Source organism: Mus caroli, unplaced genomic scaffold (genome assembly GCF_978045245.1).
Source record: "Mus caroli unplaced genomic scaffold, Mus_caroli_1 scaffold_2, whole genome shotgun sequence".
Taxonomy (NCBI): Eukaryota; Metazoa; Chordata; class Mammalia; order Rodentia; family Muridae; genus Mus; species Mus caroli.
This window is the reverse complement of record NW_028227257.1, coordinates 48,007,786-48,079,874: the sequence shown is the minus strand read 5'-3', so window position 1 is coordinate 48,079,874 and position 72,089 is coordinate 48,007,786. Positions and strand designations below refer to the sequence as shown.

At 44.3% G+C, this 72,089-nt stretch overlaps 1 protein-coding gene and 1 long non-coding RNA gene across 2 annotated transcripts in view; both read right to left on the bottom strand.

Annotated features, from left to right (window-relative positions):
* The window catches only part of LOC147005810 (uncharacterized), an 18,387-nt gene extending 4,762 nt beyond the window's left edge, over positions 1 to 13,625 (bottom strand). Inside the window, exons 1-2 of the long non-coding RNA XR_015044855.1 lie at positions 13,493 to 13,625; positions 1,989 to 2,035 (exon numbers count right to left, since the gene is read on the bottom strand). This is a non-coding gene — a long non-coding RNA (uncharacterized LOC147005810). The remainder of the gene's footprint in view (positions 1 to 1,988; positions 2,036 to 13,492) is intronic.
* A 7,508-nt stretch (positions 13,626 to 21,133) lies between these two features.
* Positions 21,134 to 45,909, bottom strand: LOC110290507 (putative endogenous retrovirus group FC1 Env polyprotein). The gene is made up of 3 exons (XM_021157059.2): positions 45,845 to 45,909; positions 36,278 to 36,324; positions 21,134 to 22,221 (listed from the first exon to the last, which is right to left on the bottom strand). The coding sequence occupies exon 3, from the start codon at positions 21,941 to 21,943 to the stop codon at positions 21,341 to 21,343; it is 603 nt and encodes a 200-aa protein (XP_021012718.1). The 5' UTR covers positions 21,944 to 22,221; positions 36,278 to 36,324; positions 45,845 to 45,909; the 3' UTR covers positions 21,134 to 21,340.
* Between the last annotated feature and the right edge of the window lie 26,180 nt (positions 45,910 to 72,089).

The following is a 72,089-nucleotide window of genomic DNA, read 5'->3' as shown; positions in this document are numbered from 1 at the left end:
TGCTGAGTAAGGTTGAAGTCTTCTATTCTCCAGATAGCCTCCTTGGCACAATGTGGAGGACTCCCTTAATTGGCAGTATTTCTCCTTCTCTGGCCTTGACTGGAGAGTTCAAACCACACTCCCTACCTGTATAATGTCACTTAGCCTTGGTTAAAGATTACAGAACCCAGTCAGCTAGCACCTGAGATTCCTGGATGTTAATGCGGCATTTCAGTACCCTAAGCCTTCAGCCAATGACCTTTGCCCATCCTGGATGTTTCTACTTCCACCCCCCCCCAAATTAGATAAGCCTTGAATCGCCCCAAGTAAAGGTGATCTGCCTCCCTGCAGCTGGTCCCAGTTTGTCATCTTCATCATACCTACTCACAAGGCTTCTGGTTCTCACCCCCACCCCCATCCCTGTCATCTCTGCCACCTTTGCCTGTGTGGACCAATATCGGCCAATGATCCACAAGGGCAGGGAGAGTCACAGAGGAATGCTACTTACTGGCTTGCTTCCCATAACATGTTTAACTTACTTTCTTCTACAAGCCAGGACACTGCATCTGCTCAGTGGTGTCACTGTCCACAGAGAACAGCCCTCCCATATCAATCATCAATAATAATAATAATAATACCTCAGAACTGCCTACATGCAATCTGTTGGAGACAATTCCTCAGTTGAGATTCCCTCTCGCCAGATATATCTAGGTTTGTGTTAAGTTGACAAAAAACAAGCAGAATGCCATGCATATGTATGTATAATTTATATGTGTTTATGTTTTATGTTGTTTATATGGTATCAAGTTGGCTTATAAATGAATAATCATGTTATTAGATTAGCTCAAATTCCTTTTAGTTCATAGCATGACTGATGTTTTAGGGGGAAAGTTCTAGCTCCAGTAACCCCCAACAGGTTCAAGTTGGCATCTGTCTCAATATAATGGTTAAAGAGTCAAAGTGGACTGAGGGGAGATTTGGTCAATGTGACCATGATAGGATAACAAAGAGAAGTGCAGATGCCCCCAGAGGTACTAACATGAGCTTCAAATTTAAATAGAGAAAGTTACAATAGAAGACAAGAGGTATGTGCAGTCGGACCATATGAGTCGATGTGTTTACTGGTTGATTGCTGTCTCAATTCTGGTTCTAGAGGATGGCTCAAAGAAGTGCCTATTTCCTGCTGATGTGGATTTATTCTTAGGGGATGATAGCTCCTGCTACAGGACATAGTCTTTCCCTCTCAGACAATTGCCTCCATCTGAGGGCTGGTCCTGCTTAGCCAGCTCTGCCGTTGCTGAAACCCAAGGACTAGGAAGATGAATTATCACTGTGTAACTTGTGTAAGTTTTCTACATCACTTCTCAGCTTTCCTTGAGAGTTAGTACGCTTACCTACAAAGGTAAAGACGTAACTCACAGGACAGAAACAAGACACGAAATGAAAACAGAGATGCGGTAACTTATCCTGCATCAGCTGCCCCATGAGTCCAATGAGCCATGAGTTCTTTTTAACAATAGTTTCATAGTGTTTGTTACAACTTGACTGAAATCCTTAACAAATGGATTTGTGGCTCACAACTGTCCATAACCCCAGCTCTATGGGATCTGATCCCTCCTCTGATCCCCAAAAGCACTAGGCATGCACATGGTACACAGACATACATGTTGAGCAAAATACTCACATATATGAAATAAAATAAATAAAACCTTTTTTTAATTTTTAAAGAAAAGGGAAAGGGATAAGACAAGTGTAGTATAGGTTTGGGATTCTTATGACACATTTCCGGTCTCACTTAAGGACTTCTTCCTGATCTCCTGTACCAGACATGGCCAGGCTGTCTCTTATGGCCATTGGCTCATCAGTGACTGTCTCCACAGTTCCAGTGGCTCCCTAGAGACTGAGCTGTGCTTACTGTGTCTCTTTAAAGTAAATACATAAGTTAGATACCCAGAGCATCTGTGTTTTTAACCTTTCACGAAACGAAAGCATATGGAATCTATACTCACCTATTTTGGTTGTGACTATAATGTATGCTCCTTCAGTAAAACACCGCCTAGGAGAACCAGAATTTAAAACAGAGATTAGACTCTCCAAAGGAAGTATCAAAACAAACTGGTAAACCAGCCTGAGTGAACACTGCCCTTTGCCAAAGCTGTCAGCTTTACATGGAGTGGCTAAGGCAGGGACTGCCTGTGCCTTAGGATGTGGGTAGCAAAGAACAGGAAGTGTATTTAAAAGTTTAGGACCTAGAAAAGCTATGGAAGCAGCCAATCCCAGTGTGTTCTGAATCCAGATGTGCGGCTTAATGAGGCTATCTTATCCAGATGCCATGACAGAGTTCGCTCACCTTGATGGGGTCTAAGGGTGTCTCTCTTGGAAGCCAGGGTTGTTTAGACTATCAGTGGGTCAGTCTTATGGTGATGTCCTTCTGGGTAAACCATGGATTACTTTGTATGACCCAGGATTGCAAAATGGTTGACTCTAAGTGATTAATATCTTTGGCACTCTTTAAACACTAAATGAGTTACTGCCCAGAAAACAGAAACAAAGGTAATCACACACACACACACACACACACACACACACACACACACACACACACACAAGTTTAAAAAGACACAGTAGATGAGCTAAGCAACAGTTCACAAAACCCACCAACATTGCTTCAAAGAGAGCCCCCAAAGAGGACCCTATGGGATAGCAGAGGCAAGGCACAGAGCCACACCGTCATCCTCATGGGCCTGAAGAGTCCCCTTAATATTTTAGAAATTTCATCTCAGGTAAAACCAGACCCTTGTCTTAAATGCACAAAAGAATTTCAAGACTAGCAGTATGAAGAGGAGTTAGGGTTATTAAAAATAGGAAGACGCTCTGAGGAACTACAGAAGCACACCTAGTTGTGGTGTGAGTGAGAACGTCCCTCATAGATTCTGAGGTTTGAATGCTTGGTCCCCTGTTTATAGAACTGTTTTGGAAAGGGTTAGGAAGTATGGCCTTGTTGGAGGAGCAGTGTCATTGTGGGCGGACTTCGAGGTTCCAAAAGCCCCACACCAGGCCCAGTCTGTCTCTCTTCCTTCCCTTCAGCATGCAGATTAAATGTAAGCTCACAGTTACTGCTCGGGCACCATGCCTGGCTCCATCCCTGCTGCCATACTCTCCAACATAATGATCATGGATGGACGATCCCTCTGAAACTCTAAGCAAACCCCCAAATTAAATGCTTTCTTCTATAAATTGTCTTGGTCATGGTGTCCTTTTACAGCAATGGGAGAGCTACTAAGACACTTGAGAATAGGGGTATACACTTCTCAAAGACCTATCAAGGTTTATTAAAAGACATTTTAACGTAGATTGTCACTGAGGGGTTAAAAGAAAGGAGAGAATAAGGCACACCTAGTGTAGGTATGGGCTTCTCAAGGAGGTCGCTGTTAAGTGTCTTAGCATCAGCCGTACCCCATTTCACTGGCTCTCCAGATGCATCATAAAGTGTTTATAAGAAGCCCCCCCCTTCCCTGCTGCACCCTCTCTTTGATAAGCGAGGTTATGGGATGGCTCCAGAAGTGCTTTGGATGGAATTATAATTGTACATTTCAAAACCAGGAGCCACTGAGACTGTATGAGGAGGTTAAGACGGGTCTTTTAATATAAATGGAGTTTCTGGCCAGATTCCTAGAAAATTATAGGTTTATATCAGGGTAGGGAGAAGGGCTTTAAGCTTCCCTGCCCCCTTGATTGTGTTGGACTTCGCAGCTGATGAGAATCTTCATCCAGATTCTGGAGCCAGGGATTCCTTTGCTGCCCAGGTTCCCAGGTTTTTCTTTCTTTTTCCCTTTTGCTCTGATAAGAGCATGTACCTAAACTGTGTGGGCTGGTTTGATCTCGTGATGCACAGACTTCATGTTTCTTTCTCCTTAAATCCCTCATGTCTAGGCCACCAGTTCCCACCTTTGCTAATTCCCTAGAGTCAACACAGAACCCACAACTAATCGGTAGCTAAAGCAATGAAAGTTATCCCTTCACAGTTATGATGGCTTGAAGACTAGGCTCGTGGTGACCACAGAACTGGGCCTCAAGGAAATCATCTGTTTTGTGTAACGGGATATCTCCATCCTTACCAGGACAGTTAGCACATCATTAGTATCAGTACAATGCTTCCAACACCAGGTGTGAGAGGGGCTTTCCCACATACACTAAGTAAACAGTTCAAGGGACAGCAGTGAGCCCACTCCTGTTCAGTTCTGATGCTCTCTGCCTGAAGACTGCATCAGACCCCACAGATTGAGGCACTTAGAAGCTGCTTTTGCTGAAAGGCACTAACTTCTTACTTGGCTCTACGAGGAATCCAAGAGCAGCATAAAAAAGCCTATGGCTCTGCCTTCCTGATATGTCTATCTCTGTAACCTTTGTTAGGTTTGTAGATCTCCAGCCTAGATAAAGAGTCAACCTTCCCGTTGGCCATGTCAATCACCTGGCCAAGGGACTGCCCCTAGGAAGAGAATGCAAGTTCATCTTTAGCCTTGCTGAAGAGGTAGATGGAATAATTATTTTAATAAAATGCTGTATTTTTCCTTCCCAGAATCCTGCCCTCCAGCACTCCCTAGAAGCTGCTGTGAGGGTCTTTGGATCTACTCACCCGAGCCCTGACGCAGAGAGTACAGCACACCCCTTTCTTCCTCCTGGCTCCCTTGCCGATGCTGACAGAACCTAAGAATACTTTTCTGATGTGCTGAGCTTCCTTATTCTTTCTTTAAAGGTCTGTCCCTACCACGTGACTGCTTTTCCACCATGAGTTTGATTCCTGTCTGCTGAACTCAGGATCATGGCTTCTCCCTCCATCTTGCCTGTGCTCTCCTCTAAGCAGCTGCTGAGATTTACAGTTTGTCTTGCTGTGTGTGTGTGTGTGTGTGTGTGTGTGTGTGTGTGTATGAGTGCACGTATACATGTGCAGATAACCATAGAAATTAGAAAAATTGGATCCCCTAGAGTTGGAATTACAGGCAATTCTGGGCCACTCAATGTGGATGCTAGAAATCAAACTAGAGTCTTTTGGAAGAGCAATATATATACCCTTAGCTGCTGAGCCATCTCTCTGGTTCCCTTGAATCCATTTTGAAATTAATTTATTAATGAGACTAAGAACCCCAATAAAGGAGCCTGATTTTCCAAGTATCATCTAGTCATCGTGAAGGGATCTCCAAAATTTCTGGTAATAGACTCAGTAGACTGATGTGGGGCCATCAGAGTGTTAGGTCCCCATCACTTTATGGGGTCACAGTGAGAAAATTATTCCTTCCTCCATCTGGAGTGTCTAATATGTTCTTGGACCTGGTTTCCCTGGATGGTTTTAACACATTCATACACCACTGCAGTGGGGTGGGTCTTTTTCTGCTCCTGGGAATAGGTAATTTATCAGTCTGTGCTACTTGGGTGGTGCTAGACAGGTATATGATTTGTGAGTCAACCAAAGGGCCCACAATCATCGTTCTCCCTCAAAAGAAAGTAAAAATCTGCTAGTAAAATGGAGTTCCCTGGAGCAAGCCATAATCTGAAGAAAGAGAGAGAGAGAGGGAGAGAGAACACTGTTTTATATAATACAGAGTAAGCTCTAGCAGGGCACAGTTTGAGAACAACACTGCTCTTACTTCTGTCTTTGTCTTGCTGAGGATGGGTGGCTGACCTTGTTAACTAACTTGCCTTGTTAGGTCAGCCAAGGACCAGGCTCTACAGAGCAGTTACAGTGACATCATCACCCTTTCTCTGACTCCAGTACAGCAGAAGTCATTGTACATCTCCTTTTTTCTCAAACCACCTTGAGTTCCCGGAACTGCAGAGATTCCCAGAATCCTCTGCCCAGATAACAATCACCCAGGATGGCAAGGCTGCACCCCGAGGCAGATGTAATCACCCTGAGAACTGTCTCATCCCCCCAACAATAAGGTCGTCTTTGACCACTTTGCAATAACAGAGCTGAAACTGGGATGGGTGGGACCACACCTTCCAGGACTTGCTAAAGCCTTCTACCTCCGTTCTCTCCCCCAATTCTTCCTCAGCTTACACCTAACGCTGGTGGAAGAATTCCCAAAAAGGGACATGGAGTCACTGGATCCATCTTTCTATTGTCTCTCTGGCCACAGAGAACAAATCTCTGTTCTCTGTTTTCTTATCTGGTACACGAGGGTGGGTGGCCAATCATAGCCTATTGAGGCTGCCAGCCCTGGGTTTCCCCCTCAATAATCTAGGTTCAGTCTTGAGAAAATGCTCCCACTTCAGATTCCAGTCCCAAGTTGTAGGCTGCCACCTCCACTTCAGACTGGTCAGAAGCCAGGGATCGACATGACCACATATCAGCCTCATTACTCAGAACTCAAGACAATATTTTACCAATGTTCATCACTTATTTATAAAAAGCTGTGCAAAGGATGCAGACGATGAGCCAGTGGAAGAGATGTGCCCACCCATGTGGAAAGATGAAGCACAGAACATTGATGTATTCTCAACGCCCCGTTTGTGAGAAATGGGTGTTGCTGTTGTTGTTTAATCAAAGTAGTTAGCCCAGGAAGAACTCTTATTTCCTGAGCCTCCTCCTTTTCCCTTGTGCCAATTAGCTAATCACAGAGTGTGAAGCTGAGCGGTGGGGTGAGGTGCAAAGTCACCACCTACATCAGGGATAAAAGCCTGCAGTGTGCTGCTAGCGGATGCACTGGCTGAGATGCTTTGGCTTTGTGGGTTCCTTTGTGAGACACCGGGGTTGTTATTTTTAACACACTCTCCAGGAACATCCACATAGTAGCTCTGTGACAGCATCTCCTATTCTGGCCCTTTTTATGAGCTTCATTAGGTAGGCAAGGTTGATGAGGTGGGGGCCTTTGAGGGGCAGCTGGACTTGCAGCCTTTGTCCCTCCCAGGAGCAGGGGAGAAGGCTTTCAGTTTCAACCCTCTAATCTCCTGGCTGGTTTCCCTAGCAACCGGATTTCCTTCAGTGGTTATTTAGGAACTTTCCAGAACTTATCTCACCAATATAAACTCATGTACTGTGGGAAAGGCTTTTCTGTTAATAGCAAAAGATGTCCCTGGGACATCTTTACCACCCTGGGACTTCCCAGCCCTGTCTGTCTGAGGAGTGGAATCCACAGTTCTCTTACAGCTGAGTTCCTTAGGGAAGTCCCAGGTGGGAGAAACTGAAAACGTGTGTGCTCATGTGTTTCAAGAGAACAACTTTGTAACAAGTGAACATGGAAAATCTTAGCAAAGGAGAAAATGGAAAAGAGAGAACTTAGAAATAAAACAAGCAATGTTTAAAACTTACTAGATAGCGCCACAGGAGAAGGGAGATAACTAAAATCGATGAACTTCACAAATCAATGGACATACTTGACTTGAACCAGGGCCTCTTAAATTTTCTCCTGGGGACCCCTTACCACTCTAGAAGATTTCCCAAGACCCTGTATATATAAGTATGTAAAATAGGTTTACAAATCAAATATTTATTGATTAAAAAACGAACATTTAAAACAATTTTCGAGATACATAAAATTTTGGTATGTCTTGTATGTGTATGTAGAATGTGTATGTGCACACACACACATGCACTTGTTAACATACATGTATGCATGCAGGTGTGTGCACTCGTGCGGGCATACTTGTGGGAGCCAGGTGTTGGCTTTAGATATCTGTGCTCAGTTTCTCTCCATGTTCATTTTTTGACACACGGAATCTGTCTTTAACTGATTCTCTCACGGAATCTGAAGCTAACTGGATCTACTAGGCCAGCCTGCCAGTGGACTTCAGGGACCCACCTGTCCTGCAGGTTGCAGGTGCATACCAGCATGCCTGGGTGTTTCCATGGTTTCAGGGGATACAAACTCAGGTCCTGGTGCCTACATGGCAGGCCCTTTCCTGGCTGAGCTATCTCCCCAGGCCCACGTGTTAGCATTTCTGAAAGACAAAAGTAAATTCTCATACTGCTGGATTTGGGTTTTTTGTTTTTTTGTTTTTTGTTTTTGTTTTTGTTTTTTTGAGGGGTGGAGGGAGATGTGAGACGGTAGCTTCCAGAGAGAAACACCAAGAGGAACTGTTTTAGTTAGGGTTTTATTGCTGTGAAGAGTCACCGTGACCAAGGTACTCTTATAAAGGAAAGTATTAATTGGGGCTGGCTTGCAGTTTCAGAGGTTTAGTTCACTTTCATCATGGCAGGAAGCATGGTAAGCACTCAGGCAGACATGGTGCTGGAGGAATCGAGAATTCTACATCTCAACTGAAGGCAGAAGAAAGGGTCTAGAGCCCACACTGGAAAGCTTGAGCAAAGGAGGCCTCAAAGCCCACCCCCACAGTGACACACTCCTCAACAAGGCCACACCCACTCCAACAAGGCCACACCCACTCCAGCAAGGCCACGCCTACCCCAGCAAGGCCACACCTACTCCAACAAGGCCACACCTACTTCCGCAAGGCCAAGGCTACTCCAAATAGTCCACTCCCTATGGGCCAAGCATTTACACACATGAGTCTACAGGGGCCAAACCTATTCAAGCCACCATAAGACCTGTCTTCAAGTGGGAGCTTTATTGGGGTCGTTATTGACACCACTGGCAGTTTCTTATGGTGTGGTTCTAAAGAATGGGAGGTTTTGTTTTGGTTCCACCAGTGTGGCGGTTTGAATGAGGATGGCCCAGATAGGCTCGAATATTTTAATGTTCCGTTTCCAGTTGGTGGGATTGTTTTAGAAAGAATTAGAAGGTGTGGCCTTGTTGGAGAAGTGTGTCGCTGGGGATGGGCTTCAAGGTTTAAAAAGCTCATGTCAGACCCAATCTCTCTTCCTCTGCCTCCAACTTGTGAATCACATGTGTGAGTTCTCAGCTACTGATCCAGCGCCAAGCCTACCTGCCTGCTGCTGCTACACTTCTGCTGTAATGACATGGACTTACGCTCTGGAACTGTAAGCAAGCCCCCAATTATGTGCTTTCTTTTGTGAGTTGCCTTGGTCACAGTGTCTCTCCACAGCAATAGAGCAGTAAACTGAGTACTAAATAACTAAGAAAGCACAGGTGTCTGTTCTTAAAGGTTTGCAAAGGAGTGAGGAGGGGCCTGAATCTCAGCAGGATTAGGTAGCAAGTCTCTTATACCATCTACCTGTAGGCAGGCTGTTTGATTCCCTGATGACAGGCGAGGAGAGAGGACTCTGCCCTTTGTGAGAGATATAAGAGAAGAAAGCCATGAGGTACCCAGCTCTTGTGTGTGGGGGGTGAAGGATAAGATGGTTTCGGGAACAGGTGTGGTCCAACCTGTGAGACAGGCCTCATAATCTAACATGTATCAAGATGTGTGTGTTTATTTGTTCTTAAAGAATTAAATCTTCAGGAAACAGTTATTGACAAACAAACAAAACAAAACAAAAACAACCAAAACCAGCAACAACAACATCAACCAAACAAACCCACAGCTTTCACCTCAGAAGGAGCAAATTATTCTGGAGTCAAATCTGAGAGATCATGACACAGCAATACCAATTTAAGTTACCCTAAATACCACATTCCAATGTGATAACAACTTTATGATGGTTTTTATAGTAACAGAGCAAGGAAAGTTATATATAACTTTTCAAATACCTTGGTGGAAACATTAGATAGGCAGGTATAGCCAAGCAGAGAAATCTTTGTTAAGAAATCTTTGTTAAGAAATCTTTGTTAAGAAATGATATTATAAAATTATATACAAACAGCCTATGAGACAGGACAGGTAACATCTCTTAATTTCTATGGAAAGACTCCATTTCTCCTCAGGATTCATTTTCTCTGTGTGTTTTCATCTGTCTTTCTGTGTGTATATATCTCTTTCTGTGTGTATGTGTCTCTCTGCGTGTGTGTCTCTGTCTCTGTGTCTCTCTGTATCTCCACTCCCACCTCCCCACTGTGTTTTCCGCCCATGTCCTGTTTACAGTGTGTATTCTTTATTAAAACTTTCATAGCAATTCCGATTTGTAAACACTTTCAGCCCTGCACTTTGGACTACAATCTCGTCTGGATTCTAGACATGTGTGACTTCATGTGGAATTGCAACCCACAGTTTAAAAAGCTAGACTCTTAATAACAAAAAGAAAATGAACTAAAAGAACAGACTGAACAGAAGCAGAAAGAACTAAGCCTACTATTCTTTGTTCATGAGAATCTTTGAATTGTGTGTTGTGTGTATGTTACACATGTACAGCTATGTTGAGTGTATGTTACACATGTATACTGTATGTTGAATGTATGTTACACACATATACTGTATGTGGAGTGTATGTTACACACATATACTGTATGTTGAGTGTATGCTACATATGTATACTGTATGTGGAATGTATGCTACACGCATATACTATATGTTGTGTTATGTTACTCATGTATACCATATGTTGAGTTTGCCACACACCCATGCACCTCCCTCCTCCCATCTACCTTCCTGTTAGCCCCCCTTCCTTTAGACAGGTTCACTTGCATTTTTCATGTCAGTTATACACACATGATTTTCAGTTATACACACATGATTTTATTTATATAAACCTTTGGAACTACAGAGAGAAAACATGAATGTAATTTTTTCACATGTTTTCTTGCATCATGCCTGAAGTTTCATTTTGTGTGTGTGGATATGCCAAATTTTTTTTTAAAGATTTATTTATTGATTATATGTAAGTACACTGTAGCTGTCTTCAGACACTCCAGAAGAGGGCGTCAGATCTCATTACAGATGGTTGTGAGCCACCATGGGGTTGCTGGGATTTGAACTCAGGACCTTCGGGAGAGCAGTTAGTGCTCTTAACCACTGAGCCATCTCTCCAGCCCCGCCAAATTGTTTTATATCTACCCTTCTGTCGATGAGTTCCTAGGTTAGGTTCATAACCTAAGAATTGTAAACAGCGTTTCAGTGAATAAATATCGCTGGGATATATTGATGTGGAAGCCTTAGGATACTCAGGAGTGGTGGAGCTGGGCCATGTGCAGCTGTTTGCCCAGGCTGTAGCCTGCTCTGAGATCCTCCATGGTGCACAAGAATGTGGCTCTGTAGTCTAACCTGGTATCAGGTATGGCGATCCCTCCAGCGTTCTCTCTTTCCCCAAGGTTGCTTTGTCCATTTCGGGTCTCCAGTGATTTGGGTATGAATTTAATGATTGTTTGTTCTGAGTAGTATTGCCATTTCCACAATATTAATTATTCAACCGCATGAGCCCTGGTTGCAATGCTAAACATAGGTTCATATATTTCTTGGCCGTTTGACAAAACAGATTAGTCCAAAGCAATACTGGATGTGATTTATGAAAGATCTCTTGATATCATGGAAATCTGCACTCTGAGAGTGAGTCACCATTTCTGTTAGCATGTCAGGCCATTTCTGAGGTAACTCTTCTCTGCCAGAAATGCTAAAAGCACCACTTAGCTCCTTCTAAATACACTCTGGGCCGCTCAGCGGTAAACGCACTGTGTGAGCTTTAATGGGCCCCTGGTCAGCTTTGCAAATTTTGCTTGGTTAATTTTCACCAATGTTCTACTTCCTTTCAATATAGTAGGGTGTGTGTGTGTGTGTGTGTGTGTGTGTGTGTGTGTGTGTGTGTATGGACTTTGGTGTGGACAGGAGACTTAAGCTGAGCATTTTCCTCCATTGTTCTCCAGCTTATTTCTTGATGAAGGTCTGTAATATAAATTATATCCATAAATTGGCATGTGCCATCTGTGCGTGTTGAGAGCTGGCTCTGAGAACAAGCAACTATGTTTATTTCACGTAGACTCCAGGACTCGTTGTCCTGGGGCAGCCTGGCTCCTGCCTCTGTATCAGGGAGATAGGAGAATCACAAGTGCCCTTGAAAACAGCCAGAAGGTAAACCATTTCCATAAAGGTTACTGTTTATCTCATAGTATAAAAAGGCACACGTCAGGGACTGGAGGCCTGAAACTCACCGCGGAGAGAGTCTGGGTCTGCTCAGGACTTCCCCGTCCCCGTCAGTCCAGCACGGCTGTTTAGCAGAACTTCCCTAACCACTTCCATTACACGTTCTAAACACAGTCGTTATAAACACCTGACGGGACGATGTTTTACATCTGCCACTTGCTGCTCATGCTTTGATTTTTGCCTACCTTTAATACACTCATACTTTAATACTCAAAGTGCTGCTGTTGTAGATCATTCTCCGTCCCTCCCTGAACCTGAAGGTCATCGATTCTAAGTTGGCTGGTGAATGAGCTCCAGAGAGCCTGCCTCCAACCCTACCTTCTCACGACTGGGGTTATGGGCACCATTCCAGCATCAGTGTGAGATTGTGAGGGATGTAATCTCAGGTCCTCGCTCGGGCTTGCAGGACGGGGACTTACTGGGTAAGCCAGCTTCCAGTTTACATTGTGGTTGTCCAAGCTTACAGGGCACATGCTTTCAAAAGGCTTCAGTGTGAGAGGGCTGAGTGACGCATGCTTGTCAAGATTCCTTTAACAACATTTTGCAACGCCCTCATGCTTCCTAGATCTTCAGGAAAATGAGTGTCATGGAAGCTAGCAGGAGAAGCTCCTGCCTCCTATAAGAAGTCTGTGCCCCTCTCACCCCTCCCCCACACCATCATCTCTCAGTTTACATGGCAGCTGTAAGAACCCAAGCAAACTTCCTTTCATCACTACTTGTTGGAAGCAACACACCGTCCCCAAGAATAAGCTGCGAGTCTAACTCTGCTCTTGTAAATTCTGAAGAGGTTTTGTTGCTATCTTTTCATGGGTCTACCACAATGATATGAAGGAATTTATCTCATATACCTTTCATGTGATGTCTTTGTTTCTGGAAGCACAAACCTGACTCTGATCTTTATATGTGGCCTTATCTTCCCACATTCTTCCCCCAAGTACTCTAGGAAGAAAAAGAGCGATCCCTGCTAGACAGAAGAGGCTCTACGTATTTTCAGAGCACAGTTCAAACACTAAGGCAAGTACTACTGTTGACAGAGTTCCCCGGTTACTGGGAATCTTCCAGAAGCTGATAAGTTTCTTCTCACTAGTCTAGCAGAGCACACACGTCCTGAATCAGCTGGCCAATGCAGAAAACAAGTCTTCATTCTATTGTTCTAGAGACTTTACAGTTTCAACACCACAAAGCTGAGCAAGCACTTATTCATTTGTGTCCCATAAAGAATAGGGCATAGGCTTACAAGAGATATCTGCTTGTATACAACAAAAACATTCAGAATGGTTGTGTGTGGAGGTCACTTCCCAGAAATTCAGAAAGTATCTGGGACTATACATAAAAAGATCTGGGCAGGTAGCATAATCACACGTATACTGTCCCCCAGCCCCAGACACTGACCACGGCAGGCTCTGGTCTCTGATAGACCTTTTTCAGTTACAGGAGGATGACACTATTCTTGACAAACAGCGTTTTGTTGCTACAGAAGATCTGCCAGGATACCAGGCTGCTGTCTCATAGTGGACAATAACAGGGTGGGGGTGGGGGGTGGAGTGACCCTGTAGGTCAAACGGGAAACAGCCTCCAAACCTACCTGGGGTCACTTCAATTGTTGTCTGCTGCCTGAAACAGGATGGGCTCCCCAGTGAGCACAAGTCTGACAAAGCACACCATCACCAAGGCTACCTCCAGGTGGCCAGGGACCCTGCTGTGTACTGCCTTCTGACTGGCTGAGTCCTGCGTTGTTGCTTAGGAACTGTGTAGACTCCAGAGCACAGCTGTGCTGAAACAAAGCCGATTTCCCTTTTGAGGCTGTCACGAATTTCAGCTAGTAAAGGGAAGGATGTTGCTTTGAGCCAAACCTTGAGCAAATTAGATGGTTTGTGTGATCATAGATCCAAGCAGTTAGCTTTTGCACCTTGGAGGGGCATTAACAGCACCACACACACACACACACACACACACACACACACACACACACATCAGTACGACATTGGTTTGTGTCGAGCATTGACACAGCTTGGATGATTTTACAGTTTTGACTGTTACTGAGCAGTGGTTTGAATGAGAATGGCCCCCATAGACTCATATGTTTGAATGCTTGGCCCCCAGTTGGTAGAACTGTAGGAAGCATTAGGAAGTGTGGCGCCTTGCTGGAGCAGGTGTGGCCTTGCTGGAGGAGGTGTGGCCTTGCTGGAGGAGGTGTGGCCTTGCTGGAGGAGGTGTGTCGCTGGCGGGTGAGCTTTGAGACTGTTCACATTCCCAGTGGGTGTTCTCCTTTGCGTTTGTGGATGGAGGTGTGAGCTCCCAGCTGTTCCTGACACCGTGTCTCTGCTCCACCATCATGGACTCTAGCTCTCTGGAACTATGAGCCCAATGAAATACTTTCTTCTCTAAGTTGCCTTAATTGTGGTAATGTTTGAGTCACAGCAGTAGAAGAGTAACTGATACACTGACTGTGGAGACTTCTGCTCTCAAATCCTTTTGTTTTGAAGCTGTTGCCATTTGTGTTTCTCAGGGGTTGGAGTGTTTGTTTGTTTCCATTAGCATTTATTAAAAAGGTAAAAGAAAATCACTTGTCAATGTAATTCTTCACTGTAATCTGCAGGAAAAGAAAACCTTAAAATATGTATCCAGGAAAGAAACAATAAATAGGAACAAAAGCAAACTTAAAACACAAGCAATCTATGGTCACTCATATCCCAAACAAGTGAGCATTCATTTACACAAATGTTTGTAGCACTTTCGGTTGTGATGTTTCAAAACTAAAAAAATGACACACAATGTTCTTCAAAGAGTAATGGTCATTGGGCTTAGTGACACCTGAAAGGCTGAAACAGGAAGACTTCAGGTTTAAGGCCCACCTGGCCTCCAAAGTGGCACCAATCCTGCCCGACAATGAGGGTCTCATTTAGTGAGACCCTCTCAAAACTCAAATGAGGGCTCGGTAGACAGTTCGGTGGAAGAGCATTTGCCTAACCCGTGCAACGCCTCAGGTTTAATTGACAATTCCACCACAAACCAAAACAACAGAGAAATAAAAATGGCAAGCACAGTTTGGTGCATTGGACAACAAGAAAAACTAAACTAGGGATACACATAACCACATCCTGTGCTCCAGCTTAGCTGAGTAAGTGTAGCTCTCACCCCTCACCAAAGAAACTTGGTTTTGTAGTGGATGCAGACCACACACACACACACACACACACACCCCTAATCAAAACCCAAGAGAACAACTGACCATGGGGTGTCCATTCCCCAGTTGATACATCTGTAACACAACTCCCACACCCAAGGCTCAGGGAACATCTTAGAAGAGGAGACAGAAAGCTGAGAAGAAACAGAGGACCAGGAAGTCTGCTGTGGGATTGTGCCTTCTAGCTATGACAGGGAAGTTAAACCCAAGAAATCTCAACATGGCTGCCCAAACAGGACTGGAACAATTCCAACAACAATGGACATCTTAACATAAAGGAGGGAAATCTCATGAGGCCCACCCACATCCAGATGAAAAGCACAGCAGTTATAACTACAGAGAGAGGGAAAGTTAGCCTGCCCCAGGGATGAACGCACTGATTGGTCTCCATCACCAAGTGGGCAGCCCTAGAAACTTGTGTGTGTGTGTGTGTGTGTGTGTGTGTGGTGTGTGTGTGTGTGCACAGGTAATGCTAAATGGGCTCAATGGGCAGTATAGTCACACATATCTGTAACAACAGTGGTTAAAGAAGAGGAGGGTGGGGCAAGCATGGGAGGGGTAGGAACGCAGAGGGGAAGGAAATGATGTAATTATATTTTAGTCAAATTATTTAAGTTCTTCAAGAAAAAAGTTTAGGCTAATCTCAAGAAATTTATCTGAAAATGAAGAAAGCCAATAACAAAAGCATCTGTGCTATATAATTCCACCCCTATAGCACTTTATATATTTAAAATATCATGATAGAGATACAGAACAGATTGGAAGTTACCAACAGTAAGGTAGGAATGGAAAGTAGGAAAGGGCTAAGTACAGGAAGTAAGTTCCATGGGAAGTCTTGGGGTGGTGATAGAGCCAAGTGTCTTGAATCTGAACACAGAGCATATGGGTATTTGTGTAGATACCAGTACACTTAAATAAACCCATGTCTAACTGGTGATATTCATACCTTCAAAGGCTCTGTACCCAGTCAGCGTTCCCAGACTGGCAATGGCACACACCCTCTGGGCACTTGATAGAAATGCAGCCTGCCTGCCCAACACAGGCCCACTGAAAAGAATCTGCACACGGGTGAGAGAAACTTGCTGATCAAGAAAGATACTACTGTCTGCAGTTTTTTGGAATCCTAGATGTTCGAGATCCAGCACACTACTTCTACGCCCCAAAGGTGACCATTTTCCGTACCCTAGCATCACCCAGAAAACTTGATAGAAATGCAGATTCTCATTCCTAGACACTAAGTAAGAGACCCAATACTGGGTGAAGCAATCTTGGTCTCGCTGGGTCCTCCAAGGGGATCCTGATGCACACTTGAAGCTGCTGTTCCTGTGGGAAATCTACTAGCACCAGTATACTGAGACTTCATCTTCCACTTTATACCACCCCTCTAGAAGAGACTCCAGCCAAGTATAGTCCTGGCCCCTCATCTGGTCCCTCTTCTCCAAGCTGGTTGTGAATCACATTCGTATATTCTGCCACAAACAATCTTTCAACAGGGAAGAACATGGAAGTCCTCCAAAGCCCGCCATCCGAGGTCACTGAGTCACACGAGTTTCTGTGAAAGACATAATTTCCCATAAAGACCAAACTCTAAAGGAATGTGGGTTCCCATTAGGCCTAGCTTAATGAGCACTCTAAATTAAAGGAAAGGTGATTATTTCTAGAGCTCCCTAAAGCCTTCATCCTCTGCCCAGAAGTGAAGCTGAGGAAGTTAGGTTCATTTAACTCAGTAGTGCCCGAAGCGCTTCACAAAGCGGGTTCCAGATGTGAACTCCACTAAGCGTAAATAATAATGCTAATAACATCTCATTCATCTTCTCTTTATCTCTGAGGCTGGGAGGATCAAACCCGATAGACACAGCTTCAAAGGCATCTCCCAACCCAGATCTGGGAATGAGTGTGTTCCAACACGTCTCCAGCCTCAGTTCCTGCATTCCCAGCAGTCAGAGGCTCCAACTCATCTGAAGTGGTATTTGAGCTTCTATCCCCGTGATTGTCTCTATAAGCTTAGCGGCACTAAGTCCAACAGCACCATCAGGGAAGAAACCCACGTTCAAGAGGCATATGTGCTACTGTTTCATCTTCCTCTATCCCTAGAAGTGTTTAGAATACTTGCATAAATTAAATCAAATCTTTGACTTGTCAAGACAGCTTTAAAAATAACCAGAGTCTGTGGACAGGATGGCAACACAAGGCTGGCAGATAGCAAGATGGTGGTAAAACAGAGCCTGCAGTTACTCTGGGGAACCTGTGAGGCTTCACTGTTGGTGGCAGAGAAGAGGGAGGGTTACCCTGCCACTCTAGAGCTGCTGACCAGGGGCTGCATAACTGAAAACTATGCCTAGCAGGAAAGCAGACTCCGTGTTAGGGAGTGTACAGCTCGGCCACGGGGAAAGTCTGAGCAGTGCCAATCAGCCTTGTGGACTTGGTCCAGCTGCTAGGTACAGAATTGAATGATAAGACGTCTGGCCCCAGAAGAGCAGGAAGAGCCAGTCAGACCTGCTCTAAGTTGGTGGAAGATATGTGAGGTAAGCCTCAGGATGAACCACAGCCTACAATGGGGAAGTTAGATAAGGCCCAGGTTGTCTCCACCCAAAGTCCTAGCAAGTGGGGGTATCCTACTCAGGAAGCTTTAGCTTAGAGAATCGTTTGGCCCCTTTCAAACCAGATTCAATGAAAAGTTCTAGAAAGCGGAGGCCTAAGAAGTGTTGATTTAAGGACACCACACTTTTATGGATTGTTCCAAAGCTTAGAATAGGTACTAGAGAGCTGTTTGGAGGAAGTGGCCACCGGCAGGGAGGTAGGGCATGAAGTAGCATCCATACCTTCAGAGCACTGCATCTTACTCAATGTCAGTCTTTTACATCTGCACATTCCAAATACTGCGATTCTGAAACACAGTTCCTCGTATGTGGTGGCCCCCACCCCGCCCCACCAACCATCAGGTTACTTGGTTGCTACTTCATAACTGTAATTTTGCTTCTGTTGTGAATCACAATGTAAATGTCTGGCATGCAGGATATCTGATATGTGACCCCTCTGAAAGAGTCATTCGACTCCCAAAGGGGTCTCGACCCACAGGTTGAGAACCACTGATCGAGAGCGCGTTACAACTCACAGTTCCTGGCCTTCCTGAATACAATTACATCAGAATCTCTAGGGATGGACTCACACGTGGCTGATTTTCAAAGCTCCCTGGTGACTCCAGTGTCTCTCTTTGAGCAGAACCATGGCTGCTTTAATTCGTCAAACATAAAATAGAAACCAGTTGGCAGCGTAGCTCCTGACAGTCACTAGAAATGCAGAAACGTTTCCTGGCCTGCATCCACCCTACAGAAGAGAATCCAAATTTGCACAAGATTCCTTTGGTGGAGTAAGTTTGAGAACTACAGGTTTCAGTTGTTTGTTTGTTTGGTTGGTTGGTTGTCTTTAGACGGGGTCTCATGTAGCCCTGGCCCTAATGACTGCTTATCTTCTCTGCTGTGGGCTGTGGTTCATCCTGAGGCTTATGTTTCCCTTCCTCCACCAACTCAGAGCAGGCCTGTCTACCTGTCTACTTCATAACTGTAATTTTGCTACTGTTGTGAATCATAATGTAACTATCTTCCCGAGCTTCTAGGGACAGAAGTCCTGTCCTTGGGCCTGTACCTAGCAGCTGGACCAAATCCATACTTTACTAAGGACACTGTAGCTAATTTCTGATTCTCTTCTCTCGGTTTCCCAGTTGCTGATATGACAGGCTTGTGAGACCAGGACCTGCTAAGAAGCACAGTTCTAAGGATACTGAGAACATGGAGCTATCCCCTTTTTCTTACCTGGGAGCTTTAAAAATTATTGGTATCTGAGGTCTGGTCTGAAGAAATGCTTTGGACCCAGAACCAGTGTGAATGGAGACCCAGAACCAGAATGAATGAAGGGAGACCCAAAACTGTTGATGGTCTCTGTTGATGGTGCAGGAGACTCTAATGAGGCTGAGGTACACACTGACAGATCAGCCTTGCAATGCCCAACTCACTAACTCTCCAACATCCTCAGAGATGTTGGAGGAATAATAGGTCCTGACTACCAAGATGCCAGCTTGTCCACCTGAGAGAAGCTGGTGATAATTGAGACGTACTTTCATAGTCACCCTCCAAACCCCTCGATAGTTCCCTGTGATCACAGGAGCTGAGCTTTTAACAAGCTCCCAGGAGAGCTGCTGCTGCTGTTATGGGTCTGGGGTTGTGCAGAGATCCACCAGTCCAACAGTGAATGAATTTTAACAAAGAGGCTTTATTAGATACTGGTCAGGGCCACAGCTGAGACTCAGGATTCTCAAAGTGTGCCCCCAGCTATTGTTAGTCTGGGATTTGTAAAGACAAAACCAACCAGGTTACAGTTTGAGGGTTGAGTTATCACATCCCTGCCTACGTGCAGGCAGAGCTTAATGTTTATAACAGATAGCTTGCAGACACCTTAATTATCTTGATCAAGCAAGCATTTTTCAGACAGAAGCAGAACCCATGGTTAACCTTGTGACCATTATCTTGTCAGAACAGCATAATCGTTCAACATTTTTACTAGATCGGGCAGTTTTGAAAATAGCCCAACTATTCCAAGAACTCATCCATCTTGGGTAAGTTAGCTGACAAGGTACACTTTACAAAAACTCACAAGCTAGAACAGCACAGCCATTTATGGATTTTAAACACAGTGTTAATCATCGTCACATTCTCCCCTGGGATTGAGTTCTGAGTCAAACCCTTGACTTGGTGGTGGGTGCCTGTTCATGTTGGGACCAAATAACCATTAGTTTAGTAGCCCTGAAGTGTTAATTTATGTATCTGGCTAAGGCATTACTGATGCAGGGTCCAACAGCAATCAGCAGGAACAGGAGAGGGAAGTGTAGCTGATGGCAGAGTTACCTGGAGGGACTGAGCCAGAAGGCACAGTAGCTAGGAGGAGCCTCAGCATGAGAACAGGAACCGTTTGTTTCCCCCTTTCTGCGAAGTTTTTCCAGAGCATAGCCAAGCTATCTTTAATGATTGTGAGTGGTTTGCCTATGAGCAACAATTCTCCCCTAAAGCCCTCCTTGCTCTGCACGGATCCACCTCAGCTAGTGAAGCCACCTGCTTTTCTAGCTTGGCAATAGATTTTTCTAATATGGACAGATCTTGGGGTTGTTTGATGTTCTATGGTTTTGAAGTTAATGTCAGCCATTGCTGTTCCTGTGGTACCACTAGCGGCTCCTGCCTTACTAACCCTGAGGGGATTAAGCGAGCTATGAGGAGGTGAATTGCACAGTTGGCTTTTTTATCCTGGACTGAGGGGATTGGCAGGGTCTGTGAATACAAGTACTCTTTCCTGCTGGACCATCATCATAAATACATCTTCAGGGGAACAGGAATACCAAGGTACAGAATTCGGGGGCTTGTGCATATGCCAGATAGGCAGGCATGGGTACATGTCATCAGTACTGGGGAGCCAGTTTCTGCTGGGTGGGGAGGGAAGGAAGGAAGGAAGAAAGGAAGGAAGGAAGGAAGGAAGGAAGGAAGGAAGGAAGGAAGGAAGCAAAGGAGGGAGGAAAGGGGGAGGAAATGATGGAGGGAGGAAGGGAGGGAGGAAGGAAGGAAGGAAGGAAGGAAGGAAGGAAGGAAGGAAGGAAGGAGGGAAGGAGGGAGGGAGAAAAGGAGGGATGGAGGGAGGGAGGAAAGAAAAGAGGGAGGGAGGAAAGGAGGGAGGGAGGGAGGGAGGGAGGGAGGGAGGGAGGGAGGGAGGGAGGGAGGGAGGGAGGGAGGGAGGGAAGGAGGAGCACTTGACAAAGTGTTGCGAGGAACTGAGAAATGTTTATGGAAAGCCTTCATTTACTCTTAAAGGGAGATTTAGATACATCATAGCTCTTTGAGGAGAAATAAGTCCCCCCAGCTTGGATTTGGCCTATGTGAAGAGATTTGATGCTTGAGTGGAAAGATACACCCATGAGTAACTGGCAAAGGGAGTGATCGAATGAGCTTCTGGTATGCAGTGAGTCCTACACAGTGCGAGAGTTTTGTAGGGTTCAGGACTAACAATCAGGCATAGCACTTGGATTAGTAACATTCATGAGCAAGTATACAGATATTAACATGTCATTAGGAACTCAAAGGCGGTCAGAGAAGTAGGGTTAGTAGGAAGAGAGAGAGAAAGGTGGTGGTAATACAAAGTGATGTCAGCCAGTGACCTCACCATCAGGGCCAGGAGCGGGTATAACACCTGGTTTGGTTATAACATTCAACCCGAGGAATTTGGAGATGGAAATCTGTCTAAACCTCTAAAGATGAGTATCTTAGTCTTCTTGTCATAGCCTGTATCCCTCTCATTATGTCTGTAGATATGACCCTCAACCCCTATTCTCCATCTGTCATTCCAGGGGTCAGGGATCGAGTACATGACCTTAGTATGCCAATCAACAGAGTTGAGTCTGGATGGCCTTTCTCCTCCCCATCTGGGCCAAGTACTATGATATTTGCAGCCCCAGTGTGGACATCCTCCATAATTTGGGTCCTTACAGTCTGAGCGAGTTTGCTCATATACGAAACAAACATATATAGGAGAGGTCATAGCATTGTAGGGCTCATGTATACATTTTCCTTGGCAGGTGTCCCTTATATCAAAGGTGAGGCTTATAGTACTAGCACATCCTGTCACCGGACAGAAGGTAGAGGCTATGGTCTTGTTCTGATTTTCTATGGCAATTACCTGGAACTTCCATGCCTTAGGGGATGGTCTGGTCTGTTTAGGACCCTGAGAACCTTGGGGTTTTGAAATTAGATTCGAGGAAAGAACATAAGGAAATATAGCCAGACAAAACAGCATCCTTAGGTTAAAACCCATGGTACCCTTATCTTTAGTGGATCTTTGCAAGTTTTGGTGACAGTTCACTTTTCTTTAACTAGATCTTGTTTCCAGTGGCACACTTGATCTGAGAGTGATGTATCCAGGTGCAGACTCCGTCTACTTTGACAGCACAGGGGTGGTCAGGATGATGTGGTGGTCTCGTCTAGCAGGGTCCCAGCGTCTCAGCTCGGTGTCTCTTGATCCTGGGAAGGATGCCTTAAAGCAGTGGACCTCTGAAAGCAGCCTTAACTGAAGAGGTCACAGTGTCCTGGAGCCTGTACAGATTGAAGAAGATGGTGGTTAGAATTTCCTTTTACATGAGGAGTAGGTTGAGCTCTAAGAAGGGTAACGGGGAGGAGCTGCACACATCCTTTGCCAGTTTCCAAGGTTAATTTAGTCAAGTTCTTTTTGTTTGGCTGGTTGTTTTGGTTGGTTGGTTGGTTTGTTGGTTGGTTGGTTGGCTGGTTAGATTTTTTGAGGTAGGCTTTCTCTGTATAACAGCTCTGAGTGTCCTGGAACTCACTTTGTAGACAAGGCTGGCCTCCAGCTCACATAGAGCTGCCTGCCTCTGCCTCTGAGTTCTTGGATTAAAAGTGTGCACCACCATGCCCAGCTTAGTCAAGGTCTTTTTACAGGTCTGATGTATCCTCTCTGCCTGTCCTGAACTTTGTAGATGGTACCTGCAATGTAATTTGCAAGTGATTCCCAGAAGAGCAGAATTGTTCTCAGTAACCTTAGATAGAAAGAGTCTGTTGTCTGATCTTATGAGCAATGGCGGTCCAAACCTTAGTATTATCTCATCCTTTACATACTGTATTTCCGCCTTTAATTTGGGGAGCATGGAGTATTCCAATAGAGGGTATGGGCACTCAGTTATGACTAAGAAAGAGTGGGTCACAGTCCCCTTTCCCAGGTCCATAGTTCTTTTGGTGGCCCAAGAAAAAATTTGTGAACCAGTAGCTCCTTGTATTACAAATCTGTTTCTTACTTATTGGCCCAGCTGCCTGCTTTAAAACCAAGTAAGTGGCTCTGATCTCCACAAGGAAATTGACAGGAAACATTGTCCCCTTCAGAGTTATCCTGGGCTGGAGGTGGTGGGAAGGTCGGTAGCTGAGCCAACCCATCAATCTGTATCTAGCTGGAGCACCAATGCAGACCTTTGCTTCTGTTTGAGACAGTTCCTCTCCTATGGCTGGTTTTTTTTTTGCAATAGGTGCATTGGCCTTTCTTTAAGGGAGTATCTCTCCCAGAATCCATTTCCCTCGGCTTTGGTCCTTCTTTCGTAAGTCGTGGATGCTGAGGTTCTTCTCCCTGGCAAGATGCCACCATAATCTTAGCTGGTTTCCTAGTCTGCTTGTCCCTATCACTGTATACCCAGGAGATGATCTTGACTAGCTCTGATAGTGCCTATGCTTCAAAGCCTTCTGTTTTCTAAATCTTTCTCCTAATGTTTGATGCTGATCCAGACACAAAAGTTATATTGACAGTGCTCTGGTTTTCTGGAACCTCCTGGTCCATGGGGTGTGTAAATTGGGTAAGCTTTTAGGAGGCACTCCAGAAAGCAGACAGTGACTCATCTAAATCCTGAGTTATCTGACCTACTTTAGACAACTCGTGGGGCACTTAGCTACAGCCTCAAGACTTCCCTAGAGTCTGGTGAAAAAGGTTAACAGACAGACTCCCTACCTTTGTGACAATTAGAATTCCAGTCTGGTTGCTGGGAAGGAAAAATGTCTCCAGTTGCCACCAGATCAATAGCTGACCCCACCCATCATTTCCCAAGTGCCTTTGGGCCTTTCACCAGACTCCCTTCCTCTCCTCTGTGGTGAAGAGAGTTTGAAGTAGCTGCTGACAATCTGCCCATGTAGGTGATGGATATAAAACACCATTTCTAGCAGAAAGATCAAGCCTTGGGTTTTTTCTGAGAGAGAGAGATTTAGAGTTTCCAGTTATATGGGGACCAAATGCTATAATTGATTTATGGCCCTTCCCAGCTTCCTCATCTTGAGTGGCCCCTGAGTGTGTGGAGATCTCTTTCAAAGGGAGGATAGCTGTAGGCAAAGACCTGGGGGAAGCATGTCAGGGGCATGGTAGGATGTGTCTTGAGAGGGAAGCCATGGTGACTCTATCCCACCTCAGTGAGAGCAGGCAGGGATGCAGTCTGTAAGAGAAAGGAGGAGGAGGATAGTGAATGGCCAGGAGAAGATGGGTCAGGAAGAGGTCCCACCCTGGGTGTGAGGGGACTCAGCATGCCTCTGGTGTCACAGTCCCTGGCTGGTGCCCCAGCCACACAGGGTGGTGGTCCATCTTTGTCTGATGGGGATGGTAGGGGCTGGAGGCAGAAATTTGTCCCGCCCCTTGGTCTTTAATTCTTCTGAAACAAAACTGGCGGCATTAGGGGACTGAGTTGGCTGCTTCTCTCTCATCTGGGATAGAAATTCCTCACCAGGAACCCCCAGGCCAGAATGTTGGCTAGTTGGTCCCGGTTCCCTGGTTTTCTAAAGACCTCCTGTTGCACTCTGTAAACAAGAGAAAGTTTGAAGAAGCCTTCAGCAGGCCAGCCCACCTGAAGTGAAGGCCAAAAGAGAGAGCAAAGGACAGTTAGTTCTCCTGAATCGCTCTGTTCTCTGCACTCCTGGGCCTTTTCTCTGGAAGTCCTTAAAATGCGACTTCCTCACATCTCAGGGGAGGTTTCTGGGTGGAAGATTCCCCCCCCCCATCTTTTCAATTTCTTCAAGGACAAGAAATGACACAAAAAGTAAGGCACACAACACAAAGCCACAGTGTTCTCCCACTTGGCACTAATGCTTCTCGTCAGCCTTCCCTTGCCTCCAGAAGGAAGCAGCTAGGGCCCAGTGGTTCCTCTGACTCAGGAATTAACTCTGTGTCCAGCTTTCCTATGAATCTCACAGACAGATGCCTGCTACCAGCAGAAACTTTACCTCTGAGAGGGCTCCCGATGCCACTCTTCTACAATCCAGGCGTGGAGAACCTGTCGACAGCCACCTCTAAATGTTAGGTTTATCCAAGTTTTCTCAGCTTCCAGAAGACCAGACTCCTCAGTGGAATCTAGGTGCTGAGGACTGGTGGCTCCTTCGGCTTGAGCAAAGTCTTGGCTCTCAGTACACCGAAAACCAAGTACACCGAAAGATCAAGGCTGATCAGAAAACGTGAATCGGGCTGAACGCCTGGATCTCCGTGGAGTCTCCAGATGTTCTGGACCTTTATTAGATACTGGCCAGCTACACACCGGAGACTTGGGATTCTCAAAGTGTGTTCCCAGATACTGTTAGTCTGGGGTTTATAAAGGCAAAAAAACACAGGTTACAATGTGGGGGTTGAGTTGGCACACACCCTGCCTACATGCAGGCAGAGCTAAACTTTTATTACCGATGCCTTGCAGATGCCTTGGTTATCTTGAGCAATCAAGCGTTTGGTACAGAAGTAGAACCAGCAGTTAGCCTTGTGACCCATTATCATGTAAGAACAACAGAGGCAAACAAACTTTTTACAACATCAGACAGTTTTAAGAACAGCCCAAATACTCTAGGAAGGCATCCATCTTAGGAGTGTTAGCTGATAGGGTACACTTTACAAAAACTTACAAGGTAGAGAGCAATTGTACATAATGTTGGCCATCACACTGCCAGAACCTCACATAGTATAGGATGGTCTGCTAAAGACAGCAGCCCCAGGCCCCATCCCTCAAGGTTACTGCTGGAAATAGTGGAATCTGCAGGTCTGAGAGAGGGGACTGAGAAACTGGTGGGTAGGTATGCTGAATCACACCTGTACCTTGCGACCTTGAGAACAGTGATGGTCAAGAACTCACATCCCACACTCTGCTTCTTTGTGAATGAGAAATGGCTTACTACAAAGGACTCTGCTGTCCGTGTGACTTGGATAAGATTCCAGTTGTCCTCTTGTCATCCAGACAAAGCCAAAAGGACCTCCTAATTTTCATTCTTAGCCTCCTAAATGATTTACTAACCTAGACATGGTACCTTCCACCTGGAATCCCTGCACTCCAGAATCTGATGAAGGATTATGAATTCAAGGTTAACCTAAGCTATATAGCAAAAACTGTCTGAAAGAAAAAGGAAAAGAGTCAAAATAAGTGATTTCTTGACCTGTTTTGCCTCTACCGATCAGTCAGAACACAATTGGTGACAGCCAGATGCCAATTAAGGTCCTCAACTCTCCCGTAGGTCTCTGAAATTTGGTCTGCCTTCAACAGGAGAATCATATCACCCTCCCTATGAAAAGGTGTCCTAAGTACAGCATCCTCAGACTCTGACAGGCCATGCTGATGAGAACAGGATACAGGAACTGATTGGGAAGATTTAGGGACAGACTCGGAACACAAATAATTCTAATTCTATAATGCCCTTGGTTGTGTCTTGGCTGGAGGCCAGGCAAGTCAGAAGAGGGCTCAAATTCCATATCTAGCTTCTCATAAGTGAGCTACCCTGTCTGGAGGCTGTATACAAAGAGTGTGACCGGAACTCCAGTCCAGAAGCTAAACCCTCTGGACAGTTTTGGAACTGGTCCTCTAAACTTCCATGATGGAAATGAGTTATAGCTATTGTTCAGTTTCAGCCTGTCTCCTAAGTGATTTTAGAGTCTTAACTCTTGAGGTGAAATGTTACAATAGTCTTAGAGGCCATTAAGGCTCTGTAGAGGCCCATTAAAGAAAGCTATTTCTTCCCTGTAAGAAGAATGGAATCTATCACAGGACCTAGGTGGAGATGACATTCTGATAGCGCCAAAGAGTAGAACATTGCATATACTGTCTCCTCCCTTAAGAGTCAATCCATCTGGGGCAGTCAATTGCCTAGCTAAGAGACCAACCCTCAGGAAATGATAAATTGAAAGCCATGGTAAGGAGAGGGAGGAATAATTATCCCCCTAATGAGAAAATGCCCTTGTCCTTCCTGGAACTGTGAAGTGGGCTCCACAGAGTTTCCACAGCTAAGTCCTCAGCCTGAAAGTCAACTTACTCCTTTTATTCTTCTTCCTTTTCTTTCAGTTATGCACAGAAGCCTAAGCATGCTTTCCTAAATACTGGGGGCTTCCTTGCTCTGTTTCTCAAAGGCTACCTCCTCTTCTGCCTCCTGCTTTCTATCATGCTCCTTCTAACAGCTGCTGAGATCTATGGCTTGCCTGCTCTATTTGTCTCTTAATAGCAGCTAGTGAAATTGTCCACTGACGAAATTGTTAGGCTCTCTCCTAAGTTTGTTTCTAAATTCTATTCATGAAATTAAGAACCCAAGAGGGATACTCCCCACCACCACCCACATTGGCCTGCCTTCACCCCCTTCCCTGTCCAGGTTCTTCCTAGCTGTACTAGTTCAATCTTCCCTGTGAAAACCAAAACCAAAACAAAACCCTTTTGCCTAATCTTTGAGAGCATTGTTCTTCTGACCTCAGTCTTGACATCTCTTTAGTGATGCTTTCAAGTAAAGCATCTTTACCACATCAGGGTTTGTACTCCCTTGGACAGGATGAAAGGATCTGCCATGAGAGCAGCCAAGTGAACAGGTTCTTTGAGGCCTCACTAGAGGCTGCATATGAGGTAGGAGCCTCATAGAGAGGTGAGGAGTGTCTCCAAGACAGGATCTGCCCAGAGCCAGAGCCAACAAGAAAGGATAGGTCTGATGCTCGAGGGAACTGAGCCAGGTGAGAGCCAGTGGTCCCTGCTGGGCATCGTTTTCAGTGCTCCCAGCCTCTGCTCCTCAGTCCCAAGGTTGTGCACCAGCCCAGGGTTGACAGAAGGCTGAGGCAGTTTGCTTTGTACCTCTACAGACTCTTTCCTGTAGCGACTAACCCCCTCCCTCCTGCTCCCGCAACCTCTTTCTATAAAGGCGCTCTGTCTCAGCATGCAGATGTCCCCCATCTTAAAACAATGCTATCCTTGACCTCAAGTCTCAGGCGCTGTCTATTCCTTCAGAGTGCCCTGCACCTGCTCCACTCCCAGCCAACCTGTCCCACTGTGTCCCACACATCCATGTGGTTGAGCATCTTCCCCCACAAGCTTCCTTTGTGGTGTTTGCTGCCTCCACAGTTTGCAATCCTCTTCCTCTCTTCCTGGCACTTCTCTGACTCCCCCTCTCCTGACCTGGCCTGTGGTCCTATCGTGTTCTCTCTCTCTCTCTTTCTCTCTCTCTCTCTCTCTTCTCATGCCATTCTGGCAATACTGAACTTGAATTCCTAGCCCAGCTCTAGCACCAAAGAATCACAGGTGTGGGTATGCCACCTATAGCCACATGGGGGTGGATCTTCACTCCTGCCTTCTCTTCATGATCCCCCAAAGGAATGGAGGAGGGGGAGGATTCTCTTACTGTTTCTCAGAGATTATAACATGTCTCATGAGCCCCAAAGGGTCTGCTGGTCCTCAAGCCCTAAATAGAATCTCAGCCCCTTCTAAAGGAGAAGTAGACATTAGCTTCCTAAGGCTTCTTGGCCCAAGCAGCCTGTTCTCTGTTCTACAACATAATCTGCTGCTAATCTCTAGCTAGGGCACTAGATAAAGATGCTTTAAAATCTTGGCCCCCTGGGCTCATGACATTTGAGATACATAAATATGTTACCGTGGTGACACAGTGACAGAGTAATTACCAGATCCTCCTGGAACAAAGCTGCTTTAACAACATGGAACCCTAGGACAGGAATGGGGGCGGGTGATTATTCTCTACTCCAGCCAGCACACAGTAGAAGTCACTGAACCTATTAGATGAAGATGAAGGAAGACAAAGTGCAGCAGTCACTACCTCCATCACAAGTCAAAATTCCTGGGGCTTCTGGAATCAGACATGCTTCTAGAAAATGGAGTGTGTGTGTGTGTATGTGTGTGTGTAGGCTTTAGATTCCTTGGAACTGGAGCTACAGATGGTTGTGAGCTGGGAACTGAACCCCGGTCCTCTTAACTGAAGAGCCATCTCTGCAGGTCCTGGGGCACCGTTCTATCCAGGACTTTGCAGGGTATTGTGCAACCTGTGTGTCTGCTTAGTTCATGCACTAGTTTTCACAACCACCCCCACTACCCCCATCAAGCTGTTCTTAGCTAACGCTCATTCTGCCAGTCGTGGGGTTCTTCCCAAGGAAAGAGAAGCAAAGACCCCGGGACAAAGCTGACACTGAGAACCTCTTAGGGAATGCCAAGACAGAATGTGGTTCCCAGTTTTAAATAAACAACATTGGAAAGTTATGTAAGTTTTGAGATAAGCCTGTCCTTACTAGTTCTGGGACCTTGCCTCTTCTCTCAGCTTCCTTGACCCCTCTCACAGCTCCACGGTCTGACACACCATCTGTGCCTGGCAAGTTTCATATCAACCTGACACAAGCTCTAGTCATCTGAGAGGAAGGAAACTCAATTGAGAAAATGCCTCCTGAAGAGCCTGTTGTAGGCAAGCCCCTAGAACATTTGTTTGGTGTTTGGTGGGGAGGGCCCAGTCCAGTATGAATGGCACCCCTGGGCTGGTGGTTGTGGGTTTTAAAAGAAAGTAGGCTGAGCAAGCCAGTAAACAACATTCTTCCATGTTCTCTGCATCAGCTCCTGCCTCCAGGTTCCTGCCCTGTTTGAGTTACTGTCCTGACTGCTTTGATGATGAACAGTGCTGTGAAGGCATAAGCCAAATAAACCCTTTCCTCTCCAACTTGCTTTTGGTCATGGTGTTTCACCATAGCAATAATAACTCTAAGTCAGGCAGGCTTCTGAGCCCTTGGAGCTCACACACCACTGGCTTCCATATATCCTCACTGGATTCACTTATAACAGATCTGACATCAAGTTACTAGCTCTTCCTTCTACTGCATGTTTGGAAGTAATCCATCTGCCCATACTGTTGGGAAAAAATAATAAGATATATTGTGACTGCTTGTCAAATATGAAGATAACACGTTTTTTTTTTTTTTTTACAAAAACAACAAACTTTGATGATTCCTTCAACTTTCAAGGTAGAGCTGATAAGATGGGGTCTCCGATAAGGCTATACACACTGGGCTTGATAAAAACAGCAACTGCAAGGGCCAGATATGCTCTTCTCTCTAGATAATAGAACAGCTGTTCCCTGGAGGAAGATGGCATGTCTTCTGGAGTGACTTATGCCAACATATGCCAAAGTGGGTTGAAAGGAAACACCAACACCCATCTTCCCTCAAGCAAGCGTGCAGAGAAGGTTGGCAATTCACTCGGAGTAATACAGAGAAGGGAGCCTGCTCTGCAGTCCTCAGACAAATGGCTGAATGGCCTTGGGCGAGTAGCTAAAAGGTTCCCGAATTTTGTTTCATGCTCTTATCTGAGGGTGATGGTGCTGACCTCAGTTTGTGTGAATTTAAGCTAAAAGGTTCCCGAATTTTGTTTCATGCTCTTATCTGAGGGTGATGGTGCTGACCTCAGTTTGTGTGAATTTAAGATAACAGAAGACGTGACAAAATGTTCATGGTAGGTTCTCTGCAAATACATAGCTTCTCTACCTAATAATTTAGTTTACAGTTCACACTATAAATAGTTGAAATCCAAACCATGAACAAAAGGTTTTCTGACTATTGATGCTGCCCTTAATGGATTTCTCTGTGGTAACTGTAAGGGAGTTAAGAAACATCTAGCTTAAGAATTACATCCCATTTACCAGTCATGTCCTTGGGTGAGTTGTGTAACCTCCCAATGTGTCTTGCTTGTTCATCTGTTTGGTATTCACGTTAGGAGATATTTTATGGCTTAGGAAATAAATGCACAGTGCCTTCATAGCAAACCCTTCATAAATGGTAATTGTCATTATCTTTATCATTGTTGGTGTAGTTGTAGGTGAAGTGACTTCAGTCTGCCTTCTTATCCTCAGGATGTCTGATAACATAATTCAAGAGTGGTTCATCTTCATGACCTGTGCCTCAGTAACTAGTCTAGTTTCATTCTGTTGCCATGATAAAATACAGATAAAAAACAACTTAAGGATAGAAAGAGGTTATTTCAGTTTATTGGTTACTCTTCCTGATGAAGGAAGTCAGAGCAAGAACTTGAAACAGAAACTCACAGCTTCATTCTTAATTTTCTTTTGCAGCCTAGGACCACCTGCCTAGGGAATAGTGCCACCCATAGTGGGCTGGGCCCTCCCATATCAATTAACCATCAAGACAATACCTTATAGACATTTCCATAGGCCAATCTAATTTGGGAGGTCCCTCAAACAAGACTCCCTTCTGAGGTGACTCTAGGCTGTATTGAGTTAACAAAGCTAGCCAGGACACTAACATAGATCAAAAGCTAAAGTCTAACCTCGTGGTTGTGTGAAATAGAACACAACTAGTGTCCATATCCTGAAACTAAATTGAGTTTAGCATTAGAGGGAAGTAAAGAAATTCAGGCTGGTGACAGAAGAAGTCTGAGTTTGGTGGGGACCATTCAGACAGGAGAGGCACACTTGGAAATGTGGTTCTAATGGTATACTTCTCCCTTATCTCTGAGTCCTATGAACATCAAGAACGGCTACTCCTGTGTCCCTAGACGCCCCATTCATGTGGAAGCAGGAGTAGGGCGTTTTTCTTCTCCATCTTCTCTGTCAGGAAAGTCAGGCTACTTGTAAAACGTATCCACCTGCCACATTTTCTAGCCCAACCTCATGAAAAATGCAATTAAAGTACATGATGATGTCTTCAGCCGGTTAGGACTAAGGACAAGGGCTGCAAAGAGCTCATCTTCCCAACTCACCAGTGAATGTGGCCAAACATTGTACTCCAGGCAAGAAGTAGCAAGCCAGCAAGTGTTCAACCCTGTCTTTAACAACCGGCTTTCCAGGGAGGAGTTTAGCACACGCACATCTCTCTGCACTCCAGATAATCTCACCACAGCCAGTTTTAAGATGCCAATATGATATTAAGTGTCTTGTACAATCCTTGCAATGTTAACAACTGGTTCACAAGGCTCTCTGAGCAGGCACTTCTGCCTCGAAGCCCACACAGCGCTGGTGCTGTACCCACTCCTTCCCTCCTATCCCATCCTCTCCCCTTCCAAGTTCAGTGAAGCCTGACTCTTCAAGATGGATACCCAAGAAATGTTGAAGCTAGTGAAGTATCCTCTGCTTTCAATTCTGAAGTCTTTCAGCCAAAAGAACTGTAATTCTTAACTTTGCTTCAGCCCATGTTGCTAGGAAACCGTCTCAGAAGAAACAACAGACAACATAATGGGTACCAGACAAGACCCTGCCTCAAAAAAAAAAAACCACCACCACCACCAACAACAACAAAAAACACCCAAGAAGTGTCTCTTAACCTGAATGGAAACAAAGTCCTTACTCCCTCAAAGGCTGATGTTTTCAGATGAAAGGTTGGGGGGGGGGGATATGCAAAGTGACAGGAACCATTTTTCAAGCCTTACAAAGGTGGTCAAAAGGTCTTTGAGCCCATTCAACCATCACCTCTGTATTTTGTCTCCTTTTGCTGCTATTTAAATGTAATTTTGATGTCTGCCAAGTTAAATTACCTACTTGCTCTTAAGTGAAAATGATGTAATTATCCTTAATAAGTATAACTAGCAGCCTGCATTTCACTTGATGGGTAGGAAGTTTTATGCCTTTTAAAAGCATGCCTTCAAGAGGACCATCGGGCTTTTCAGCCAGCCAGAATCCAGCTCTATGAGGGGTGCCAGACAAGACCAGAACCTCTCCTGTTCTCCAGAACAATTTGAAATAGTTTGAAAGGAAAGTGCGTGCACACCAGAAGATGCGCTCTCACAAAAACTGACAAAGCAAGGAAACCCTACATGGGTTTTGAAAAAAGGAAGCCAATGTCCTAGTACACCCTTTTCTCTACTTTTCTAGCTTAAAGCAATAAAAACATTGTTCTTGTCTAAGTGGCTTTGGAATAGACCTTCTCTACCCTCTGTTCCTTATGGGCTTTCTTGATGGTGGTGGTCGAGTTTCCTCTCAGGGCAGCCTGTTCTTAGCCCAATGTGCCTTTTATTTCACACTTCCAGCGTCTCCTCTCCCTCCTCTCCCTCCTCCTCCCCCTCTCCCTCCCCCTCCCCCTCCTCCTCCTCCTTCTCCCTTATACTGGGTCTCTCCACTGAGGTGCCTTACTTTCAGTTAAGCGGTGGCCTGGGAGTAGAGTGGGATGGGGGATTCATCTTTTGCTACCTGTGTTTCATTATCCATGATCCATCAAATGCAAACAAATAGACTGATTAATTCATTAAATTGGGTCAGTTAGAAGACACTGGGGTTAACAGATTGTTGCAAAGTTAGAGCTCCCCTATTCTGTGAACTCTGGCTCTAAGTTCTGAAAATCAAGCCTGGAGGGTGGTGTGGCTCTGTGCAACAACTGTGGAGGGCAGAGGACCAGAGTTCAAGGCCTCTGGGTAACTTAGGGGGAAAGTATTTGCAAGCGTCTCATGAGTTTAGGGGAGGACTTTGCTTTCATTTTTGTTTTTGAATAAGGGGAAGAAAGCAAGGCTGAAAACTAGGATGATCACTGAGCACAGCCTGTTAGAAGGTCACAGCCTGATCTTGGGAAGGGCAGTGAGGGCTCATGCACTGGCTCAGGTTGGGTAGAGGTCAGAATTCAGGAGAAAGTCGGATTGACTAGGGTTGTATTCTGACGGCGCAGTGGTATTTGCAGCCCAGAGAACACTGGTGAGAGGCAAAGGATGGGAATCTGAAGGAACTTTCTGGGCTAGGTTAGGAGAGCAAAGGGGTGTCCATGGTCTTGACTGAGTCATACAGAATAAGAGAAGGGCTTTGTAGTCGGCACCCCTTGTTTTCCAGAACACAGAAAAGTAGAGGGTACTTCCGATCCTGTCTTCCAGTAAGTAGTCCCAGCTTTATGTTGTTGATGCAAAACCACAGCTCTCATCTCAAAGGGGATGAGAGACTTTACTCTGGAGTCAAATATGAGTGACCAAGGATCAGGAACACAGATTGAGGTAACCCCAAATTCCATGTCCCAGTGTGGAAGAGCTCTTCTGCTATGAAGTTTTTATAGCAACATAACAAAGAGTCATACAGCAGGGCACCTTCAAATACACTGTGAATATGTTAGGTTGGTGGTTAGAGCAAAGGAGATTCCCAGCTATGGCCCCCGATGACACTCTCAGCTTTTGGTTGGTGGAAACTATGGTCTTATTAAGATGTTCCAAAAGGTATTTATCTGTCATCACATGATGTTAGGTCCAATGTAGAGGTGGCAAAGAATGTCTATTTAGGGGTCAAGATAGCCCAAGATAAAATCTAATTGGGTCTGGATCTACAACAGTCCAATGTCTCCATATCATTGAAACCCTAATCAGTCAATTGGGCTTCCAGAACACTCAGTTCTTTCTACCAGCTGTGCTTACAATTCCTCCTGTTGGCCAAGGGTCACAACCTGTGCATGTAGGAGCCACACATCAGTATAATGTCGACTGTTCTAGGAAGCCTCATTCCTAGAATGTGAAGTAGATAAGACAGATTGGTGGACACAGTCTTCAGGAAAGAGAAATAGTCAATAAAGCCGTAATGGCAAACAATCCTTCGTCAGAGCACTAAACTCTACTAGTCACTGTAATCCAGAGCTGATGTGTTTAATCTCTCTCTTGAACATAACATGTGACGTGTATTAAGAGTAACATATCAAAATTAAAATAATCAACAACATTGTCTGACCTTATAGAGAGGTGGTAATATACAAAGGAAACAGACATTTTTTTTTAATTAGGTATTTTCCTAGTTTACATTTCCAATGCTATCCCAAAAGTCCCCCATACCCACCCCCCAATCCCCTACCCACCCACTCCCCCTTTTTGGCCCTGGCGTTCCCCTGTACTGGGGCATATAAAGTTTGCAAGTCCAAAGGGCCTCTCTTTCCAGTGATGGCTGACTAGGCCATCTTTTGATACATATGCAGCTAGAGACACGAGCTCCGGGGTACTGGTTAGTTCATATTGTTGTTCCACCTATAGGGTTGCAGTTCCCTTTAGCTCCTTGGGTACTTTCTCTAGCTCCTCCATTGGGGGCTGTGTGACCCATCCAATAGCTGACTGTGAGCATCCACTTCTGTGTTTGCTAGTCCCCCGGCATAGTCTCATAAGAGACAGCTATATCTGGGTCCTTACAGCAAAATCTTGCTAGTGTATGCAATGGTGTCAGCGTTTGGAAGCTGATTATGGGATGGATCCCTGGATATGGCAATCACTAGATGGTCCATCCTTTCGATAGTACTACCGGAGGATCCCCCAATACCTCTCCTGGGCATATATCCAGAAGATGTGCCAACTGGTAAGAAGGACACATGCTCCACTATGTTCATAGCAGCCTTATTTATAATAGCCAGAAGCTGGAAAGAACCCAGATGCCCCTCAACAGAGGAATGGATACAGAAAATGTGGTACATTTACACAATGGAGTACTACTCAGCTATTAAAAAGAATGAATTTATGAAATTCCTAGGCAAATGGATGGACCTGGAGGGCATCATCCTGAGTGAGGTAACCCAATCACAAAGGAACTCGCACAATATGTACTCACTGATAAGTGGATATTAGCCCAGAAACTTAGGATACACAAGATATAAGATACAATTTGCTAAACGCATGAAACTCAAGAATGAAGACCAAAGTGTGAACACTTTGCCCCTTCCTAGAAATGGGAACAAAACACCCATGGAAGGACTTACAGAGGAAACAGACATTTTAAGTAAATAGAATTTACCCATTTAAAAATACTTAGATTGACTATACAGCTACCCCTGTATGTATAGTAATTTGTACTGTATGGATGTTCTTTTATATGTGGTATATCTAAATAAATCTATTATTTTTTATTTTAGTGGGGTTTTTTTCTTTTTAGTTTGATTCCATTGCCATAACCTCATTGGAATAGTTGACTCTAATTCTAGGAACAATTGACCTTCAATATCTAAATTGTCATGCCTGTGAATACTGACTTGATCAATTGCATTATGTTGATATTATACCAGATTTTAATTTGGAAAGGAGCCACAATCCCCAAGACATGGGTCCTAGAACCCTTGCCATGGTGGCAAAATGATGAAGAAAGGGCAGATACAGTGAAGCTGGGATAAGATGGGGACCTCCCACAGCCACAACCCTGACTCTCCTGTTTATTATTATTCACAGCACAGGGGAAGGGCTTAGCTAGTCTTGGTAGGAGGCCTCTGCAAATGAACAGTCTCACGCTGTAAACACATGGGAGGAGGAAACCACAGTTGGTAGTCTTTGCACACCCTGATTACTCCTTCATATTCACTAAGAGTCTCAAGGAAAGCTTTGCCATTCCTCTAGACCCTGGCTTTTCCAGTTTACCATGGACCAATCAGTACTGAATCCCAACAGGTAATGCTCACATCAGAGAACTTATGCATGCAGGATTTCACTCACTCAGGGCTTCCTCCTGGTAAATAAAGGTAAATAAAGCCAGAGTAAGAAAAAAATAGATAACAATATAGTATTCCTTTAAACTTTCTTTTAGTAAGATTGTCTTCTTATATACCAACTATTAATAATAGAGTTAAAAACAAGGTTAGATTTGGTAGAAATCAGAATTTTATAAGGCTAAAGGCACAACCAATCTTACTTCTTAATTTATTGGTTATAAATAAATATGGATTCTAGGAGTCACTGCATTGTTCATTTCCTTCTTATGAGCAAAATACAAATATTGTTTAAGTAGTTCTTTAATCACTGCTACTTGTACTATGGAACAGCCTAAATATTAACTTAATCAATAAACATCAATACTTGGGGCCATTGAGATGGGTCAGTGTGTAAAGAAAGACACTGCCAGCCAGCCTGGTGACCTGAGTTCAAGGACCTCAGGATGGGGGAGAGGGGACTGACAGTACAGGCAGCAATGGAGAGGAAAAAAATCCTTAAATTGCTTATAATTATATACACATACATATAAAACACATCTAAAAGCACAGAGACACATGATCCTCTTAATCCGTGGGATGAGGAGCTGAGCATCCCAGAGGAGAGCAATTATCCAATAGGAAGACCTACACTTGGAGCAGGAGCAATCACCTCTTAAACTAGTCTGTGCCTTCCAGCCATCGGGACCATGCTATAGACCCAGAACAGAGACAAGGATAAAGGAGATAGCATCTCCATCGGAACCGTGCAATTATGTGTTCATGACCTTTTTAAAAAAAATATTCCTTAAATTAAAACCCTCAGCAGTTCCCCTTTGCCATTTTTCTGTCCCTTAAACTGGACTGGGGCTTGAGGCCAAGGTCAGCATGGTGGCGCCCCTGGACCTGAGACTTTTTCCCTTAAAAGTTTAGTTTTACTCTGAGCCAAAAGAAAGGTGTCGCTTACATGAGCACTTACTTACAAGTCAATTTTGTACCCAGTAGATGACACTTCAAACAAAGGCCTTGTAGGTGGTATATGCACAGAGTCATACAAAAAATAGATTTTTTTAAAGTCAAGATTTTTGAATGTTGCTGTTTATTAGGACTATATTTCCTGTAATCCTCACAGTGAAAAGAAACATGAAGATCTTTAGCAAACATATATAGCCATTATTTAATTTTTTCTCAACCCTACTTTTTTTTCCAATTTTTTATTAGGTATTTTCTTCATTTATATTTCAAATGCTATCCTGAAAGTCCCCTATACCCTACCCCTACCCTGCTCCCCTACCCACCCACTCCCACTTAATGGCCCTGTCAACCCTACTTTTAATGATGGATCCTTAAATGCTTTATCCTCCCCTCTAGCCCACCAGCCACCAAAGGTAGTGGAAAAGAAAAGTTATTAGGATATGGGGGAAGTGGGCTTGTTTAGAAATGAGCAAATTCCATCTGTGTTGTCAGGAAATTGGTTGTTCAGTTCACAGGTCAGCAGCAAAGCTTGATCCACTCACAAACACTTCACAGATATACCAGCAGTCCAGTTCAGTAGTGTCGGGAGAGCAGCAGTGGCATGACCTAGCAGTAACAGCCAGGCCTTAGTCACATTGGCACGAGTCAGCAGGAAGAACCAGCGCCAACAAGGACACCAAGAGAAGTTCTCGGCTGTGCTTCTCTCAATGAAGCAAAGATCAGCAAAGATGTAAGACCAAGAAGTGTCACAAAGCTAACTCTATAAGCAAGCTGCTCTCACAGTCTGTTGAGTTCTTTTTATATTCCCTCCAAACATCACATATTTTCTACAGGTCTGGCCTCACCACGTGAGTCTGTGTCAGCTGACACCACTCTGCCAATCAGTCCAAGTCTGCAGAAGCGGCAAGAAGCCACCAGCATACCACCAGAAGTTTTTTGGTGTGTTTCTCTCCAGGGAGTCCCAACAAATGAACTCAACCATGCATGTAAGGTAAACCAATACCTGCGTGTCCTTAGCAAAGAATCCTTCATCTCTTACCCTTTCGTGTGCTTGCTTTAGAACATCCTTTCACTTGTGTCTGCTTCAGGAAAACGCTCCTTCATGTGTTTGCCCAAGCAAAACACCATCCAACACAAGTGACTTTCCAAAGAACCCTACGTTTCCACTTCACCAGCCTTAATTAAAAACCTTATGTGTAACCCTTTTCCATTAAGAATATTTTGAAAAAGAAATCTTAGGATTTTACATTACCTATGATTATACAAATGAAATACTCTTTAAGTTATTATTACTTTTATTTAGAACCGGTTCTAGAAGGAAATTCTTATGAAAATCTATGAATGTAACACTAAGTTATCATTTAAATGAAATCTTTATCTTATGACTCTAATGACTGTTGCATGATATTAACATTTTAAGGTTCTAAGAAACACTTAAAAGAACCAAGATAACACTTTTCTAGGGTTTACAAAGTTTTGAGTACTTCGGTTCTTGGGGCAGTATGCATTCATCAGGCCTTTAGTACAGCACCAAAATACTTACACTTATAAATACAGATGCCCATGTGTTTTTTTTAACTGAGTATGCAAAGAAATAATTAGAAAGAATAATTTTAGCACACAATAAAAATGATTAAAAAAAATCTCAAAGTAGCTGCATAGGTTGTTGGTACAAACAACCTATAAAAACAATTATCATAGGGACTTGACACAATCGAGTGAATTCTGGGCTATAATCCTACCTCTTTGAGATGAATGTGCTAAGTGAAAGGCTTAGCACAACTGAAAAACGGAGTGTGTCATGCAGACTAAGGAAGTATTTCTTTCTATTATTAAGACATAATTAGCAGCAGGTGTGGTGCTACATAATCTTAATCCCAATGTAGATTTAAGTTTAAGACCAACCTGGTTTGCAGAGCAAGTTCCAGGACAGCCAAGACTACACCCTGTTTCAGAAAAGAAAAAAAAGGAGGAGGAGGAGCAAGAGGAAGAAGAAGAGGAGGAGGGAGAGGAGGAAAGAAACAGAAAATAGCAGAAAGAAGGTGTCTTTATCTATAAAAATGTTTTTTAATGTCACTTTAGGCCAACACTGTTAGTTTTTTATTGAAGCTAATTTATGTTTCATATACTTGCTGTGTGTCTACAAGGAGAGGAAAGAAAGAAAAGAAACAGAGATTGTTAAATCAGGTATCCTGTGCTGGCCCAGTGCCAGCCTGGGATGCAATTTTCTTCCTAGATTTGGCAATGCTGGCCTGTCTCAGACAGCTGTTTACCCAGAATTTGGTCATTACCGACACTCAGCTGGCTACTTTTCTCTCTGGGCATCCCCAGAGGCCTTTAGATCAGAAATGCTATGTCCAATGCAAAATGTAAAAACAAAGATACATTAACTGTTTTTTAACCTTTCCTAAAGCAAGAGTATATAGTCTATATGTATCTATTTCAACCTAAAAAGTTCTGTCACAGGGGAAGGAAAGCAGCAGGGTTCTGCTGTCTGAGCCTCAGCTTCCCAAAGGCACTGGAGAGAGGGAAGAATGAAGCAAGGAGCTGTTAAGATTTCAGAGAAGAAAAAAGTACAGAAGCAGTTGTGGACCATGCCAGGAGACTTAGTAAGGCTAAGTGGATTGGAAGCCAGCCCCGGAATCTCATACCAGAGGACTGTAGGAGCTTCACCTGCTTCTGATCAGACCCCTGTCAACTGACCACAGCACCCCATGGTTAGGAGTGTAGCAATCAGTCACATAGGGGCAGTGCCCAAAGTCCCTCCACATGCAGATGAAGCATCCCTAACATCTCAGACCAAGTCAATAGGAAGTATCTGCTGTCAGACCCCAACCGACTCCAAAATATATATAACATCTTATCCAGAAGGAATAAAGGTATGAGAATTGCTCCATCACAGATCCTCTGAGAGCTTCTGTCACATAAGAGCTGTTACACTTCCTGGGGAAGAGGGCTCTCTCCTGAGACCTTTGCCACTGGAAGCTCCCTGGACCCACCTCTGTTACTGGTCACTTCCCACCCAGTGGCCCTGACCTTAGTTCCTGGCCCTGCACTTCACCTGCTAGCTGAGCACTCTCCTCCCCTAAACACTGCTGTCCAGCCAGAGCCCCTGAAGATCTCCAAGGATAGCATCCAGTATACAAACCAGCAGTCCCTGTGTCTGCTCCAAGAAAGTCATTCTCCCCTGTATCTCAGGTTCTCTTGGAGACAAAAGACTAGTGTGAGGCATCACTAGTGTGATCATCCCTTATGACAGACCTCGAAAAGCCACACACAGCCATCTGACCCAGAAATAGACAATGGAGAAACCTAAAGGGGATTTGGTTTTGGTGCCAGTGGCACTTAAGAAACAGAGAGAAAGAAAGAAAGAAAGAAAGAAAGAAAGAAAGAAAGAAAGAAAGAAAGAAAGAAAGAAAGAAAGAGAGAGAAAGAAAAAGAAAAAGAAAAAGAAAGAGGGTGTGGGGAAGAAAGAAAGAAGAAAAGAAAGAAAGAAAGAAAGAAAGAAAGAAAGAAAGAAAGAAAGAAAGAAAGAAAGGGAAGGAGGAAAGAAAAGAAAAGAAAGAGAGGGGTGGGAAAGAGAGAGAGAGAGAGAAAGAGAGAGAGGAAAATAGAAACCAAAATAAACAAACAAAAAGGAGAAGTAAAAGAACACAGGATAACATGCAAACCAGCAGGCTAGATCTGCCTTCGGACAGGGAAATTCACCATGCTTCAAGATAGATCTCCTTACAAGGCTGAAACAAAAACCAAAATCAAACAAAACTGAAAACAAATTAATCAGAAACCAAAATGTTTCTAAAGCAAACAAAGTAGACACTTAAAGCAAACCCTGAGGAAGCAAGCCTGCAAAGATACAGAGGGTCCAGACAAATGTTAGGGTTGTTTGTCTTTTGGGTGGGGTGTAGAGAGGACACTGCGATGAAATACTTGGGAATACATTTATTAGAAGAGCTATTTGTATCATGAATACACAAAGAGGCAACAGCATGACCCAGACCCCAAGGATTCCAGTCCCTGCACCAGAGACATATCATGGGGAATGGAGTCTGCGAGTCAGAAGCCACATGACACAGGGAGTCGTCTCTCTTCATACCTCTTGAGGATGGAGGGAGTTCCATAGCAAGAGCTCACAGGCAGACTCACTGAACCCCAGAGGAGGCAAGGCTGAGGGTGGGGAGCAGAATGTGGCACTCCCAAGGTACCAACAAGCCTGCTCCACGGGGTTCACAGGCAGTGTCTCATTAGGGTGCCTGTCAGTGTCTTGAAAGGAGGTGTATCTGTTACTTTTTTCTATTGCTTGATGAAACACCATGACCAAGGCAAATTACAGAAGTTTGAGTTCACGGTTCCAGAGAGAAAAGAGTTCAGTGATGCTAAACAGAAATATGGCAGCACGCGGAAGGCATGGGAACAGAGGCAGGAGGCTGAGAACTCACAGCCTGAACCACAAGCATGGAGAGCAAACTCAAAATGACCTGTGTCTTTAAGCTCTGAAAGCCCATCTCCAATGACATACTTCTTCCAACAAGGCCATACCTCCTAAGCCTCCTAAACAGAACCACCTGCTGGAGACCAAGCATTTGAGTATCTCAGACCCTGAGGAGATGTCAAACCACCACAAAGCCTTTATGAATATGGATTCTAACATTATACTCTTACAACATGTAAGATCCTAAAAACGTCAGTTCAGAATAAACCAATGAACCATTGACCACACCCAGGGAGGTTAAAGAGAGTCCCAGGAAAAAATCACCAAAATCCACTTGAGGCAATAACACCACATGGCTTGGGAACAATGGGTCCATATGGATCTGTCTTCCATCCAGGGGACTTCTCTAAACTGAATGTTAGCCAGTTGGTAGTGACACACACCTTTAATCCCAGCACTCGGGAGGCAGAGGCAAGTGGATCTCTGAGTTCGAGGTCAGCCTGGTCAACAGAATGGGTCCAGGACAGCCAGGGCTACACAGAGAGAAACCCTGTCTAGAAAATAAAAAGAAAGAAGTAAGAAGAGTGCTTTCACAGCATCCCATTGTGGCACCACAAGAGCCGACATAAAATATATACAACACAAAAACACAACTCCTGTTAGTGCATTTGGGATCACTACGTGTGCCCCAAGCCAGATGAGGCTGCATGTCCTCAATAAACCAATTCAAAGAGCCAAACCAAAAGGGAAAAACAGAAAATGGAGATTTATGCAATGTGGTCACATTGGGAAGATGGACTTGTTGGGGGGGGGCGGTGGGGAGAAGTTCACTGGATCTCCGTGTCTCCCAAGTTCAATAACATTCTCATCTCAAAGTCGATAAGTAATTTATTATGGAGCCAAATATGAATCATCATGGCCTGGGAACACAGATTTATATCATTCTATATTCCATGTTCCAATACGGAAGCAGTTTTAAGATGTTGCTATGGTTACAGAACAAGGAAAGTCACAAATAAAGACATTCTTCAAATACATTGGTGGACACATCAAAACACTGGGCTACAGAAAAGTGGAGAAACCCCTGTCATAAGCCCCAGATGCTTTCGGCTGGCACTCAGCTTTAGATTGGTGGAAGCTAGTGATGGACCAAACTGATACATTCCAAAATAAAAACAGTGCCCTGTTTGTACATTCCAAGTCATCTACATAATGTCACAAAGGATCTTGGATCTTGGAGGGCAAACGAAGGCTATGAATGGGGCTAAAGATGGGAGACCATTTGGCTCTGGACTAGGAACATTCCAAGTTCTCCATGATCACTGAGGATCTATTTAGCCAATTAGTCTTGCAGAAGGTTCCATTGGAAGGGGAGGCTCCCTTCTGGGAACTTGGCTACAGTCAAAGACGGGGTTCGAGAAGCCAGCACAGTGTATAACGCCTTGCTGTTTGGAAACAGAAATGATGTGAATTGACAAAGAATAGGTGGTTTTCCCATGTAGGTCTCCTAGAGGGCCCTTTTCTGGGTCTCAGTTCATACAGTTTGAAGGCAGCTGTGAACTGGGAGCGAGATAAATCTGGAAGAAAGTAGATTCTTTCAACATTGCTGCTTACTATTTCCAGAACTGTTACCACCAAAGTCTGGACTCTGGTACCCTAATCTAAGGACATCAGCAGTGGGTCCTCAATATGCCAATCAAAGAGACAAATAATAACCTCCCCCAAAAAAAGAAAATCCAGAAAAGTGGGACGTGCAAATGTATTCACATTGGGAAGAGGAGCTTGTTGCCAAGGCTAGCCTCAAACTTGAATGATGCACCTGCTTCTGATTCCTGAGAGCTTGGGTTCCAAGCGCGTGCCACCATCGTCCCACCCCTATGTTCAAAGTCTTAATATACTGGCTCTGTTCCTTTCTACCTCTTCTTATTTATTTATTTATTTATTTATTTATTTATTTATTTGGTTTTTTGAGACAGGGTTTCTCTGTGTAGCCCTGGCTGTTCTGGAACTCACTCTGTAGACCAGGCAAGCCTCGAACTCAAAAATCCTCCTGCCCAGCCCTTTCTACTTCTTAATGATCACTGATGCTGGAGGGTCTAGAGAAGCTTTAAAATATATGGAGATTACAGGCCTTGGGGATTGTCTTTGTCTTCACTTGAGTTGGGCGGTGTGTAGTACTCAAGCCTATGAGTCAACTATGCTGAAGTATCACGCTGATAAGCCTTGATAAGCCTTTTTTTTTTTTTTTTACTTTTTTTGCTTTGTTTGGCTTTGTTTTTCAAGTCAGGGTCTTTCTGTGTAATGCTGCCTGTCCTGGTACTTGCTTTGTAGACCAGGCTGACCCTGAACTCACAGAAATCTGCCTGCCTCTGCCTCCCAAGTAAATTAAAGACTCGCACCACCACACATGACTGATCAGCCTATTCTTTGGCATGCCAAATGTCTTACTGTTGCCTCTAATTTTACCCAATACTTATTTGGAATAGCTGAAGACAGTCATGTTTTTCTCCTTATCTCTATTGATACTCATTTTATTAGTTGGCATCCTATCGTTAAAGTGTCCTGGCACTTCTAGGCTACCAGGGTTGGGCTGTTCCTGAGTGAGATTCTGAATTTACAGTGCTGGAAGTTGCTTCAGAATGTCTATATCTACTCACAAATGAATCTGACCTAGAACGATTGTGATGTTGTTGTGGGTGTGTGTATTAGTCATCATTCTCTGGAGGACTGGAGTCAATGAGAGATTAAGGATTTAATAGACAGCTTTAAACTAGAAACAGCTGATTCACATCTGAGGAACTGGGAACCAGAGGTCCCTTGGCCCTTGAGGCTGAATGCCTCAACAGTGTCCCCTAAATCAGGGTGGGCCTTCCCACCACTCAAGAAAGCAAGAGGCTTCCTCAGATGAGGCTCCCTACACGTGCGGCTTGTGGCAAGTTGGTGTTAAAACCAACTATAGCCCTGTGTTCGGGCGCCAGAGTGATCATGGTCTAGTAGAATAAACTGACACACTACCTGCCTTTGTTGTGTTCTGAGAAATGCCTGGTCTGGGATAAGAATGTCTTTTCTCAGGTCTCTGGCCCATAGGGAGATTCTGTAGTGGGTGAGACATTCTAACCTGTGCTGTCCAGTGTGGTAGCTACTTGTCAAACGCAACTTCTGGGCACTTTGAAATCAGTTAAGCTCTGAATTTTGAGTCTTACTGATTTTAATCAACTTAGGTTTAAATAGCCACACTTGATCATTCTCCTGCTTATTACTCTACTGGACAACACCACTTTTGTTGGTTTGAGTGGAGTTTGAATGGAAAAATCCATGAAGCACACACACCCGACCCCTGGCCCACTCCCTCTATAGTTCTCAGTTCTCTGAGAAAAAAAAAAAAACTGATCTTAGAAAGAAACTTATTTGGAGTCTCAATTTAGCATGTTTGTCTTAAGTAGAAGTCTCATGTAGCCCAGGCTAGCCTGGAATATGTCACATAGAGATGATGAGCCTGGCCTCTCAGGTGTTGGCTGCCACATGTAACTGCATTTTCCAGTGTTTTAGCTTGTAATTTTGTATCATCTTCCTACAATGGCTTTTTTATTAGCCATGTTAATTCTTATACTGCTTCTGGTTTCATCTGTGGTCTGTGTAGTGTTTCTCTTGGTGTTTGTGTCACTCAGTTCTCTTATTAAGCTGTCCAGGATAGCTTCTTCAGTGGGGTCTGAAGCACCAATGCACTAGCAGACAAATGGGGAATTGAGGCCTTTGCAAAGTCCCCTTACTCCTGCTAGCCAGGCCCCACACCTAGGCTCCAGACCTCCCCTCACCTTCATTCCCAGGACCTCCACACTCCTACACTTTCCCCACACTGAGCCTGCAGACTTTTTTTGTCTGTTGAATTCTCCCATGGGTGCCGACACGTGGTCTCCTGAAAGTCTCCAGTTTTCTCTGCTTCTTCCTTCTGTCTCCCCCTCCACTCCTTCACTGTGTTTGTTAGCTATGGCTCCAGAACAAATCATCTCCTAATTTAGCAGATTAAAACAATACAAACACTTCTTATCTCTCTGGGAATCTAGGAATGGCTTAGTTGCATAGATCTGATTCAGGGCATCTCATGATATTGAGTAGGGTGGCATTATCAGAATCTTACTCAGAAGGGTTCTCACCCAGTTGTTGGTCAGAGGACATCTGTTCCTCCCAATATGAGCTCCTCCACAGTCATGTGCAACATGGAAGCTTGGATGAGAGAAAGAGAGAGAGAGCAAAATAAGCCACTGTATCTTCATACCCTAATCTCAAGGGTGATAGATTATTGATTGATTCTGCCAAATTCTCTTGGCTGTACAGACAAGCCCCCAGTGCAATGAGACTTCCATCAGGCCCTTGGGAGCAACCTTGAAGGTGGATCAACAAGGGGTTCTTGAGATGGTTCAGCTGGTAAAGGCACCTGCTCCTGAGCCTACAGGCTGAGTTCAGTGCCTGGGATTCACAAGATGGAAGGAGAGAACAGCTCCTGAAAGTTGACCTCTGACTTCCACACACTGAAGAAACAAAAGGTTCTCGGGTTTTCTCTCCACATGATTAATTTTAATTTAGGCAGGTTTTATTCTCTTACTTCTTTTTTGACTGCCTTTTGAAGATGTATTTTATTTAGTTATAGAACCTGTGCTCAAAGTCAACATTCTCTGGTCTCAGCTGCCTGAGTTCTGCAGTGTGGAGAGCCAGAGAGCTGTCTTTGAAGACTGAGAATTCAGAAGTCACCTCTTTTGTAATGGCTGTCCTTGGTTATCAACTATACCTGGAGCTAAGCTAAAACTCAAGTGGCTGGGCACATCTGAGAAGGACTTTTTTTTTTTTAATTAAATCATTTAAAGTGGAAAGACCCACTTTTAATCTAGATCTTTTGAAATGAGAAGATCCACCTTTAATCTGGGCCACATCTTCTGATGGAACCCTATATAAAGCACGTGGAAGATGGAAGCTCTCTCTTTGCCTGCTTGCTCTTACTCTCACAGGAAAAGTCCACTCTCTGGCATTAGAACTTACTTCTTCAGGATTCTGGCATATACTGAAGGCCAGCTGAGACACCCACTGTCCAGCTGGATGAACATGTGGACTCTTGAACCTTTGTTAGAAGGCAGCCACTGTTGGACCACAGTCTATATACTGTTCTAATACATCCCTTTATTTCATTCTGTGAGTTCTGCTCCTCTAGAAAACCCTAATACACCTTTGTTTACCTTTTACCTCTATTTCTGATCATTTGTTCCCCATCTACCTTGTGGTTCTTACTTTATTTTAGCCCTTGCTGGTTAGTTCTTGTCAACTAAATACAAGCTCGCATCACTTGGGAAAAGATAACCACAAGTAAGGAATTGGGTCCATCATACTGGCCTATAGGTTAGTCTGTGGGACATTTTCTTGACAAATGATTGATGGGGGAGGGCCTAGCCCATTATGGGCAGCACCACCTCTGGGCAGGTGGTCGTGGATTCTATAAGAAAGCAGCCTGAGAAGCTATGGAGAGCAAGCCAGTAAGTAGTGTTCCACCATGCTTTCTGCTCCAGGTCCCTGCTTGTGTTCCTGCCCTGGCTGCCCTTCATGACGGACTATAACCTGTTAGGCAAAGTAAACCCACTCCTCCTCAAGTTGCCTTTGGTCAGCCTTTATCAAAGCAATAGAGAAGCCACCTCGGATAGCACCCACCATCTCTTCAAGTTTGTGCCCTAATTATACTGAAGACACTTTGTAGGTACTTTTAAAAACTTGTTTCTTCTTCTTTACCTATTTTTTTTTTTTGCCAACAACAACAACAAAAACAAAAACTTCCCTTTTATATATCTCAATTTCTCATCTCTTTGATATTAAATACTTTCTTAGCTGCCAGACTCAATGTGAGTATCATAAAAAATTTTCAAGACAGAGTCTCAGGCTGTAGCTTAGGATGGTCTAGAACTCAATGTTACCCAAACTCAAAAGCACAGCGATCTCCCTGCATCCACCTTCTAGGATTGTTATTAGTTATTAGCCACTCTACCTGGCTTCCTTTTCTTCTTTGTTTTGTTAATTTTTACAAAGAAAAGTCCAGCGAGTCCTGCTGTGTGGGTTGTGGGTCAGGACCACTTCTCCTTAGTGAGACTCTAGGCTTTGAGTGTCTGTGTCTTAATTCCTAGGCTTGAGGGCCAGTTGGTATAAACTTGACTGATCCACCAGACAAAAGAGAGAAAGAAATCAGAGTCACGTGTTCTCCTGACAAGAGACCTTTGTTCTTCTCTGGCTGAATTCACTTTCTGTTTCTAGCTAGCTATGCAAATGTGTAGTGAGTTTGGCCCTACACAAAAGATCTGGCTTTTTACATTGGCCTCTAAGAGGCAATCTATGTCAAATTCAGTGGCAACTTGTTTTTATCTAAACTCTGCCTGCCCACACTAGGTGAAGTCTTCTGGTGTGGCCATAGTAGAAGGACCAACCACATGGTATCAGGAGAGAGTGACAAGGATGGTGGCAATGTCAGCTGATTTGGAGACTGACTTCAAGCTTCTAAGAAAACAATCAGTCAAGCTGACATAATAAAATCCTAATAGAGACTTTGGCTAATGTCTCTGGTTAGAAATAATATAGATGATAGATAGATAGATGATAGATAGATAGATAGATAGATAGATAGATAGATAGATAGATAGATAGATTTCAGGCATATGTTAGGTCTGGAAGTGTGACATACCCCAACCCCTGGGCTCCTTGAGTGAGAACAGCAGAGCTTCACATTAGAATTCTGCCATGCATGCCCTATATATCTCATTTGAGGAATCCAAATAGCTTTCAGTGTATCCTCTGAGACCTTTAATGCCTTACCCAAACTTAGGGTTCTTTGCATGATCTGTCATTAAAACTTAAAACTGTCATTAGATGTGGTTTTTATACCACATCTGTGCCCTCAAATGTCACAGTCAGCTGTGCCCAGGTGGTTCGCTAGTCCAAGTTCAGCTATGCCACTCCTTTTCTAAGACCACTGCCTTGTGTTGGCAAAGGACAATCCTGGGCATGCCAGACAAAGGGCAGACCAAGTTCCCCACATGCCACCAACACCCCCGCCTCAGCCTTCATTACTTGAATTAGAGGGTCCTATCTGGGTCTCACGCACCCAGAGTCTATCCTGGATCCCTTCACAGCTGCAGAGTGTCTGCTGCAGCTAGCACATCCCTTGCCATTTCCAGCACAGGATTCTATACACCTCTTACTGAGACTTCCCTTCCCACCTTTAACACTCGCCTGGTCATTTGTAAAGACTGTGACGTAGTGAACAGGGAATCAGATGAGGGTGGAAATGATTTTACCGCCTCCGCAGGAGCAGATGGAATGGATATAAAGTAAGTTTCAACCTAATTTGAAATATAATGCTTATTGTGTGTGGGGGGGGAGATTGGAATGTGTTGCTTTAGCCTTTTCCCATCTGTCTGTCCTTCCCAAATCTGCTCCACCCCACTTCATTCAACATCCAATTGTCTTTCTTGCCTTTCTAAGGTTCTCCCAAGTGTGAGCTTACCATAGAGACCAGAGTTACTAACAATAGAAAATTTGGTGTCCATGACAACCAGAAAACCCAAGGCAGTGGCTGATTCTAACCACTTCCAGTCTTGTTGCTCATGGATTTTGCTGATTGCTGTGTATAAGAGGCAGACATACTGCAGCAGATGGGCAGACAGGAAAAGCTGTCAGCAGGAAGGGGTGATGCCGTGATTTCTTGGTGATAGATGCTCTGTGTGTTGTTGAGAAGAGAGGGATAACTTCCTGTTAAAGATACCAGAAATGGACTTAGATTCCTTACTTTTAATGCTCAAGGGAGTATTCCTCCTGTGAGCTCAGCACTCAGGGTGGTTAGCTGGTTCAGTTAGAGGAGGCCACACAGGTAAGCTAAGCATCTCAAGGTCACCAGACACAAAAGGTGCCAAGAAGGGAAAGGAGGCAGTTAGTCTACAGGATGGTGATGGATTCACACTGGGTTTGGCCAGGGGAGGAGGAGAGGTAAAAACAAAAACAGGGACATTGTAGAGTGAGTTCTGGGACCCCAGGACTACACAGAGACACCCTCTCTCAAAAACAACAAACAAAACAGAAATTCAGTCTCATCATGAAGACTTTTGTCAGCTGAAGAGTAAGGGGTTATGACAAAAGTCCGGGCATTTCCAGGACAGTACACTCATTCCTAGTGTCCTGCATGGATATCAAGACGATGCATGCACAAGTCCCTTATATAAATGCCATAGTGTTTATATACAGCAGTGTACAACTCCCTGTACAGTTCATCACCTCTAGATTATTTATAATACCTAATACAATGAAAATAGTTGTTATAGGAAATAATGACAAGGAAAAAGTTCTGAACGTTTGGTACAGTACAAGTGAATGTGTGTGGGGGGGGTATGTGTATGAGAGGAAAGAGTGTGCACAGTCATCAGAACGGCTTTATTGTGGAACCAGAGAGCTTGTACATGCCAGGCAAGCACTCGACAGCAGATTTATATTCCCAAACCCCCTTCACTTTTTTTTTAATTTTAATTTTAAGACATGGATTCCCTGGCTATCCTCAAACCTAGCATGTAAGCCAGGCAAGTCTTGAACTCAGGACCCATCTACCTCAGCCTCCTTGGTAGCTAGGATCACAAGCTTATCCTTTTTGCCTTTTTGCTATTTGGGGAAAGAGGTCAGGACAGGGTCTTGCTGTGGAACCCTGGCTTGACACTGTTTAGCCTAGGCTAGCCTCAAATTCACAGCTCACGGCAGCAATCACAGTGGGATTCCAGGCCATGGCACATCTGGCCATACCACATCTAGCTTTCCTTTTACCTGGTCACACTCCCTCACTCCCTAATTTACTGAGCTTGGGTGTTTTGTTTTGTTTTGTTTGTAAGCAAACCCTAAAGTTTGCTTAATCCAACACTCACCTATTGATTAGTATGTCAGTGCTTTCAGGAAAGGAGGTCAAACATGGAGCCCATTCTGCATAGCTAAGGAAACACTTTAGGGCTCAGGTGCTAACCCACCCACCATGGCTGGGATTCAATCAAGAAATGTACACAAGGTTCTCTGGCCTGATGGCGAACAGCTTCTCATCCATTCCTGCAGTCTCACAAGAACCTCACAGACCAGGAGCCCCTTACAGGATTGTACTCACAGGGAGAAGCTGTGCCTTGGAAGGCAATTAACTTCTCAGAACCAACAGAGACTTTCGGTCTTAGGGTAAGTAGGTTCCTAGTCTCTTTTGAAGACACCTTCTTAAAGATGCAGCTCTCGGGGATTTACTTACACAGAACACAAAGCATCAATCCATGGGCAAGAACGCCTGCATCATTGTCTTGGTAAATTGCAGGAGGCTGAAAGAAAATTGGGGTGAGAGCAAGCAACCCTCGCCTTGCCTGGCAAGGCCATGGCTGTGAAGGAATGAGGCAAGCTTATGTGCCTTCACACCACAGACACCATCAACTCCTACAAGCTGGTTGCTGCCTCCACTCTCACACCAAATACTGAATATTTATAAAATTAAAAATGAACTGGGTGTGATCAAGTATGAGAGGAGGAGACCAAAAGTCAGCCTGAGCCCCGTAGTACATTCTAGGCCAGTGGTTCCCAGCCTTCCTAATGCTGCACTCCTTTGATACAGCTCGTCCTGTTGTAGTGACCCCCAGCCATAACATTATTTTCATTGGTACATCATAACTTCAATTTTGCTACTGTTATGGATCATAATGTAAATATCTGATACGCAGGATATCTGACGTGTGACCTGCAAAGGGGTCACAACCCACAGGTTTAGAACTGCTCTTCTGGGCAGTTTCACTACACAGTATGGCCTGTTTCCATTAAAAAAAATGCATACAAGTATAGATATATATACAGGTGTAAGTGGGGACTAGAAGTATGATGTAGTCAAAGGAGGTTCTTTCTAGTAATACATGATTGGCTTAATATTTGCAAATCAATATTATTCATTATTCTACTGACTGGATAGGGAAACCCGTGTGATAATTCCTATAAAAGCAGAGAGCATTCAACATTTTCAACCCCTTATCATGAAAATTCAGAAACTGGCAGTAAAGTACCTACCAGGCAACCATGAGGACCTGAGTTTGAATCCCCAGAGCCCATAGGAAGCTGGATAAGGTAGCTCGTGAATATAGAACCCCAGTGCCCCATACTACAGTCAGATAGAGGGTCACGTAGGCGAGCAGTGAGCCTGGCACATACAGTGAGTGTTAGAGGAAGAGTAGGCATTCCGAGAATCAGGGCAGAGAAGACAGACCACAGAAACAGTCTACTGACGTTTGACAAGTGGGGAAAGGCACACAGAAGAAAGGCAATTTCCTCATAAAAGAATGTGGCACAGATGTCCCACAGTACATAGCCGATAACTCAACATGGATTCTAGACCTAAATATAAAACCCCAGATTTACCCTTTTAGAGAAGGGCGAGAAAGATGAAAGTGGTTAAGGGCATTTGCTGCTTTCCCAGGGGACCTGAGGTCAACTCCCAGCATCCACATCTAGTGGCTCACGGCAGCCTGTGTGACTCCAGCCCTGGGGTATGCAACACCTTCTGGCCTCCAAGGGAACCAACATGAAAAAAGATATGCACACATGCACATATGTACATAAGTAAAATCTAATAAAAATTCATCTTTTTGAGGAAAACAGAAACAACAACAACAAAATCTATGACACCTTGGGTCTGAGTATGTTTTTGTTTTTGTTTTTTTGGTGTTGTTGTTATTGTTTTCTTAAGATATAATGCCAAAGGCAGCATCCATACATTCTTGGTGGGACTATGGATTGTCAGAACCTTTGGAGGACTAGTAAAGCAAATTAATCAAACCTTATAGTGTATAATATCCTTCACTTGAACAGTCCCTTTTGAAGAGCAAAACCACCCGCAGAGCAGACATTCTCGCGGCCATTCTGCAGTGTGGTAAACCACCTGGAGGAAGTGCAGAACTCCCCTCTGGGACCTAAGCCTGGAGCTCTATCAGCACTGAGGGGGAGGAAGTAAGAGATGAGGAGGAGCCCTGGGGGTCTTAGAGACAGCTCACCAAGGATGCTGGATGCTGGTCAGGGTAGGAAGAGACTGAGCAGAAAGGTGTTAGGTAGCTGTGTCTGTTGTTAGTGTGATCCTCAAAGCACCTCCAGCCCCATGGGGCAGCACACACACTGGGAAAGAGTCTCACAGCTACCACTCCTAAGGCTGGGCTCACAGGCTCCAAAAAAAGCTGGCTGAGCAAATCCAACGAGTGGCATCTTGGCTCTGATGGGACTCTATTCTAAAGGAGACACAACAAAAGGACAGGAAGATTTCCAGCAGCCAGGAGAATGGAGCAACAAGAGTGGTGTGGGAAGTGGAGGTTGGGATGAAACACAGTGTGTGTCCTCACTGGTCCAGCAAACCTGAACTCTGAGGCCTCCTTCCTGTGGAGTCAAAGGGGATATGTAGACTATTCCAGGAAACCCTAGGGCACCTGTTTAGACCTGTCCCACATGCCACCCTGATAGGTCAGACTTGCCGTTCCTGCTCAGGCTGTTGTCCTAGACACCTACCAGGATCTGGAATGTCATTAAGGCTGCCGCTTATTTCACAGCCTGACACTGGGCTGCATTCATACCTTGCCTCTCAAATGCAGAGAAAAGCCATAGAGATTTCAAAATGAGAGAAGATACGCAAGAGATAAAAATTACAGAGACCTGAGAGCAAAGCCAGAGAGTAAGGCTCTCCCAAGAAAGAAAGATGAACAAGGACCTTTGGTCCAAGGCATACCAGAGCAAATATGTGCCAAAATAGGACAATAATTGGATGTTTCAATGTTGTATTTTAAAAAAAAAAGTTACAGCTGGGCATGGTAGCACACACCTGTAACCCTGGCACTCAAGAGACCAAAGCCTTCCGGGAAACAGAAAAATCCTGTCTCAAAAGTCTCTATGTCCCACCCTTGAAACATCCGTGCCTGGATGTTCTATAAGAATTCTACTTTGTTCCAAAGAAAACCGAGTGCTGGAGACCTAAACAGCAGGGAGTAGTACTGGCTGCACAGAGCCAATAACCTGGCTCTGATCACTGGAACCCACATACAGCTGGATGTCGTGACACACATCTGTGATCCCAGCAACATCCATGGCAAGATGGGAGGCAGAGACAAGAGACTTGCCCAGAAGCTGAAGGCCAGCTAGCCTGCAGTGCACAGTACAGCAGCATACATAGTAAGAGAGACCATCCCTTGACACGCTGCAAAGCAAGAGACAAAGTCATTCTTTGGCCCTGGCATACATGGCATGTGCAGGTACACACACACACACACACACACACACACACACACACACACACACGCCAGCTGAGGGTATATTCTGGAGAGTGAGCAGAGGATCTCAAGTTCAAGCCCTGTGTGGACTTCAGAGTAAGGTCAAGACCACCCTGTTTCAAAATAAAAGGTCAAATGAAGACTGAGCTATAGTTCAGTGGTGAAGTGCTTGCCTGCCATGCTCATGGCCATCGGCTCAATCCCCACAGCTCCAGAAGTTATTTGTACATTATGCAAAGAATAAAGACTAAACAGACTGTGAGGAGCCGCTGGGGTCCTGAGTGCATGTGTATTGTCGACAGGAGCTCAGTGCCTAAGACCCATGGAACGGCAAGGCTCTCCCCTGACCCAAGTCCAGATGTTTACAATGTGTGCCGAAAGTATCAACCACAGCTTCCTTCTGTGAAAGGCTGCGGTTAGACTGCACAGACTACCTAAGGTGATTCACTGATGCGCCTCTTGACAAGCTGTCTTTCTCGGATGTTGGTACATCTTGGTCAGAACACCCTGTCCACCCAACCCCAGATTTTCGGGACAATGTCTGTGTTCCTTACTTCCCTGTGACCCCTGTCAGGACTCCCCAAAACTGTGTAGGAAGTGGCGACAGACCAGCAAAAGGAAAAGCCCCATCCCTTGTGCTATCACCCAGAAAAGAGCTTTGTCAACATTTTGGTGCTCCTGCCTGGGTGTATCCTTTCTAGTCCCAGAGCCCTGACCTTTCAGTCCTAGCAAGGTATTTTTAAAAATATTTAAACTGTGTTATAGTGTAAACATATATTTTAAATTTCTGTACAAAATGCTTTCTTAAATTATAGAATTAATAGATGTTTGTTGCAGAAAATTGGGCAAAAAAAAAAATGTGAGGAAAAACATTGCCTTATAAACTCAAGGACCAAGTTCAGTCACCAGAACCTATAGAAAAAAATCCAGGCACTGCAGGGCAAGCCTGCTGGCAGCTACAAAGGCATCACTAGGGTGGCTCATTCAACAGCAAACCCAGCCTAACTGGTGAGTTTTATGCCAATGAGAGACTCTGTCTGAAAGGATGGGTAACCTTCCTGAGGATGATGGCTGGGGTTGCCCTTTAGCCTACACACACACAAACCACACACACACACACACACATACACGTATAGACACAGACACATTCACACACATGCATGCACACACACATGCACGCACACACGCACGAACCCACTCAAAACCTGCTCAGATACAAACACATGGACATACATATGAATTAAGAAAAGGTTAGCTAAAATTCTCACACTCAGAATTAACAGCAGTAGCTTCTGGGTGCAAGCCCTCACAGATTTTTTTTACCTTTTAAAATAGTCACACTCTGCAAACTATTTCCTTTTTCCCCCTATTCTCTAAAAAAAAAAAAAAAAAAAAAAAAATTACCTGCAAACAATGGAACAGTTCAGAGATCCAGATGGTAAGTGAGGTGGGAAATGCAGGAACAAAATGGAAGGCTTGGCAAAGGGTAATTTAAGAGTGTTAGCAATTAAAAAATAAAAAATTCAGTACTTCTGGGTAAGGTTCAAAGACACAGATGTCCTGAGAACAATACAGAGGCTCAGGCCCCAGGATTTTAAAAGCAGAGCCAAGTGTGTTAGCAGCAATGGAATGCGACTTCACAGCCTTTACGTTCTGTGAGGTGACCTAGCTTTCGTGGCAAACAGTTTCTGTTTCCAACCAAGCAGAGAAAGTGAACCAGCAGCAGCTGGGGGCTAGGCCCCAGGACTGCCACTGGGTTCACTTCATCCAGGTTCAACTTGGACTTCTGGACCAGGCTAAATACAGAATGTTATACTGCAGTGTCTTTAAGAAGGGGCAGAGCCAGGGGAAGGGCATGCTCTATGGGAAATGTCAAGACTTAAATGTCAGCATTATTGCAAGGGGTAAAAATGGAGAAATTAACCCAGCACCAACAAGAGCACAAAGGATACCTAGCTGAAACTTGACATAAATGAAGTAGACGATAAAGACCAGTAACAATGAAAGTGCTATGAACTGAAAGACCCCAAAGGCTGATTTGGGGGCTGTGCCTCCACTCAAATACTCTCCCTGTCCTTTAGCTGAAACTCCTGCCTCTAGTAAGAAGACAAGCAGGTGGGAGAAGTGCCTCGAATGTTCAACTGGTTGCCAGCCTGCTGTCACCAGGCCCTCTCCTGGTGGGGTCAAGTGTTCATGATCCTAGCAATAGCCACCTTCACCATTAGCACACTGTATCCCATCTCCAGGCAACATCTGTCTCCTCCAGCACTTCCTACCCCCACTTCTGGACAGACAGACAATTCAAAGAAACTGTCCTGTGCAGGTTGGTTTTTTTGTCAACTTGACACAAACCTAGACAAACCTGAGAAGAGAGGGTGGTAATTAGGAAAAATACCTCTGTGAGGTTGGCCTGTTGGCAAGCCTAGGGAGGGTTTTCCTTGACAGATGATTGGTGTAGGAGCCCGCTGGAGGCAGTACCACCATGGGGCAGATGACCTCTGTTTCCGTTCCTGCTTCCAGGTTCTTGCTTGGCTGTTTGAGTTCCTGTGTTGATTTCCCTCAATGATGGACTGTGGTATAGAAAGTGAACCCTTTCCTTCCCACATTGCTTTGGGTCATGGTGTTTATCATAGCAATTGGAACCTCTCTAGGATAGCTCCCTAGGCCAGTCCTGCCCCTGCTCCTCTATCCTCCTCTGCAAGGACACCCCACAGGAGAGTCATACTGTCATCTCCTGTGCATGCCCTCCCACCTTACCAGAGAGCCCACTACCATCAGCTTCCCACTTCTCCCACAGAGGAAACGTAATCTACGTTAAGGGCAGGTCTGCTTGCTTCCTGTTACAGCCTAAGGCAGGAACAGCAAGAACTCTAACTCGTGACACGGGAGGAATACACGTTCCTAACCATTAAGTATGTCCTCAAAAACAGTGACGACCCCTAAAACCAGGCTTTAGGGACGAGAGATTGTCACAGTCAGCTTGTGGTGCTGGGACTAAATATTATGACCCAAGTGGCTTCAACAACCAGCGTGCATTCTCTCATAATTCCTGGGGCTCAAACTCAAAGGTCAAGTGCCAGTGCTATTGGGTTTTTAGATTGCAGAAGGCTGTCTTTATAAGCCTTTGCATGCCTTTCTTCTTCATACCAGGCCAGTATCCCACCTTCTGGCCTCACGTAGACCTAATTACTCCCCAAATTTCCCTCATCTCTGGAGCTGAGAGGAACAAAAGCTTTCAATCTGAACGGCATGTTTAAAAGAATTAGTTTGTTACTTGATAAACTGACCTTCAATGGACTGACTGGCTTTTAGTGAATTTACTGCTCTCTGTGCTCCATCAGGAAATATAAACAAATTTCTGGCTATCAGAGATAACAATTGGCTTTTAATTGTGTGTGTGTGTGTGTGTGTGTGTGTGTGTGACAATAATAAAAAGAAACCATGAACTTGAGATGGAGTGGGAGGGGACGACATGGGAAGAGTCGGAGGGAGGAGAGGAAGGCAAAATGAAGTAATTATATTTTAATTTTAAAATAGTCATATAGTGTATACGCATACATATGAGGAAGCTCCCAGAAAGATAGTCAAAGCACCAAGAATACATATACAGTTGCCCTCTTTGCAACCCAAGAAAAGGTACTAACAAGAAAAAGTAGTGAAGGAAACTCCACCAGGAGGAGCAGTAACAACCCACCTCTGAGGCCACTCAGCATGCCTGTGCAGAGTAAAGAGGGTCTGCAGTCCAGGCCACCCCTCTTGAGTCCCCAGTGTCAGGGAACCTGGTCAGGAAGGACACATTTGCCAGAAAGATGAGTGTGAAATGTTCCTGCTATTTTTCTTTGAGAGCTGCTCACTGTCATCAGGAGCCCCCTCCCTAGTGGCTGGTGGTCCTAGCAGCTACCTTGCTTGCTTCCTTATTCAGCAGAAACAAAAAGTCTTGAAATGGGCATGATGGTTCAGGTCAGCAGCCAGAAGGCTAAGTTAAGAAGTCAGCCTGGGCAACATAGTGAGGCTCTATCTCAAAACCAAAGCAGGGACAAGGAGGGGAGGGAGAGGGAGAGAGGGGAGAGGGAGGAGGAGAAGAGGGAGGGAGGGAACTCCAGATGACAGACTGCCTTATCTTCCCCAGTGGATTTCTCCTGGATGTTTTGAGCACCCAAGTTAGTTTAGCTATCTGCTTGCTACCTGTTATTTATTCTTTTATTTTGGTTTGCCAAATGCCCACAAAGCTCACTCATCCAGAATTGAACGTATGGCCATTGTAAACCATTCTCCATTCTATACAGAGAAATGGTTTATTGCCAAACTCCAGTGGTTCATCAGCAAAAGCTGTAAGTAAGGAAGAAGAGACAAGAAGAGTAACAGTAGTGTGTGAGAGGGCGGGGCAACTTGTCATTATTCATTATTCAGATGTCACCACATACTTTCATCTCTAAGCCTGAGAAACTGAAGGAGCCTTGGAATATTATTTTAAAACATATAAGCCCCTATTGGTGTGCAAAACCCAGACTTCTGAAAACCAGATTCACTAGAGGAGGGCAGACAGTAAAGCAAAGAAACCTCAGACTTAGGAGAGGATGCAGACACGGAGAAAGGAGCCAGGATGCAGCTGCTCCGCCCCACACCCACTTCCAAGCAAGGCCCATTGTTTTCTTGGAACCCAGAAGAGCAAGCACTCTCTGCGGAACAGTCACAGATTAAAAACAAGGCTTTCTGCATAGATGGGAGCTAAGGATCTGCTAGGTCTCTCTTTGTACTCTCAAACCTTGCTGGACTGCCAAACATCTTACAGTTTCTGGTGCAATTTAACAAAGGTATGAAATACTAACATAACAATATGGATAAATCTCAGAGACAAGGCTACAAGTCAAAAAGTGTTACAAACTGTACATATCATTTATTTTAAAGTCTAGAAAGAACAGTGATTGGCTGCTGACAGTGGTGGCTTGGGATTAGTATACAGTCAAGTATGCAAAGGACCCTCTTAGGGTGAGGGTCTGGCCTCTGTGTTAAGTGAGGCTGTTTCCATAGATACAAGTTACCAAAGCTTATCACGCTGCACAAATGAATTGTTTACGTATGGATTGTGTTGGTGAGTTTTAATTATATAATGCTGCAATAAAAAAAAAAAAAAAAGACTTCATTCTCAGAATGAATCAGAATCTCTAAGTGATTCTGGCTGTCAGAATCTCAGAATCTCTATGTGATTCTGGCTGTCCCAGACTTCACTGTGTAGACCAAGCTGACCTGCATCTCAGAGACTGTCCTGCCTCTGCCCCTCAAGTACTGGAATTAAAGGTTTGTGCCACCACACCCAGCTCAGTAATGAAAATTTAAAGGTTATATATTAAAGGTTATGTACTAACCCTTCTAGGTTTTTTTAATTTGAAAATGTTTGAATATATGGATAACCAAATGATTTTTACCATATAAAACATGGTATTTTGAAGTCTGTTATGGGATGGTAGTGTCACTAATTAACAAATACATTGCACTGCATAGTTCTCTCTCTCTCTCTCTCTCTCTCTCTCTCTCTCTCTCTTCCTGTCTCACTCTTGTAAAGCAAATAGCATCTATTTTTTTTTTTACATTTTTCAAGACTACAACATGGTATATCTAACTATGGTCACCCTGAGATAAAAGTCCAGCCCTTGAATTGTGATGCCATTAACTGTGGTCATCCTGCAGTCCATCCTTGATGTTTGTTCTGTTTGGTTACACACACACACACACACACACACACACACACACACACGGGACTGAGGTGCATATGTTACATATCAAAACAAACCTGGCCTTCAGGTCCTCCCAGCATCTCTCAGTCCCTACCTGGCATACCCTGCCCCTCAACCCTAAACTTTCCAGCCCAGGGTCTGGGCTGCCCTCTCCCAAAGGCTCCTCCCTATATAATCCAGACATTTTGCCCTCTCCCTTCCTCTCTTCTATTTTCTCTCTGTGTGTGTGCCTTTTCTCTCTTTCTGTCCCCCCTCCCCTGCCCCTGCCATGATGACTCCCCTAGCCTCAATCCTCGGGGCCAGCGATCTCTCCCAATAAACCTGCCTTTAATATATTCTAATCTGGCTTGAATTGGCTCTTTTCACTGTCATGTTCCTCCTACCTATGTGTGTCTTCAGCCAACATCTCCTTCTTTACCTCCCACTCCCATATCTCACCCTCTAGTAACCTTCATTTTCTGCTTCGCTTCCACAGTTTGAGTGAGCATTGTTTTTTATTTCTCTGTCTGGCTTATTTCAGTTAACATAGTATCTTCCGGGTTCTCCCCGGTGTCACAGCAAACGGCAGGGTTTCGTTCTCTGGCTGAGTCGTAGTCCATGGTAGCTGCATACCACACTTGCTTTCTCCCCTGTTCATTGATAGTCAAACAAGTCTATCAGTGTGGCTTGGCCACTGTGAATGGTATTCCAGGAGAATTCAGGAACCTCTTGGACCAGCTGTTTTCAACTGCCGTAGGATATATACATTATATCAGGGTTGCTGATGCAGTAAAGGTTAGTCTAACCTTTATCTTTTTGTGGAACCTTCACACTTTCCCACATGGCTATACTAATTTATGTTCTTAACAACGTTTTCAAGTTTCTTTTTCTTGATATCCTCATCAATATTTCTCTCGGGATTTAAAACTAATACCCACTCTCCCTCACTGTGGTTTTGATTTCCATTTCTGATGAATAGTGATGGAGAGTGACCTGTTTCATACGCCTGTTGGCCACTGTGTCTTCCTTTGGGAAATGTTGATTAGGTCTTGTAACTGTTAAGTCTTTATTGCCAACTTGACTCCATTTTAAGTCACCTAGGAGATTGATGAGGTCCACTCTAGGTGTGTTTCCAGGAGGGGTGGGAGAAGACAGTCTGTTACCATCCCATTGGCTCAGGGTGCAGGCAGAGTAAGAGAGGAAAAGGAAAGAGCTAACTGACAACCAACATCCCCTTGTTCTGATCCCTGGGCCAGCACGGAACCCACTGAGCTGCCTTGCTGTGCCTGAAAACCCAGATCTCACTAAAGTTTTCCTTCTTAAACTTGTTTGTATCAAAGATTGGGTCAGAGCTAATAGAAAAGCAACTGACAAGGTCCACTTTAAAAGCAGGTTGTCTGGGTTTGTTTTTTCCATTGAGTTGAATTCCTTAAGTGTCCTAGGTATCAGCCCCTTGCTGGATGTTTACGATTTTGAATACTTTCTCCCATCATCGATTTCCACCCTGTTGATCTTTCTGTTGTGCCAGAGCTCTGCAGCGTGGTGCAGGTCTGGACACTGTCAAAGGCTGGCTCTGTCCGCTGTAGGAGTGAACCGCTCATTTTCTCATACTAATGAGTCTCTTGGCAAAAATCTCTCTCCTGAAACAGCTAACAGGGCAGAAGGACAAACATTTTGCCACTCAGCCATTCTTGAGAGTGTCAAAGTACATTTCTAAATCAACTATTAGAATAGGCCTAACAGTCATTAAAAATCATAGCTAAGTGGTTCGATATTAGAAAATATATTGTAATTCATATGTACTGTAAGTCATGTGTTTGAAGGTATAGATAGGGAAATGGCATTTAACAAAATCCATTCCTGGGTTAACTTAATGTTTAGTATAATGGTAAACATAGATATTTCCTCACTATCACCTACGGTCCTGTGCTGAATGGTGAGGCCTTTACGGAAAGGACCAAGCAAGGGCAGCACTACTGCCCCTGGATCCACCACAGTTCTGAAAGCCTCCTCCAGTCCAAGCAAAAACAGAGAAATAATGGCAAATGCTACACAAAGGAGGCCCTGTCTGTCATCATAATTCATGGCTACTGTGAGCAAGTTCCTGGAATCGGAAGGGACAGCCTAGAAATGCCTTTGAGTGAATGTAAAGTCTCAAAAATGATTTGAGACTTTAGCGAGTTGGTAGACTGTGAATTAGCATAAAAATGTTTTTCTCTAATCAAATGGAAACTATATATATACACATATATATATCAAATATAATGAAAGAAATATTCTATTCATAATAGCAATGAAAGCCAATGTAACTAGAATGGCAATATTCTTGATACGAAGTGTACATGATCTGTTTAAAAGCCTGGAAGACAATGGCAAGGTCTCTGACAATAATGCAAAACAAACTGAAAGAGAACTATGAGAGATACAAAGATCTGATTGGAGGCTAGAGAGTCGGCTTGGTGGTTAACAGTAGATGCTTCTCTGGCAGAGGGAGGACCAGCTTCGAGTCCCTGAACCCACATGATACAGTCTTACTCCAAATGAAAGGGAGGGATAAGGCTATGGCTTAGTGGCACAGGCCTCACTCCACATGCGTGAGGTCCTAGATTCAATCTCTAGTTCTGCTGAGGAAGGAGAACAAAACAAGAGATGGGAAAGTATGTCTGAGTTCTGTTGCAAACTCGCTTTGCTCTTGGCACTCATGGTCACACATGTTGCAAGCTCCTCCATTTTGCTTAAACAATGTCTGCTCTTCAAACTAAAGTAATTTGGCTCCCACAGATAAAGTAACTTGTGTTTCTAGAATCGTCCCTCACAGTGATCAATGTTTATGAGTACCTGACATTTTAAAATTGACCACTCATCTTCCTTTCCTGGCTGGATTAAAAAAAAAAAAAAAAAAAAGCTGCTTTTTTAGTTCCCTTTCAATCTCTCTGCCTACTTACAAATAGATGGTGGGCACTCTGGTGCCCCTCTGCAAGCCTCGCCCACAATAAAGCTGTGCCGTCTCCAAATCGCTAATTCCCTTGTCTGTCTGTCCTTTTTTTTTTTCTAACATTTAATTTAATTTTATGTACATGTGTATTTTGTCTACATGTATATCTGTGTGTCTTGTGCTCCCAAAGACCAGAAGAACTACATCCTTTGAATTGGAGTTACAGATGGCCATGAGCTGAGAACCAAACCCAGGTCCCTAACCACTGAGCCATCTCTCCAGCTGATTGTCTGTCTTTGTCACCAGCCTTACAACTATCACTGCCAATTTCCTCAGATGTGCAATGGAATTAATAAAAGCTCTTGTAATGAAAGTCTGAATTAATTAACACATGAAAGTGTTTCTGAAAGCGCCTGGCACACAGCATGGGCATGAGTGTTACTGCTGCCATTTTTATTTCCTGAAAAAAAAAAAACAACAACAACAACAACTGCAAAGAGTCAAAGAAATGTCTGGACGAAATGAGAAAAACAGTGTAGGTAAGCTAAGACTAAGAGACATTAAAGCAAATGGTGAGACTACCATAATAACTATTTAAAAGAAACATGAAAATTAGCAGACAAAAAATAAAGAAGTTAAAGTACATAATAAGCTCAAGTGCACATGAAAATTCCATACATTATTTTACAGATGACATTTCCAAGCAGTGGAGAAAAATCTGTATCCTAGGAGGCCATCTGTGAGGACGATCTGTCAGCCGCTTGCGGAAAACAAGTAGTGTGGCTTCCTTTGATCGAACTTATCCTTCATGGAACAAAGATTTAATTTTTTAATGCAAATTAAAAGCACTATCCTCGTGGTGCATTTTTTAAATAAATGGGGGATCGTATGAAAGCTGGAAGCTGCAAGGTGTCTGAAAAATCAATGTGTCAGCCTGCTTAGACTCAAGTGTGTCTCTCACAGCTCCGGTGGAACGGTGTCAAGCTGTGGACATGTTAGAGGTGACCAGGACACCAGGGCTTCCTTCTGATGAGTCTGTTGATACTGATCAGTATCAAGATCATAGGAGGAGGTAAGTTGATCCGATGCAGGCTCCCAGGGGAAGGATGAGTCTGTTCCTTTCTCCACCTATGCTCACTTTGTCCTTTCTTCCACCTTGAGAGGACACAGGTGCGCAGCCATGGCCAGGTGTAGACCTTGGCTTTGGACTTTCAGCTTCCAAAACTGTAAGAAATAAATCCCCGTTATGCATGAATTACAAACTCTTGGGTATTCTGTAGCACACTGACCAAGGCACAACCTTATGCTTTACATTTTCTACACGACACGGTTATGTTTACTAAGTGTGGAAGTTTGTATCTTAAATGAAATCAAAGTAAAATATCTATGATACATGAAGGAGACTAAAATTGGCTTTTTACTATTAAAAACAAAAACAAAAAACAAAAAAAAATCTTTGTGCTGGCTATTTTTTATGTCAACTTGATACAAGCTAGGATTGTCTAGGAAGAAGAAATTTTAATCTAGAAAATGCCCCCACCAGATTAGCCTGTAGACACTACTGTAGATTTTTTTGATTTATGATTGACAGGAGTGGGCCCATCCCATGAGGTAGTGCCACCCCTTAGCAGGTGGTCTTGGATGATATAAGAAAGGCTGAGCAAGCCATGAGGAGCAAGTCAGTAACACCCTCTATGGCCTCTGCATCAGTTCTGCCTCCAGGTTCTGCCTGGGTTTCCTATTCTGACTTCCCTAGGTGATGGCTACACACTGGAAGATGAAATAAACCCTTCTCCCTAATTTTTTTTTTTTTTTTTTGCCACAGAATTTTATTACAGCAGTAGAAACTAAGACAGAAATTGGTGCCAGGTGGTAGGGTATTGTGTGACAGCCCTGACGGTGTGTTTCGAGGAGGATTGTGGTAGCAGCATTTTAGAACTTTGGGCTAAAAAAGTCACTGGACTCTAGGAGCTCAGCCAGCTTTTCTGTGGAACCTTGAGAGTTAAGAATGTTGAAAGCAAAGTAGATGGTGGAGGCCTGGCTTGTGAAATTTCATAGGGAAGTTCTGGAGTCTCTTAAAGACTATAGGTCCCTCCATTATTTTGAGTTTTAAGAATCTGATATTGGTCAATCGGGGCTGAAGAATTGGTTGTGATTCAAATGCGATCAGAGCCATTAAAGTGAAACTGGGACAGTGGATGCTGGTTAGCTAGAGCTGAGATATTAGCAGTGATCAAGAAAAGACCAGCATCATTGAAGACCATAAATCTCAGAGTATCTCTTCAGTCCAGAGGGGGATGAGGTTATGCCTCATGCTGGCAGTCAAACTTGGGAGTATGTAAGAGTATCCCAAGTGGTACTGATTTTGAAGGCTTAAAGGGGTCATGGAGAGTAGCTGAGGCTTGGCACTGTGAGAGGCTAGAAGAGGCCATCGGTGAAGGTAGAGACTCAGCAGCAGTGAGAAACCCAGGTCTGAAGGAGTTGTGGAGAGCAACTGAGGCTTGGTACTATGTGGCATGCTTAGAGTCTCTGAAAAAAGCTCTGGAGAGGCTATGGGTAAAGGTGCAGCCCAGTTGCAATGAAGACTCTAACATTTTGGAGATGCCAGGACCATGGGATGACCACAAAGAACAGAGGCAGCCATAGAGGAGAGCGTGCTTGAGTCTAGAAGACAAGCTGTGTGTGTTGCAGAGAGCAGAACCAGAAATGTGCTGCTGCCAACCCCCGTGGCACCCAGAAGGTCGTGTGTCTGATTCCATTGCGCTTTGGTTCTGCCTGTGCCTTAGTTGTTCTCTCTCAGAATAAGGAAGTACATAACTAATTTTTATTTCATAGGACCCCACAGTTGAGAGACTGAAATCTCAAAGAGATTTAGAGTTTTGAAGAGACTTTGGGGTTTTTAGAGAGATTTTGGATACTTTTGAGACCGGGTATTTTAAAGAGACTGGATTTTTAAAGTGTTTGAATTTTTAAAGACTGTGGGACTTTTAAAAGTTGAAATGTCTTATATTATCATATTAATATTCACATGAAATCTTGAGGACAAGAAAAGAGGAAAGGTTATGGCTTAATAAGTGATGTTTATGTGTCAAGTTGACAAGATGTCAATTGTGCTGGCTTGTTTTGTTTTTTAACTTTTTATTGGCTCTTTGTTAATTTCATATCATACACCCTTACAACCTCTCCATCAACAGGGTGTGTGTGGGAGGGAACATCTTGTTGTAAAAGCTGTAGTGTGTCACAGTGTGTCTTACAGTATACCCTTTTGTCCACACTTCTTTGGTTGCAAACATCCATTGCAATGACTCGTTGGTCTGGTATGAGGTCTCTGGCTTCTTCTGCTCTATCACTACTGGAACCTCACTGGGACTCTCTAAGATATCCTGTTGATGTTGCCCTGTGTCGTGGCGATTCTGTAGTTTTGGATCTGTAGGACCTGCCCCTTCATGCAATCCAACAGTTCATTGATGAGGAGATGTTGGGGTGGACTAATTCAAAGTTCTGGATCTGGGCCTGAGAGATATCTGAGCTGGTCAGCTGGCTCCCCCACTCTCACACCCTATAACAGGACCACCAGAAACTCCATCCCTGACCACCAACCCCACCCCACCCCCACCCCCACTACCAGGGCCATACTGGCTAATTTTTATGTCAAGTTGGCACAAATAAGGTTATCTGTGAAGAATCTTACTTGAGAAACACCAGTGGGCAATCCTGTGGTGCATTTTTCAGATTAGTGATTGGCTATGGGCAGTGTCAGCCCTGGGCAAGTGGTACTGGATGGTATAAGAAAGCAAACTGAGCAAGCCATGGGTAGTAAACCAGGAAGTAGCATCCTGCCTCCAGGTTCCTGCCCTGACTTCCCTGGATGATGGACTGACTGTAAGCTAAATTGGAATAATTTTTTTTTCCTCCCAAGTTGCTTTTGGTCATGTGTTTTTATCACAGCAATAGAAAACTTAACTAAAACAACTATCTTGCAGGAAAAGTAAAATGTGTGATTAATTATAAGAAAAATAACAAATGGCTCTAAACATGAAAGACCCAATCTCCTTTTTGGTAATTTTTTTATTTTTGAAACAGAGTCGGGTTTTTGGATAGTAGCAAGTTACTACATAACTCACGCTGGCCTCAAATTTACATCCGTCTTCATCCCTCCGCCTCCTAAATACTAGAATTAAAAGCATAAGCCACCACACCCAGAACAACCTTTTGATCATGTAAATTTGAATTACTAAATATAATTTTGTATGCATCCAAATGCCAACACTTTAAAAACTAAGAAGTAATACCAAAGCCGTGAAAACATGTGTTCTCCACACTGTTAGCAGAAAGCAAATGGTGTACTTCTGCTAGGAAATTTCACAGTATCAAGGTTTTATGAACTCACTTGTAGTAATCAGTCTACTAACTATTTACACAAAAGGGAAAATGTATATACGAACAAGGAAGACTTTACTACACAAGCACAAACTTTTGATTTGGGGATGGAAGCTGAGGAGCACCTCATCCAAGCTCAGGGCATGAGACACTCTACTTCTCAATTTTTCATAGTTTAGATGTGTTTTTGCCCCCGCCCAAGGGCCAATGCATTGGACGCTTATTTCATAAAGTGCCAATGATAGCAAGTGGTATGGACCTTTAAGAGGATACTGATAGGCCATCAAGAACTCTGTCCATAAGAGGTCGTTATCCAAGAACTGTGAGTCTCCAGGTTCTCACAGGAACAAATCAGAGGAGTGAGGCCATGCTCCAAAGCACTTTTTCTAGCTTCTTGTCGCACTGTGTCATGTCTCCCTTTGCACACATTCCTGCCACCAAGGCCTCTTCCTCAGGAGAATCCAGTGCAGTGTCTCTTACCCTTCAGAACTACGAACCAGAATAGTCCATTTTTCTTTGTAAAGTAACTCAACCTCTGGGTGTTTCCTTATAATGACACTATATTGCTTGTAGTGTATACTGCCTTTGGTCTGGCTATTTGCTGACATGGGTTCTCCATCAAACTTGTATCACTCTCTTGATTCAGTTGCTACAGAGGCCCCATGACTTTGCCACACACTTACACCCAATCACTGTTTTTACCAAGATGTCTCCTATAAATTAAGAGTGGCTCTCCTCTAACTTCTCAGCCCAAACCATAGAAACTCAATGTTTTAGTGGCAAATGTCTCAGGCTGCAATTCACATTTGACAAACTTCCTTTCATCTAGGGATTTAACATTCATGCCATTATTCAGATAACATTATTAAAAGCTTATCCTTGTGTTCCCATGCTCTTTCCCCATTACCCCTTTCGTCTCCTCCCATCATATCACTCATCCTCTGGTCATTTTCAATAAATTTGGATCCTCTAGGATTCCTTGAAAACGTACAAACAATTCTAAGACTTTATATCAGCTTAGTGGATATGAATGTCAGGAATGTAAACGAGTCCTCTCTTGCTTCCTTCATGGCAGATGGCTTCCCTCCCAGGATGCTTAGGGATCAGGGATTAATCCTGGAAGTGAGAGGTTTTTGTCAAGGGGCCTAGGAGAAAAAGGAAGAGGACTCGGGGAGACACTCAGATGAAAAGACAAACCCCTCATGTCCTCCAGATTTATGGCAGAGAGAGAAACGGAGGAGGAGGGGAAAGAGGAGGAGGAGGAGGAGGAGATGAAGCTACCAGAATTCAGGAGGATACAAGGTTCAAGAGGGCAGCTGCTATTTCTGGATCCGTAGTCACCACTGGAGGCTGTCTCAGAGGAATGGAAGCCAGGAGCACGAGATTCCCCTGCACTCAGGCTGCAGACAGTTCCCAGGGTGAGGCCTGGAGTGTGTCTCCCTGGCAGGTTACTGTGTCTTGACTGCAGACTGAGTCATGAGTGCGTGGAGGGTGGAGAACAAGGCTGTTTCCGAACCTTTCTGTTGCCAGTACCTTCAGGAGAACTCACACGTCAGAGGAAAACACGTGGTATTTAATCCATTTCCCTAGTGTTTCACCAGTACTGAGGCAGAAAAGCCTTGTGCATTAAAAGGGAAACCACTTCCCCTACAGAGAGTAGACGCTGCTACACAAAAAAGAAAAGTGTGTGCTCCCTTCACAGTCTATCCTGGGTGCCTCAGCCCTAGCGGTGTGCCAGCTTAACACTTTTATTACATCTAAGGTTCTGTTCCCCAGGGCATGGGGACACACACTTGGGCAAAGTCAGGAGGATTGTTGTGAGCTCAAGGCCAGCCTGGGTTATGTATTCTATCTAACTGATCTAATTGAGGGGAGAGGGGTCTAAGAATACGGCTTAATGTTGGAGTAATTTCCTAGCAAGATACGGATCCTAGACCCTGTGCTGCCCTCTCCCCCCCCCCCAAAACACTTAAAATGTAATTAAAAAAAAATTATCCCAGGAAACCCCGAGTGGATGTTTGCCTTCGTTAGGTTTCTTTATTGCTGTCACGAGACACCATGACCACAGCAACTCTTATTAAAAAAATAAATAAACAAAAAGTAAACAACTAATTAGGGTTAGCTTACACTTCAGAGTTTTTCAGTCCATTATCTTTATAGTAGGAAACATGGTGGCATGCAGACAGACATGGTACTAGGGAGGGAGCTGAGAGGTCTACATCTGGATCCAAAGGCAGCAAAAAGGGAGAGAGAGTGATACTGGGCCTGGCTTAAGCATTTGAAACTTCAAAGCTCACCCCCAATTACACACTTCTTCCAACAAGGCCACACCTCCTAATTAGTGCCACTCTCTGTGGGCCGGCGGAGACTATTTTCATTCTAACTACCACAGTTGCTGAGGAATTTAATTAAAACTACAACGTCATCCCAACCTAGATCTTTCAGCCTTTCTGTACTACCAGAGAGGGGTCATACAGCATTGTTGTGACTCCCGTCATAACTTAAAGGGAAGCTCACACAAAGTCCAGAGCCCTCCATATCCTGCAAATGAAGAAGTGCGTTCTCAAATCCCTTGGAGCAGGGCCCCACTTTGGCGGCACCAACTTTAATTTCTAGACGGAACGGCATCTCTACAGAAAGAAAAGCCATGGTATCTACATGATAAGTCTGAAAAGGACCTGGGCAAATCTGCATCTGACAATTCCAGCCATTGCTGCCACTGCAAGAAAACCCTTCTGATGTCAGCATTGTCAGCATCATCTCCTCCAGGAACAGCGGCCATCGAGCCACAAGGACAATTGCTGCTGCTGGAGTCAATTCGTCTGCCAGCCACATCATACTCTGCGGCCGTCACTAACCAGATCCAAGCAGCCTTCAGGAAGCACGTCTTCTGGTGGTGACTGATCCCAAGGGCTGACAATAAGGTCCTCACAGAAGCATCTTATGTCAACCTATCTACCATGCACGGTAGAAGACAGATTCTCCTCTGCGCTGTGTGGACACTGCCATCACACACAACAGAAAGGAAACTCACTCACTGTGTCTGATGTGGTGATGAGTGTTAGGGGAGTTCTGGGCATGTATGGCACCATTGCCCAGTAGGACTCGTGTGGGGCCATGCCCACTCCTCTAGAGACCATGAAGAGATGGAGAGGGGAGAGCAAGCACAGATGACAGGCTGGAACTAAAGAGGAGTGTCAGGTGAGCGGACCTGAACTCACGGCTGCTCAGCCTGAAGTGGTGTGGCCATCTGCATCTGGTCTGAAGGTGTGTGGGTACCCTCTGTGCCCGTCCAGAAGTTTCCTACTGAAGACAGAAATGCCTGTCCAATCATGGAAGAATGATTGGCAGTTCCCACTTCTCAGACCACTGAATGGGTCAGAACAACTACTGGGTGACCCTAAGGTATTCTTCAGCAGATGTGTGAGAAAAATGGAAAGAAGATGGGTAGAAATAAATGGTTTTAGAGGAAAAAAAAAAACCCTCTCACAAAGATATTATAATAAGAAAAGAGCTTTATTATTGAGCAAGCATTCAACCAGAATGTGATGCACACCACAGGCAGTCTGCTAAGGGAGTGTGCAGACAGGAGGAATGTTGCCCTTTATATGAGCCAGTAGATATGGACGCTGTGTCTTCAGCTTGACAGCACCATTTATCACATGGTTTAACCTAAATTCATCTGGCGAATGAGGCTGTCACGTACTTCCTGATTAGCTTTATCTGAAATGAGATAAGCTTTACGTGTTCACGGCAGGAGGTAATCCTGCTGCTTAGAGAACAGGGTCCATCCAAGCCAGGCTCCTCCTCCCACCAACACAGGCGGTGAAGAGCCATCTCTCCCTGGTGTTTGTGTTTCAGAGATGGCTCCCAGGTTTTTGGTTTGGTTTGAATTGGGTTTTGGTTTTCTTTTTTTTTTTTTTTTTTTGGTTTTTCGAGACAGGGTTTCTCTGTGTAGCCCCGGCTGTCCTGGAACTCACTTTGTAGACCAGGCTGGCCTCGAACTCAGAAATCCACCTGCCTCTGCCTCCCGAGTGCTGGGATTAAAGGCGTGCGCCACCACGCCCGGCACGGGTTTTGGTTTTCTTACTCTAGCCCAGACTAGCTTGGAATTCTCTGGAAAGCTGCAACGGGAACTCAGGTCGAGTGAGAGATCCTGTCTCAAAAAGCAGGCTGAGAAGTGATTAAGGAAGACACCCCAGTATCAACCTCTGACCTCCATATGTGCATGCATGGACACGCATGGATACACATACACAGACACACACACACACACACACCAAAAAGAATGAACGCCCCCCTCCCAGCTTGTTTAAGGTAGATACAGAGCACTCATAAAACATGGAGTGTAAACAGAATGCTGAGAGTAACTTAGATGAGTAATTAAGGAAGGAAGAGGAAAGAAACCAGGAAACCGAGAGCAAGTGACTGGAAGATCGTTAGGCAATCTCCACACCCTGCTCCTTGAAGTTGGAATGCTTTCTCCTTCTGCCTCTTGAAGTTCTCTAGAAGTGCTAGGATTTCACAATTAGTCTGTGGTGGTTTCAATATGCTGCACCCGTGGTAAGTGGCACTATTAGGAAACGTGTCCTTGTTGAAGGAAGGGTGTCACTGCGTAGGCGGGCTTTGGGGGGGGGTGGTCTTCCAGTGCTCAAGCTCCTCCCAGTGCAAGAGAGGCAGACACCTGTTGCCTGCAGAAGACAGTCTCCTGCTGCTGCCTTTGAATCAAGATGTAGAACTCAAGCCCCATGTCTGCCTGAACCTCTGAAACTGTAAGCCAGCCCCAATTAAATGTTTTCTTTCACAAGAGTTGCCTTGGTCATGGTGTCTGTTCACAGCAATAAAACCCTAACTAAGACAGTCTTAAATCAATGAAAAGACCTTTAAGTATTCATTGAACAAACACCATTTTCCTGTATCAAGTTGGCAATGACTAGCAAGCAACTATAGTTCTGCACCAGGGACCTTTTTGGAGAAATATACCGATCCAAGCATGTTGGCATCTAGATTCCAAAGCCAAGACACCTGCCACACCCTTCCA

Bases quoted from the DNA above. Each gene is read 5' to 3' on its own strand.
- LOC110290507 (XM_021157059.2), bottom strand. From the start codon at position 21,943: ATGGGTTTTAACCTAAGGATGCTGTTTTGTCTGGCTATATTTCCTTAT.